This window comes from Lontra canadensis, unplaced genomic scaffold, assembly GCF_010015895.1.
Source record: "Lontra canadensis isolate GAN:19392208 unplaced genomic scaffold, GSC_riverotter_1.0 scaffold106, whole genome shotgun sequence".
NCBI lineage: Eukaryota > Metazoa > Chordata > Mammalia > Carnivora > Mustelidae > Lontra > Lontra canadensis.
The window spans coordinates 6,853,840-6,925,928 of NW_022631100.1; the positions used below are offsets into that span (position 1 = coordinate 6,853,840).

General features: G+C 43.8%; 1 protein-coding gene across 3 annotated transcripts; it reads right to left on the minus strand.

The window, feature by feature from the left end:
• Nucleotides 1-4,158: 4,158 nt before the first annotated feature.
• LOC116855750 (quinone oxidoreductase-like protein 2) lies at nucleotides 4,159-31,964 on the minus strand. Of its 3 annotated transcripts, none has more exons than XM_032838737.1 (10): nucleotides 31,897-31,964; nucleotides 31,711-31,819; nucleotides 29,351-29,447; nucleotides 27,967-28,025; nucleotides 27,360-27,425; nucleotides 26,580-26,689; nucleotides 25,231-25,312; nucleotides 21,407-21,588; nucleotides 18,719-18,947; nucleotides 4,159-4,355 (listed from the first exon to the last, which is right to left on the minus strand). In XM_032838737.1, the coding sequence occupies exons 1-10, from the start codon at nucleotides 31,944-31,946 to the stop codon at nucleotides 4,287-4,289; spliced, it is 1,053 nt and encodes a 350-aa protein (XP_032694628.1). In that variant the 5' UTR covers nucleotides 31,947-31,964; the 3' UTR covers nucleotides 4,159-4,286. The 3 variants fall into 3 exon arrangements, with proteins under 3 accessions (XP_032694628.1, XP_032694627.1, XP_032694629.1); XM_032838736.1 differs by having other exon boundaries at nucleotides 25,225-25,312; XM_032838738.1 differs by lacking the exon at nucleotides 27,360-27,425 and having other exon boundaries at nucleotides 25,225-25,312.
• Between the last annotated feature and the right edge of the window lie 40,125 nt (nucleotides 31,965-72,089).

A 72,089-nucleotide genomic window follows, 5' to 3' on the forward strand; every position in this document is an offset into this window, starting at 1 on the left:
TCCAACTCTTGGTTTCAGCTCAGGTCATGATCTCAGGGTTATGAGATTAAGTCCCATGTCAGGCTCCACACTCAGCATGGAGTCTGCTTCAGATTTCCCTCTCCCTCTCCCTCTGCCCCGCCACACCCTATGTGCTTGCTCTTTCTCTAATAAATAAATAAATCTTAAAACAAACAAAAAAACCCTCTGTGTGCATTTATATGTGTGTATGTGTTTAAAGGGCCTACAACACCAGCAACCAACTGCTTACCCTGGTTTCGCTGGAGAATGGGAGTAAGACAGGTTAGAGAAAAATAGGAGAACAATTTCTACTCATAAATCTCTTGCTGCTTTGACTTTTTTCAACGGCCATGTGGTATTATTGTAATGATTTTAACAATACCATTTTTAAAAATAATGAGGCAATTCCCTGAAGTTTAGGAAATGGTTTCTAAACACAGCAAAAAATAAAAATAATAACAATCACTTTGTACCGGGTTCCTCAACAATAGCACAGTTCCAGAAGCCAGCACACCCGTAGCTTGGAGCTTCTGTCTAGCATAGCCTGTGACAAAGATGCCAAAGGAAGAGAATAATTAGACATGCCAGCATTCGTTTGCTTAATTTGGGTCTTCCCTTCACATGACTTTTATAAACAATAAATATTTTGAAAAATCACTGCTCTTCGATTCACTTAAATGATCTGAGAAAGAAAATAAGTGAAAGAAATTATAGCGTCAATGTTTCTAAGGTTCATTTTTTTTGTTGAATACAAGTGCTTATGCAAAGACACCTTTATTTCTCTTCGCTTGCTGAATAATAGATAAATCTTCCATGGTCTTTACCACAGCGCCAAGAGACAAGCTAGTTTTCTAAAGTCACACAGATTGTGGAAGGAGCAGGGACAGATACACTGGCGATGTGTAGACAAAATGACCCCACAGCTAATAGCACAAAACCTCCCTTGGGTTGCTGGGAGAAGTGTGTGCAGGTGGACAGACGGTTAGTGACAAGGAAGAGGAAGGTGCGTAGGCGTGATTTCTCCAGCAGCCAGCCTGTGAGGAAGAGCTGGGACGGTCTGTGAATGTGGAATAAATGCTGTCTCTTGGAGCCGCACTAATTCTTTTTCCAGACTAATGGCTCAGATGGTGACTAAAATAGGAGTCAAATGCTTTTCAAATCAAATCATTCCAGTGAAGCAGGGACACGGCAAGCAGAGGGCAGGTCATTAGAGGTTCTAACCAATACTTGTTAAATACGAAGAAATTCGCTCTCCTTAATGACCGCCTCTTTCAGTCTAAGTCATTTTGACATTAGTGAGCTGAGGACAATCGATCATTATGGCCAGGGACACCTAGTGATCAGCTCTGAACAGAGGGAAAGGTAGCTCCCAGCTGGGCCTGTGTACCTTTCCCGACCCTGATTCCTCTCTCTTCTCTCCTGGGATCCGTCCAGCTCATCTTCAATTATCCCACAGGGTGTCAGGAAATTTTTAAATTAGACTCAGAGTTGGTGTCTTGATATTTTTGAAAACGAACTTTCATTTAAATATAAAATAGTTCATTTTAAGAAGAAATAAGGTTGGGGGGAAGCAGGTAAGGAGAGGTATACCATTAAATGGAAACTCAGGGCAGGCAGCTCCCAGAAAACACGTAAGAGGTACAACATGGGCTCTGCGCCTCACAGAAGCACGACGTGGGCCCGCAACAGATGCAAGGGTGGTTTCCCCCCCCCCTCCTTCTGCTACTTTCTTGCTTTCAAATCCTTTCCACAAATGATCACTTCCTATTTTACAATTCTGTTTTTTCCCAAAGCTTTTTTGGTGAGGAGATCCTGAGAAGAGAGTTGTTTCTAAACGGCCTGAGGTGCTTATCAGCAAACAAAGCCTCTTCCCACATTCACTGGAAGAAGACCTCATCGAGAATAAAAAAGTACACCCAGCCCTGTGGTGTCCGCTGTCCATTTCCGCACCACCCCACCACTCTCCTTTGAGGGAATTATCATTCATGGAGCAGGAGGAGAGAGAAGAGAGTTTAGCACCGAGAAATGTAGAGGACTTCACCTCACAGACCACAGACTGTGGGCAGAGACTGGAGCTTACTTCAACCTGAGCAGGGCACTCTACTTACACTCTCTGTTCTCTTCTCTGAACGGATTCACTTAGATGTGAGGATAATACGTTGTGTTTTTTAAAACATTTTTTTATTGTGATAAAGTATACGTAACATAGAAAATGACCATTTTAGGACCACCTGGGTGGCTCAGTCAGTTGAGCATCTGCCTCTGGCTCGGGTCATGATCTCAGGGTCCTGGGATCGAGCCCTGCGTTGGGCTCCCTGCTCAGCGGGGGTCCACTTCTCCCTCTTTCTTGCTCCTCTCCCCAGCTTATACTCAAACTCTCAAATAAATAAAATCTTTTTTTAAAAAATGACGATTTGGGGGCGCCTGGGTGGCTCAGTGGGATGAGCTTCTGCCTTCAACTCAAGTCATGATCTCAGGGTCCTGGGATTGAGCCCCGCATCTGGCTCTCTGCTCAGTGGGGAGCCTCCTTCCCCATCTCTCTCTGCCTGCCTCTCTGCCTGTGATCTTTCTCTGTCAAATAAATAAATAAAATATTTTTTTAAAAACAATGATTTTAACCATTTTTAAATGGACAGTTCAGTGACATTAAGCATATCCGTACTCACACAACCATCACCACCATCCATCTCAAAAAATTTTTCATCTTCCCAAACTGAACCTCTGTTCTCACTAAACAATAACTCCCCATTGTGTCCTCCCCTAGTCCCTGGCAACCACCACTCTACTTTCTATCTCTATGAATTGTCTCAGTATCTCCTATGAGTGGAATCATACATCTTTATCCTTTGTGACTGGCTTATGTCACTTAGCATAGTGTCTTCAAGGTTCATCTCTGTTGTAGCGTGTGTCAGAACATCCTTTCTTTTTCAGACCAGATAACAATCTATTGTTTGGGTGTTACCATATTCTGTGTACCCACTTACCTGCTGATGGACATTTGGGTGGTTACCAAGGTGATGTATTCTTACTTACTTATTCCCACAATTTAGACTTGCAGATAATTTAAAATCAATTCCATTTATTGAGTATTTAATAAGGGTCACTCATGGTGCTAGGAATTGTGAGAGTACAAAGGTGATTCAGGCATGGTACCTGCTCTCGAGGAACATTGGGAAAGGACGAAAGAAAGAAGTAAAGGAGATAGCATCCGCTAATAGCCACCATGCACCAGGAACTTTGCCCAATCACTGCACGTATTGCTCACGGCAACATTATGGGGTAGATATTGTTTAACATCTACTTTACAGTGAGAAAAGGAAGTCTTGCGAACCTTCAGTAACCACCTCCGAAGTGGCGAGACTGGGATTCAAACCCACATCTTAGATGCGGAATGCTGTGTTCATTCTACTAGACCAGCTGTTCCCTTGGGTGCAAGGCAGAATGTGACAAATCCTGGGGAAAAGCTACAGGAAGGTGGAAAAGAAGAAATGACCACCCTCCTGAGGTGACAGCCTCGTTCGTGGCAGAGGTCAGTCCTGGAGGTCAGGAGGGCTTATGTTTGACGGAGATAAGGGAGTAGAGGAAACTGTTGCAGCAGAGCAAAGGAGGGTTGGCAGGAAATGTAAGTGCAGACAGAGGGGCCGGAGGGATGTAACATAAAGTAGAGCGGGGCAAAATCAAGGACATTAAAGAATGCTAACTCGAAGAGTCTGAACTCTGCCAGGTAGACAATGGGAAGCCATTGCAGGTTTTGAGTAAAAACAAAGACATAGCTGTACTTTGGAAAGGTCACATGGGAACAGTGTATCACAAGGATGGAGGCGTGGTGGTAGTTTAAAGGTGGGAAAGCCAGTGAGGAAGTTACTGAAATTAGCAGATGAGACATAATTAGGCAGAATGGAAAGAGGATACGGAGGTCAGAGCTATCTTAGAGGTAGGGACAACAGAACCAGGGCACTGATGCTTTCTGAACAGGATGACCAGACATCCCACTTTGCTTGGCACATCTGCCTTCCTGGTTTAACTACTAATCCATCTGCCTTCCTGGTTTAACTACTAATAGCATCCTTTCACTCCCAAAGACATCCAAGTTAGGGCAATAAAGCATATGTCACACTAATTAAGAGGAATAAGAAAACAGAATCAAAGGCAACCCTCAAAGATTTTGAACGCAGATTAATAAGGAAAGTGGTAACACCTTTAGAAGCACAGGAAGGAAATGAGGTTTTTTGGAGAGATGATGAGTTTGGATTTGGACGCTCTGAATTGACTGCTGAGGTGAGGATTTATTTAAGGGAGATAAGCACCTTGCCCGTGGATTTGCGCTGTATCACATGAAGGAAGGCATCATTGACCTAAAAAAATTAAAAAAAAAAAATGTGGTCACACTTGCATATTTCAACAAATAGTGGCTGGTAGTTTGAGTCTTAAAATAGCTCAAATATTAAGACTGTCACCAATGAACTATATATAGCTGACAATGCAATACTAACTAAATAATTAATCACCACAAACTCAAGGGGAAAAAATAATTTTTAAGAATAACCCAACCTTGGGACGCCTGGGTGGCTCAGTTGGTTAAGCAGCTGCCTTCGGCTCAGGTCATGATCCCAGCGTCCTGGGATCGAGTCCCACATCGGGCTCCTTGCTCTGCAGGGAGCCTGCTTCTCCCTCTGCCTCTGCCTGCCATTCTGTCTGCCTGTGCTCGCTCTCTCTCTCTCTCTCTCTCTCTCATAAAAAAAAAAAAATTTTTTAAAAAAAAAAAAAAAAAAAGAATAACCCAACCTTGGAATTTTTCTGTCTCAAGTATGGCTTTCAATGTTGTCAGATAAATGATACCAGGTAAAAAGTCCTCAGGGCTGTCCATACTCTATGGTAATACTTCTGTGTGTTCTAGTTTTTGAAAGAATACAGCCCCTGACAGAAGAATCAATAGTTTAATATTATGCAATTTTTTTAAAAGATTTATTTATTTATTTATTTGACAGAGAGAGATCACAACTAGACAGAGAGGCAGGCAGAGAGAGAGAGAGGGAAGCAGGCTCCCTGCTGAGCAGAGAGCCCGATGCGGGACTCGATCCCAGGAACCTGAGATCATGACCCGAGCCGAACGCAGCGGCTTAACCCACTGAGCCACCCAGGCGCCCCTAATATTATGCAATTTTTATCTTTTTATTAAAATTGTCCTGTTTCCAGTGCAACCAAAATTGCAATCTATCTCAAATCCTATTTTTCTAGAAGTACAAGGTTATAAAAACATAAATAAAGAAGCAGCCACAGTAATCAAGACAGTGTGATACCGGTGAAAGAACAGATAAACAGATCAATAGAACAGATTAGAGCCCAAAAACAGACCCAACCAAATACAGGCAACTGATCCTTAACAAAAGAGCAAAGGGAATTCAATGGAGAAAGGACAGCCTTTTCAAGAAATGGTGCTAGAACTTACTAAACATCCATACGCATAAGAAATCAATCAAGACGCTCTCCCTAAATCTTTCACAAAAATTAACTCAAAATGAATCTTACACCTATATGTAAAAGGCAAAACTATAAAAGTTTCAGAAGAAAACAGGAAAAAAAAATCCACATCACCTTGGATCTGGCAGTGAGAACCAAAGCATGATCCATAAAAGAAAAAAACTGGTAAGTTGAATCATAAAATTATAAACTCTGCTCTGCAAAAAACCCTCAGGAGAATGAGAAGACAAGCCACAGTCTGGGAGAAAAATCTTTGTAAAATGCATGCCTCATAAAGAACTTGTATCTAAAATATACAAAGAAGTCTTAAAACTCAACAATAAGGGACGTCTGGGTGGCTCAGTCAGTTAAGCATCTGCCTTCAGCTCAGGTCATGATCCCAGGGTCCTGGGATTGAGTCCCACATTGGGCTCCCTGATCAGTGGGGAGCCTGCTTCTCTCTCTCTCTCTGTGTCTGTTGCTCTGCCTACTTGTGCTCTCTCTCTGTCAAATAAACAAACAAAATCTTAAAAAAACAAACAAACAAACAAAACTTAACAATAAGATGGGGTGCCTGGCTGACTCAGTCAGTGGAATGTGTAACTCTTGATCTTGGGTTTGTCCTAAGTTCAAGCCCCACCTTGAGTGTGGAGATGACTTAAAAATAAAATCTTGATTTTTGAAAAACTCAATAATAAGAAAACAAACAACTCAATTAAAAAGCAGCAAAAAATCTGAACAGACACCTCATCCATAAAGACAGACAGATGGCCAAAAAGCACATGAAAAGATGTTCAATGTCATCTGTCATTAGAACAATGCACTCAGAAACGAGATACGCCCACACAGAAATGAGATACGCCCCCTGTTTAGCCTATCAGAACAGCTAAAATCCAGAACCCTGACAACAGCAGATGCTGGCAAGGATCTAGAACAACAGGAACTTTTGATTCATTGCTGATGGGAATACAAAATGGTACAACCACTTTGGAGGACAATTTGGTAGTTTCTCACAAGGCTAAACATATTCTTACCATGTGATTCAGCAATCACATTCCTAGGAAATAAACTGAAAACTTAGGTCCACACAAACGTTTATAGCACCTTTATCCACAATGGTCAATGCTCGGAAGCAACCAAGATGTCCTTCAGTACGTGAATGAGTAAACAAACTGTGGTACATCCGAGCAAAGGAATATTATTCTGTGATAAGAAGAAATGAGCGATCAAGCCATGAAAAAACATGGGACAATCTTTTTTTTTTTTTTTAACATGGGACAATCTTAAGTGCAGTGTTAAGTAAAAAAGACAGTCGGAAAAGGATACATACTATATGATTCCAACTATATGACATTCTAGAAAGGCCACAACTCTACAGACAGTAGGAAGATCAGTGGCTGTCAGGGGTTGGGATGAGGAGCAGGGGTGAAGATGTGGAGACCTGGGGATTCTTTAGAGCAGTAAATCTATTCTGTATGATACTGTAATGATGGACACATGGCATTACACATTTGTTTTGGCAAAACCTACGGAACTGTACAGCACAAAGAGTGAGCTCTATGTAAACGGACTTCAGTTAATAATAATGTATAAATATTGGTTTATCAACTGTAGCAAATGTACCACAAATGCAAGATGTCAACACCAGTGGAGGGGCACCTGGGTGGCTCAATTGGTTAAGCATCTGCCTTTGGCTCAGGTCATGATCTCAGGATCCTGGGATGGAGACCCGCATCAGGCTCCCTGCTCAGTGGGGAGCCTCTTCTCCGTCTCCCTCTCCCTCTGAGCTCTCTCTCTGCCTCTCTCTCCCTCTCTCAAATAAATAAATAAATAAAATCTTAAAAAAAAAAAAAAAGATGTTAACTAGGGAAACTGGATGGTGGGAGAAGGAATATATGAGAATGTTCTACATTTTCTGTTGGATTTTTCTATAAACCTAGAAGTTCTGAAAAAGCACAGTCTCTTAATATTTAAAAAATAATAAATGCAAAAAATTAAAATGGAAAAATGCGAAGAATGGAGGAAAATATGTGTCATTATTTACATATAATAATTTACATAGAAAAACCAACCAAAGCAATGGACAAGCAAATAAGAGAGATCAGCAAGATTGTAAGGGACGAGATCAGCTAACAAAAATTACTGACATCTCTCTGTATCAAAATAATCAACTAGGAAATATAACAGAAATAAAATAAAAATAAAAATAAAATTGTCTTCTCAAAGGCAACAGAAACAGTAAAGTACTATAATTAACATAACTAAGAATGATCCACAAGACTTTATGGAGAAAAACTTTAAAATCTACTTAAAAACATGAAGGATCTGAATAAATGGTAATATAACACTGTTTAGGAAATAAGACAACTTAACATTATAAAAATATCAATACCTCCCCAAATTAATCTAAAAAGCCAATGCAGGGGCGCCTGGGTGGCTCAGTGGGTTAAGCGTGTGCCTTTGGCTCAGGTCATGATCCCAGGGTCCTGGGATGGAGCCCCACATTGGGCTCCCTGCTTGGCAGGGTGCCTGCTTCTTCCTCTCCCCTCCCCTTCCCCTGCTTGTGTGCTCTCTCTTTCTCGCTATTTCTCTTTCTCTCAAATAAATAATTTTTTTTAAAAAAAACCTCAAAATTTACCTAAAAGGATAAAGATTCACAAAAAACTAAATCAAATTTTAAAAACTAAGGTGGAAGAGTGACACTTCCAGATATTAAAACATACTTCAAAGCTATAAAGATAAAAAACAGTATGATATTATTATAGGAACAGAAATCTGAACTGAAGAAATAGAAGAGAAAGCAGAGTGTATCTGGGAACTTGAAGGTAGCACCACAAATCAATGGAGAAACAATGAACTATTTGGTCCAGGATAACTAGATCACTACAAGGGGAAAAATAAAACTTGGTTACCTAATTTATATCTAATACAGAGGTAACTTAAGATGGATTAAATCCTTAAGTGTAAAATACAAGTATAATGTTAGTGGAGAGGAGCACCTGGGTGGCTCATTCAGTTAAGCAGCCAACTCTTGATTTCAGCTCAGGTCATAAACAGGGTCCTGGGATCGAGCCCCGCATCAGTGTCCATGCTCAGTTGAGCGTCTGCTTGAGATTTTCTCTCTCCCTCTCCCTCTGCCCCTCCCCCTGCTCATGAGCGCTCTCTCTCTTTCAAATAAATCTTTAAAAATAGAAAAAAAGTTAGTAGAAAAAATTGAGAAGATCACTGTGGCCCAGATATGAAAAAGAACTTTTTAAACATGTCCCAAAGAGCAGTAATCCACAAGGCAAAATATCAATGTGTTTGATTACATTAAATCGAGACACGGGTGATAGAGAAATGACAAATTCGGAAGGACAGACTTTTCCAAAGTCTCAAACTAACGTCCAGAACCTTGCTACTCACAGGGTGGTTCAAGGACCATAGGCTTCTGCACTATCTGGGAGCTTATTAGAAATCCACAATCTGGGGCGCCTAGGTGGCTCAGTGGGTTAAAGCCTCTGTCTTTGGCTCAGGACATGATCCCAGGGTCCTGGGATCAAGCCCCGCATAGGGCTCTCTGCTCAGCAGGGAGCCTGCTTCCTCCTCTCTCTCTGCCTACTTGTGATCTCTGTCTGTCAAATAAATAAAATCTTTAAAAAAAAAAAAAAAGCCTCTGCCTTCAGCTCAGGTCATGATCTAAGGGTCCTGGGATCGAGCCCCGCATTGGGCTCTCTGCTCAGCGGGAAGCCTGCTTCCCTTCCTCTCTCTCTGCCTGCCTCTTCGCCTACTGTGATCTCTGTCTATCAAATAAATAAATAAAATCTTAAAAAAAAAAAAAAGAAAGAAAGAAAGAAAGAAATCCACAATCTTGGGGCACCTGGGTGGCTCAGTGGGTTAAGCCTCTGCCTTCAGCTCAGGTCATGATCTCAGGGCCCTGGAATCGAGCCCCCGCACTGGGCTCTCTGCTTGGCGAGGACCCTGCTTCCCCCTGTCTCTCTTCCTGCCTCTCTGCCTACTTGTGATCTTTCTCTGTCAAATAAATAAATAAAATCTTTAACCAAAAAAAAAAAAAAAAAAAAGGAATGCACAATCCTGAACCCCCTTCCACCTTCAATGAATCATAAGCTGCATCTTAACAAGATCCCCAGGTCTCCATACACACATTAAAATCTGCAAATGACAGATTACACAAGGAACTTTTGCAAATTAGTAAGAAAGAGGCAGGAAGCCCCCCCCCACCCCATAGAAAACTGCATGAAGGCTTTAAATTGCTAAACTTGAATGTTTACCAAATCTATAACGAGATGCTTACATTGATTAGAAATCAGGGAAATGCAAATTAAAATAATAACATGCCACTTAATGCCTATTGGTTTGGCAAAAATCAGAAAGTAGGACAATGCTATGTAGCAACAGGGTGGTGAAAAAAGAATTGGCACATACCCTGGCACTGCTGGCAGGGGGCATAAACTGATCAAGTCATCCTGGAGAGCACTTTGCTGTCAAATTAAGTATGCATACATCCTGTGACCCAACAACCCTACCCCCGGGAAAATACTCCCAAAGCAAATTTGCACAAGTCCCAACTGTGAGACTGCGACGCTAGTGCCGATTACGGTGGTAGGGAATCAGGTCAACCCCAGCGTGCATCACTGGGAAGCAGAGGTGTAAACCACGGCAGGGGCACACCACGGCCCCCCTGGCAGCAGTGGGAAGCAATGAACTGGAAACAGCACCAGCAACAGAGGTGAGTCTCAAAAAGACAGCACTGAGTGAGAAATGAAGAAATAGAATAAGGTCTACAGCACAACCCTCTGCTGTTATTTATTTGTGTAACTTGAAAATAAACGAGCATACAAAAAAATTATATGTTTTACAAGGACATATAAATCCAAGGACATGTACCAACACACTACAGAGAGTGAGTCTGAGGAGAGGAGAAAGAGGGGAGGATGGTAGTGGGCAGCAAGGATAAAGGGAATAAGGAAATACGGACATCCATAAATACACTAACGAAGAAACAAAAGATGGTCCAACAATGCAAATGTGCGCTGAAATAAGAAATATGAATAACCAGCCCTTCCCCCTTGAAATCCTTCCCCCAAAGCATAGAAAAAAGTAATTAAATAAAAATAAGCAGAGAAACCCATCGATCAGTCAAACAAATCAATTCTCTGCAGCACAAAAACATCTGCCTTGCAGGTCTTTGTGCCTTAAGGAGACCTTTCCAGTCCATGCAAATTTAGACCTACTCAAAGGAGGGGGAAGAGGTCTAAGACACGATTTTTGAAATACACATCCCTGCCCTGTCGATCACCATCACTCCCCTCACTCCGAGGCACAGCTCAGGTGACTCACAGCTGCATCTCTTCCTGTCAGTTCAAAGCCCCTTGTTTCCAGAGATCTGTCACAGCCCTACGACAGAAAATACTCGGGAAAGCAATCATGATTCGAGAGAGTGATACTTCTTGTACTTGGCATCCTAGAGAAATGAGGAATCTCCTAATAAGTAAATCTTGACATAAAAAGAAAGTTGTCCCTTTCAATGTTAGAGCTCCTTTTTAATCATTTTGCATATAAATATTTATAAAAATGCAGCACACATTTACCTCACTTCTCTGAAAGATAACATTGGGGGAAAGCCTAAGTTTTTTTTCCTGGGTGGCTCAGTCGGTTAAAGCCTCTGCCTTTGGCTCAAGTCATGATCCCAGGATCCTGGGATTGAGCCCCACATCCCATCGGGCTCTCTGCTCGGCAGGAGGCCTGCTTTTCCCCTCTCTCTCTGCCTGCTGTGGTCTCTGTCAAATGAATGGATGAAATCTTTGGGGGAAAAAAAAAAAAAGAACTGAATGTTTAGTAAGTGTGATAAGGCTCTGAGTGAGAAACTAAGAAGGGAAGTGCAGGGCCTGAGACCAGAGTTTTTGACAGCTAATTCAGATGCCTGGGGACATTTTCCTCCTTCTGCATTCTCCCCCGAGAGGGAGGCTGCTCCATGCCCATCCCCCAGAGAGACCCACAGGCTGTTCCCAGAACCCTCCCCACCGAGGGTGAAGCCATAATTAAATTTGTCTCTGGGGATATGCAACCCGGAATCTGGGGGCAGGGTGAGGATATTGCTTTTGTTTTGGGTTCTGCTGCTGGAATTTTTAATTAGCTTATCAAGCAGGGCTAATCAGAGTAAGCTATAGCTCCCGAAATACATGATGCTGACTCATGGCTCCTTAGAAACCATCCCTTCCCCCCCATCATAACCCTGTCCTGAGAGCTTCCCGACAAAACAAATTCCTTAAGTCTTAGTTTTTATTGACGGGCATACAGAATGTACCCCATGAAAGCTGATGAATAAAATGAACTCGTGAATGAATGAATGAATATACCCGAACTCAGTGGGCTTGTTTTTAAAGGGAAAAATGTTTAGTTAGTGATACACAGTCCCGGTTGAATTATACTTATCATGTCATTGCTCTGATTACAAGTTGATATGAATCTTCTTTGAGAAGTCAGTCAATGCATTTTACCAAAAAAGAGACACAGCTGACAAATAAGCATATGAAAAGATATTCGAGATTATTATTCAAGAGAGAAATGCAAATTAAACCCACAATCTGATACCACCAGATACCTACTGGAAGGGCTAAAATGAAGGAAAACGACCTGACAGTATGAAATTCTGGCCAACAATTCTGTTGGTGGGGATGAAAAATAAAACCACCACCCTGAAACTCACTTGGTAGTTCATTAAACGTTAAATGTAGCAAAACGTTAAATAGTAGCAAATCATTACAAACAAAACCCCCAGCGTACAAAAAGATAATGCATGCTGGAGCACCAGTGTCTCACCCAGAATATGCCAAGAAATAGAAAACCCAGATGCTACATGTGGGCTTTGGTAGGAATGCAGTAACAGTGGCCGTGTCTTCAAAACCTGGGTGGTAGAGACGGCATCGGAAACACTTGTAGCAAGGCAAGAAGAGAGAGCAGCGGACAGAGTCAAGGGTGCCTCTTCCTGAGAAGCATCGATAACTGGCATTTGTATGATTCTGCATAGATCTCCTTTAAACTGACGTTCTTGGGGCGCCTGGGTGGCTCAGTGGTCATGATCTCAGGGTCCTGCATCAGGCTCTCTGCTCAGCAGGGAGCCTGCTAACCCCCCCCCCCCACCGCCTGCCTCTCTGCCTACTTGTGATCTCTGTCTGTCAAATAAATAAAGAAAATCTTTAAAAAAAAATAAAATAAAATAAACTGACGTTCTTATCTAATGATGTTAACTAGGGGCCATTGGAGACTGGGGGGAATAAACCTGCTCTGTAAATAAAGCCAACTATATGTCTATGCAAATTTATTAGAAGTTAAACATATGGTTAGCACATGATGCAGAAATCCCAGTCCTAAAATTAAAAAAAAAAAAAGTCTGTAGAGCACTTGAATGTGAATGTTTATACAAGGTTTGTATGTAATCACCAAAAACTAAAAATAATCAAATTATTAATTGATAAATGAAAAAACAAGTTGTGGAACACCCACACAATGAAACACTCTTCAGCAGTTAAAAAAAAAAAAAAAGAACAAATTACTGACATATGCAAAACCATGGGTGGGGCGCCTGGGTGGCTCAGTCGGTGAGGCGTCTGCCTTCAGCTCAGGTCATGATCCTGGGGTCCTCAGATCGAGCCCCATGTTGGGCTCCCTGCTCAGCAAGTCTGTTTCTCCCTCGCCCTCTCCTCCCCTCATGCTTGCTCTCTTTCTCTCTCTCTAATAAATAAAAATTTTAAGATTTTATTTATTTATTTGACAGAGAAAAACAAGAGAGAGAAGGGAACGAGATAGGGAACAAAAGCAGGAGGAGGAGAGGGAGAAGCAGAATTCCCACCAAGCAGGGAGCCCGATGGGGGCTCAATCCCAGGACCCTGGGATCATGACCTGAGCAGAAGGCAGATGCATAAGACTGAGCTATCCAGGAGCCCCTCTAATAAATAAAATATTGGGGGGAAAAAAAAAACATGGGTAAGCCTCAGAAGAATTACGCAAGGTTTGAAAGAAGCTAGACCGAAAAGACCACCTCGTGTATGAGTCCATTTATATGACAGTCTGGAAAAGGTGAAACTTTGAGGAGAGAAAACAGACCAGTGGTTGCCAGGGGCTGTGGGCTAGGAAACAGGGATTGGTGACAAGGGGCACAAGGGCCCCTTTCAGAGTGATGGAAACGTTCTATATCTTGATTGCAGTGGGGTGGTTACATGACTTTATGTGTCTGTCAAAGCTTGGAGTGAATTTTACTAAATATAGATGACAGCTCAATAAGCCTAACTTTTAAAAAAAAGTCAAGTCACATATTATAAAACCCAAATATAAAGATATCTTCAAAACTAAGTGTCAGCCTGGGTTCCTTAGAAAATAAAGCCTAGTCAAAGTATACACCGTAGAGACACCTGGGTGGCTCAGTATGTTAAGCATTCGACTCTTTTTTTAAAAATTTTTTTTTTTAAAGATTTTTATTTATTGATTTGACAGACAGAGATCACAAGTAGACAGAGAGGCAGGCAGAGAGAGAGAGGGAAGCAGGCTCCCCGCTGAGCAGAGAGCCCGATGCGGGACTCGATCCCAGGACCCTGAGATCATGACCTGAGCCGAAGGCAGCGGCTTAACCCACTGAGCCACCCAGGCGCCCCAAGCATTCGACTCTTAATTCCAGCTCAAGTCATGATGTCAGGGTTGTGGGATCAAGCCTCAGGTCGGGCTCTGTGCTTAGCAGGGACTCTCCTTGGGATTCTCTCTCTCCCTTTCTCTTTCTTTCTCAAACAAATAAATCTTGGTGGTGGGGTGGGGGGGAAGTACGCCTTAAGGCTTCACTGCAATCCGAGGGAGGCAAGGGTGAGGGAAAAGGTGAAGAGAATCAAGGAAGGAGGTGTGTGTTACTGATCCAGAACCAGACACGGTGCCGGGGGACGTGTCCAGAGAGGCCATATAGAGCCCGCTGCGTGTCGACATACTCCATCAGGAGGAGCAAAGACAGCAATTTGTCTTGTCTTTCATTTGTCAAATCCTTCTTCCTTGGGGTAAACTCCCCACCAACTTCCTGGTTGCATTACCCAGACCCCAGCATCCAATTTCTGGGGAAGCCAGCGAGTGCTTTAACAGGTCCTTGGGCTCAGAACTGTTCACCAGGGCCACAGCAGCTCCCACCAGGAAGAGCACAGTGGAGGCCCTACCGAGAATCAGCCGTCCCACCAGGGAGAGCATGAGACCACAAGTATTAGGAGATGGGACCTAGGGACAGGGTCTGACTGTATGATGGCAGGGAGCAGTGGTGTGAGCCATCACTAGAGAAAGCTGACAAGGGGCCAGGGCCTGGGGCGTATGTCACTGGCAGATATGGAGAGCCCCATGAACTCGATCTAGAGGAGTGAACACAAATTAGTACATTCTCTAAACTTAGACAGTAATTTAATTTTTTTAAGATTATTTATTCATTTATTTATTTATTGGACAGAGAGAGATCACAAGTAGGCAGAGCAGCAGGCAGAGAGAAAGGGGGAAGCAGGCTCCCTGCTGAGCAGAGAGCCCCATGCAGGGCTCAATCCCAGGTCCCTGGGATCATGACCTGAGCCGAAGGCAGAGGCTTAACACACTGAGCCACCCAGGTGCCCCAGACAGTAATTTAATTTTTAAGAATATTCCACAGATATACCCAGGAAACTTCAAGTAAACAATTTCTCTCTATCAAATTTATTCATGTGGTGACCTCAACTGACTTTTATATGACAATCAAATTCAGATCTCTGAGGTGTAAGTCCTATGTCTGGATGAGACGTGTGCGAGCATCTCTCTACAGAAAGCAGACTTGGCGCCTCTGCATAAGGCCATACCCTGGACAGATCAGGGGGCTCGTGCATGGCCCGTCCATCAGGGCACAGATACTACACTTCAGCATATAATAAATTCGAATTAAAATTCAAAATCTAAAGACTGTCTCTCTAATCCTGCCCATGAAATGTCCACGCAAATGTGTTATAGTTCACGGGACATGAAAAAGCTCAACTCTATATTTAGAACAGCCCAGTATGTTCCTTTACACCATATAGTAAGTGTCTGCTATGTGCTTTTACATGTGTTATCTTATTTAATCTTCACAACGACCTTAGTAGGCAGAGTACATAACCGCCCCAGCTACAGATGAGAAAACTCAAGCATACAGACGTGAGCAATTTGCCCATAGCCAGGTAAGTGGTAGGGCCAGGATCTGCACGCAGGAGGTCTGAACTGAGAGCCTTCTACTCTCAGTCAGTCATTTGACACACACACGAGTACCTGCCGGGAGCTGGAGACAAGGAGATGCATGGCCCCTGCTCACATGAAGTTTATGGTCTATGGGAATGACAGGCACTGAACTATCACAGGCAGACAAAGAAAACGCACAGAATGCTTCGGGAGCTCATATCTCATGCTATCAGACAGGCTAGGGAACAAAGTATGTAGTCATTAACATCAACTATCAAGGTCAAATCTATAAGCCCATATGTTCAGGAGAAAAGAAAGCTAGGAAGCACTGGTATCCGTGGTTATTGTATGTATAATTTGTGTATATATATGCACAGTCATTTTCAGAGTCCAGGCAGGTTCCGATAAATAATTTTTTCTCATAGTTAACAAATTTACATGAAAAATATTAACCGGGTTGAGTGAAATTAACTATATACATTCACTTAATCATCTTCACTTAAAAAAAAAAATATATATATATATATATATATATATATATATATATATAATCTGTTTGTGCCTGGGAAAGTTCAAGACTCCTGGCAGTTTGAACTGTAAGACAGCTCTTTCATATAGATAATTCTCTGATGGATGGACAAACTTCATACTCGAGAAGGTTTCTAAGAAGCAACTTCCTGGCTTATTTGAGGGGAGAGTCCAACATAGACGTAAGGAGCTCAATTCTGGTGTCAGAACAATCTGGACTGGATTCCAGCTCTGCCACTTACTACATAATACCAGGTAGTCTTGATTTCTTCTTCTGTAAAATGTGATAAAAAACGGTTCAGGGGCACCTGGGTGGCTCAGTGGGTTAAAGCCTCTGCCTTCGGCTCAAGTCATGATCCCAGGGTCCTAGGATCAAGCCCTGCATGGGGCTCTCTGCTCAGCAGGGAGCCTGCTTCCCTTCCTCTCTCTCTGCCTGCCTCTCTGCCTACTTGTGATCTCTGTCAAATAAATAAATAAAAATCTTAAAAAAAAAAAAACAAACGGTTCATAGCTCAAGGGAACATTATGAAGATGAAAAGAGAAAACGCATGTCAAGTGCTTAGCACCATTCTTGACCTACAGCACGCACCTAAGGCATGAGAACTGCCACTTCTATTCCTAGTCCTTCAAATAGCTGACATACGGGAAAAAGAGAGAGAGAGAAGAAATTGTAAATGGAGGGGGTGTGAATGAGATGAAATGGTTAGAGAGAATGGCCCCATCAGAGGGCCCAGGGATAGCAGGAAGGTCAGCAGAATGGGAAGAATCAGATTAACCCCGTCTGCAGAGCCCACATTGGAAAGGAGCAGAACAAATGGAAGCTGACAGGAGGTTAGTAATTAGATAGTTCATTCATGTTTAAGAGAAGAGAGAACTTTAGTGTGAGTGATTAAAGTAATAATTCAGGGATGCCTGGGGGGCTCAGTCAGTTAAGCGTCTGCCTTCAGCTCAGGTCATAATCCCAGAGTCCTGGAATCGAGTCCCGCATCAGGCTCCCTGCTCAGTGGGGAGCCTGCTACTCCCTCTGCTTGTGCTCTCTCTCTCTCTCTGACAAATAAAAAAATAAATTTTTTTAGAAAATAAATAAAAAATTTAAAAATAAACAAAACAATAATCCCAATCTGGCTTTCTCTCCTGTCTGAGCAGCACCTGGGACAGGTCAGTGGGGAGAAGAGGCGGTTCAGACTAGCCAGTGTTGCACGCCTGTCCTAATTGTCCTCATCCTCTATCAACAGGTGTACGTGAGCCGTGGGTAACGCAAATCGCAGCTCGCAAGACACATGATAAAAGCCACAAGACGGAATGGGACTCAGAAATTCTTGAAACTGGTGGTCTTTACGTTTTTAAGCCGCAAAACCTCTTCACAAAAGAAAAAGATGAATGCAAAGGTAATAATGTGCAGCTACTCAGACCCCCGCTGTGGAGGGGGTCCCAGAGCCTAGGCTGCTCAGGTCTCCCCCCACCTGCCCACATCCTGGCTGGGGCCTCCCTGTAGGGAAACATGGAGATGGCAGGTCAGAAAAGACAGGAGACTTTCACCAGGCTGCAACAGGAGAAGGCAGAGCCGGAAGTAGTCGGGAGTATCCGACCAGTTTTCTGAAGGCCAGACAGGTTCTCTTTTTACCACCCGATGCAACCCTCCGGACTGACATATGAAAAAGAAGAGGAAGAAAGTAAACCATGTTTGAGAAGAATATCCCCCATTGTGGGGAAAAACATCAAAATGTAAGGCTGGTGGCAACAAAGTATGGCTTTGACAGGGGCGGGGGGGGGGGGGCAGTAATCTGCAAATGAACAAAATGTCCCCCCATCGATGCTGATGGGAGTCACCAAAACATGTTTTTAAACATTAACACAAATTAAACCAAAAAAAGAAAAAGAAAAGGACTTCACAGTGAATGCCTAACAGATTGACATTTACAACTATATTGCATATGCATGCACACAATTACACTTTGGAGGAAGTTTAAGCCGCATTGATGGGACTGAGGGGGAATGAAAAAAGGGAGAGAATAGCCCACAAAATTAACCACAGTGACTAATGGATGAATTACAGTCCTAGGATGCAAAGCGTAATTTAGTGTTTTGTTCACAGAACTTCAGCTTAGATCATCTGGTTGGACTTGAAAGTGTCTGTTTTCTAAAATCAAAGGTCAAGTTAAATGCTTCCTTCTTAGACTGTGTGTTACAGAGTTCACAGTTCATATAAACGCCAGTAAATGATTTTCTAAAGTACCATCACTTCCCTCTGCTTAAGAATCAAGTGACGCAGGGAGAGCTCCTCCCTGGCCTGGGCAAATTCAGCCTCCCAAGTGGCTCCCTAGGCCTGAGGCGACCCCCATGCGACCCAGAAGACCTGGTGAAATCCCATCCCCTGGCGGCCTGTGAGACCCCATTATTCTGCACTGCCTTTGTACCTTTTCATTCCATAAAAGGAGGATTTATGGAAGCCAGAGAGAAACTATCCAGTCGTTTGACACCGATTATGTCCTGGCGTTTGGCCACATCACCTCCTTCAAGAGTATCTCACCTCCTCCAGCTTAAAAACTGCTCCGATGTGTGGCTGGATGCGCCCTTGCTGGCAATACTGAAGAGCCGAGGACAGGGTTCTGGAGAAGACGGGAAAGCTCTGCTCTTTGTATCGGCCCCAGTACAGCCCCATGGCTGAGATATTCTTTAAGAGCAGAAGGTTGGCTGGCACAGAAGCAATGTTTCCTCCAGCAAAACCCACCACCACGATCCTGCCCTCCCACGCCAGGCTGGGGGAAGAAAGGACAAGGAAAAGAAATTATTAAAAAAAAAAAAAAAAAGTAACACATAAATATTCACACTTGCTGGAATGGCTACTATAAAAAACAACCACCACAATAGAACATAACAAGTGTTAGTGAGGATATGGAGAAACTGGAACCCTCATGTACTCTTCGTGGGGCTGTATAATGGTGCAACTGGAAAACAGTATGGAGGTTTCTTAGAAAATTAAAACTAGAACTACCGTATAATCCGGCAATGCCATTCTGGGTCTATAGCCAAAATCCCTGAAAACAGGGTCTTGGAGAGAGAGCGGCACTCCTGCGTTCACAGAAGCCCTATCTACTGTAGCCAAGAACGAGAAGGAACCCAAATGGCCATCAACCGACAGACGGATAAACAAAACGTGTTCTCTACATACAAAAGAATATTGTTCATTAAACAGGAAGGAAGTGCTGTCACATGCTATGACGTGGATGAACCTTGAGGACATTACGCTAAATGAAATAAGCGAGTCACAAAAGGACAAATACTGTATGATTCTACCTACATGAAATATCTAAAGTAGTCAGATTCATAGAAACAGAAAGTAAAATGGCGCTTACCAGGGGTTGGGTGAAGGGAGAAACAGGAATTGATGTTTAATGGGTTTAATGGGTTTAATTTTAGATTTGCCAGGTGAAAAAGTGATGGACATCTATACCAGAGCAATGTAAATATACTTTACGCTACGGAACTACATACTTAAAGATGGTTAATGTAAAAAGTGGTTAATATTGCAAATTTGACATTATGTATTTTTTCAACCACAATAAAATGTGTAGAATGAGAAAAAGCAACCTACATTAACTCACAGAGATAAAAAGCAGATGTTAGGGGAGGTGGGGGAGGAGAGGGCCAGTTACTATTTAACAGGTAATAGAGTCTTTGCTGGGGATGGGGACACAACATTGTGAGCGTACTTAATGCCCCTGAATTTTATACTTACAAATGTTTAAAATGGTAAGTATTAAGTTACATATATTTTTACCTAACTTTTTTAAATCTTTTTTTTTAAAGATTTCATTTATTTATTTGATAGAGAGATCACAAGTAGGCAGAGAAACGGGAAGAGAGAGAGAGGGAAGCAGGCTCCCTGCCAAGCAGAGAGCCAAATTTTGGGGCTTGATCCCAGGACCCTGAGATCATGACCTGAACTGAAGACAGACGCTTAACCCACTGAGCCACCCAGGCGCCCTTTATCATAACTTAAAAAAAAAAAAAAGCAACATGCATTAAACCCCCAGCTGAGAATTCCTCTTGACCTGACAAACAGGCAGGGGTGAAGCATCCTGTAACACCTCGGATTCTTCCGTAGGAAAACATAAAAACAAGCTATAAGCGGGGCACTGGGGGTGGGGGGGTGGGGGTCAGTAAGTTAAGAATTTGCCTTTGGCTCAGGTCATGATCCCAGGGTCCTAGGATCCAGCCCCGCATCAGGCTCCCTGCTCAGTGGGGAGTCTGCTTCTCCCTCTCCCTCTGCCTGCTGCTCCCCCTGATTGTGCTCTAGCAAATAAATAAATAAATAAAATCTTTTTTAAAAATTTGTAAACATCTTTATATAGAATATGTGTATCTCTGTTTGGCTTTTGCTTTTTGCTTTTCTTCTTTAGAGGGAAATGAGAAGCACTTGTGATAATTGGTTACCCATTACCCAAAAGGCAAGAGGGGCATGAGAGTTAGCAGCTCTCTGTCCTGGCTCTCCATGGAGTCAACATCCTCCTTCCTTGGCTTCCCTGAGCACAGTACCACCCAGCACAGTGCAGGTATGCTCAGGGGCCAAAGAAGCAACTGGGACCCTTGGGTGGGTATGCTGTTCTGTCCGCTTCTGTTTCTTCAGCTCTAAACTGAGATAAACCAAAAAATTGTACTTGCCAGGATGACAGGAGAAATAAAACCAGTATTAATGGAACACTCCAGAGTCCCTGGTTAAAAACAGAGTGAGAACCGGTGTGAATACAACATTCCCACTAAAACTCGCTGGCTGCTTCTGAAACCAGTAAGATCAAAAGAGTCTGTGCTTTGGTGCCTGGTGAACTAGGGACCTGCCACCCCAGGTCATTCTAATATCTGAATGATGATCCAAAGAATTACCCACACTACGTATATAAAGTAATTAATCGGGGCCAGCATAACTGAATTTAACACATGCATAATTTCTAAACCATTCAATATTGCCAACTAAAGAGTCTGCAGTCATTTTCTGGATATTTTCCAGTTGGATATCTTGTTTTTCTATATTTTAGCATTTCCTGATTTTCCCTCTGCTTCTATTCCTTTTCACACTCCCACTCAGCTGTTCTCGTTGATGCCGAAACCTACAGGAAAAGTGAGCAGCAAAAATGTAAGGCCAGAAGGAAGACAGGTCTGGAAAGGTTTCAGCAGATCCCCAGGTCCAGCCCCCTTCTAGAAAGACCACCACACGCACCTGCGGAGAGCCTCCAGGAAGACATCTCCTCCCACAGTGTCGATGGCCACATTCACCCCCGCACTGCCCACCAGCTTCCTCACTGCCTCCTTCAGGCTGCCCTGACTATAGTTCACAGTGGACTGTGCGCCCTTCTGCATTGCCAGCTTGCACTTCTCGTCACTTCCGGTTGCAGCTATCACCTGCACAGAGAACGCAAAGTTTCTGATGATCCAGAATATGTATAAGAGGGGCTCACCCTACCCACCCAGCATCCCATCAAAGGGTACCAACCAAGGAAACCAATGTGACCTTGCCGCCCTCACATCAGCCTCAACCCCACACATCAGGGCCGACACTCAGCACCAGCACACTAACCCCCCACACCGGCCGGCCATGGGATCCACATTTCCAGGAATCCTGAAACCCCAATGAGTCTAGCTAGAAGATGACTCAGGAGACACTCAGAAAGTCTTCTCCAAATAGGGCTGAAACCGTCATTTCCTGAGCACTTACTGTGAGTGAAGTCGTGAAGATACCCAAGCTTTGAGTCAAGATAGCAAAGTACAGCAGTGTGAATGTGGGGGGTATGAGGGTTGCAGAAGTGCAAACGAGAGGTAGCCAGTCTAGATCATGATCTCGAAAAGCTTCTCGGAGGGTAAAACATGACTCAGTAGGAAGATGCTGACGTTGGAAGGACCTGAGTTCAAATCATGACTGCTACTAACGAGCGGTGTTACCTAAGACAAATGACTTAGTAAGAACTAATACTTACATATTACTATGTGCCAGCTTCTCTTCTAAATGCTTTACATATATTCATAACTCACTTAATCCTCCTAATAGCCCAATGATACACACACTGTGAGCATCCCCACTTTAGAGATGAAAAAACTGAAGCAAAAGAAGTTAAGTAACTTGCTCAAGGTCACAAAGCTAATGGGAGGCAGAAGTGGGATCAAGCCCAGGTTGTCCATCTCCAGAGTTCATGCTTTTAACCTCTACGATGCCCACCAGCTTTCCTAAGCTTCAGTTACCTCATCCATAAAAGAAAATTTGTTTTAAAAGTCAAATGGAATACTGTGCATAGGGCCCTTGGAAAACAAAACGTTAGATACATTGAATCGATTGTTACACATACACCATCATTTATTCTATTTAAACCTCATAAGAACATTACAGGGGAAGTATAATGACACCCATTCTATAGATGGAGACACAGACCTAGAGGTTAAGTAATTAACTCAGTCTTAGCATGGTAGCGGATGGTACAACCATTCAAACCCCGGCCTGCTGCTTGACTCCAAAGCCCATGCATTTCCACTCCATCAACCTGGAAGAAAACCACCTTACCACCTGGCAAAGATGGCCATGGGCCATACTGTGAGGAAGTCTGGGGTTTGGGTCTCCAGAAATGCTTCCAACTTGTAAGCACTGCCTACAGGTACCCTACCCCTGGATAGCACACACTAACCAGGGCAGTTTGGCCCCAAGGTGACATTCAGAATTTGCATCCAAACACACAAGATCATCAGTGCCCTTAGAAGACTTCAAACTCACCCATAACTATTTGAACCTGAGAGCTACCCTCAAGTACCTTCACACAGCGCCACAGAGGGGCAGACACCAGCCTAGGGTCAGGGAGTTGACGCCAATCTCTATTCTCACAAGGGTGCCAGAGAGACCAGCCACAAGCCCCTGTCTCCCCTGGTGCCTCACTTTCTTCATCTGTGAAGTAGGGATAATAAACACTTTACCCCCCTCCAGCGGTTTGTTAGCAGCAGGGGTAAGATGATTGGTGTGGAGTCACTTTGAAAGCAATATGAAATGCTGTAAATGGAGGTTGTTCTCAAAATAACCTGTTCCAAGTAGGTGGCATGATGACATTTTAAAGTTGTTTTTATTATTTTGTTGTTATTTGCTTTTGCTGAGAACCATTATGGCTACTGAAGAATATAGAGCTTGAATTAACTTTAGTATCTGAGTTGAAGTGAATTTTTCTCTCTACTTAACCTACTATCACTAATCAAAACAAATAGTGCAATTTTATCTTCCTAGAAATGGTAAACAATCAGTGGTTCTAGACAAGGAGGCTAATTTTGGTCTCCCCACTGAGAGGTGCTAAGAGCCTGACTTTGACATGAAACGTGTTCATATTCCATGGAGAGCCTCCTGGTAGCTAAGACTGCTTTCAGAACTCACATGTCCTTCCCAAAGAGAAGTGATGACAGCAAGGAGAGACGCCACCTGAAGAAATTCCAGAACAATCCAATTATCTCCAAACCTGGGTATCTCAGCGCCTTCTGGATATCCCAACTGCATGCACCCTAGAAACCTCACACTTAATGCTTCCAAAACTGAGCTCACCATTCCCTCCTGTCTTCTCAGCTGCAATAAATGGCAAATCCACAAGTTAACCTAGTTTGCTCCTTCCCACTCAATGTCTAATAATAACAGGTTCCCTTTTTAAGAGATTCTTACCACCATGCCATGCCCTCTAGCAGGCGTACTGCACATGTAATTTCAATATTCCCACAACGACCCCATATGAGGAAAGCTTTATTTTACCCGTGAGGAAACTGAAGCAATTAAGCTGGGGGCAGTGTTGGAATCTGAACCTAGGTCAGAGTCATTTCAAAGTCCTTGTTCCTTCAACTGGATGAGGATCAAACTCTATTTTCTTCTACTCTAGTCTCTCTCGATTCATCATTTCCGGTGCCTTGGTTCAACTATCACCACCGCCGGTTTGGATGGCTCCAAAAGGCTGCTCTACTTCCTCCAGACTGTCCCTGACTTTGCCCCATCCCGCATCCCCACTGCTACCAGAATGAACTTGGCAAAATGTAAATATGATCACGGTTCTTCCCAGTTTAAAGTTCTTAGTGGCTCCTGAGAGCTTCCAACAAGGATTCAAATTCTTCAGTGCCTCATGATCGTGTCTCTGACTACCTCCCTAAAGTTATCTTCCACCATTCCCCCCCACCAAATCCTTTGCTCCACAGATGCTACTTGCCAACTCCCTGAATGCATCCTGGGATGCCCCATGTCTCTATCTTCTGACATGTCCTCCCCGAACTAAAATGGCCTTCACCTCCCTTCTTCCTCTATTCAACTGCGACCAGTCTTTCCGAAGTCACCTTAAATGCCTACGGTCTCCAAGAAACCCTCCTTATCTGACACCCACAGTTTCAGAGTGAGGCCCCTGCAGAGATTTGGGTCTTTCTTTCCTTTATTCTTTCATTTAGGAAATAGTTATTGAGTGCTTACTATGGTCTAGGCACCATGCCAGCTGCTGGGACTACAGTAATGAGCCAAACAGACACTGTCGCGGCCTTCGGGGGATTCCAGTCAAGCATGAGGGAGACAGTAATCCCATCATGACCCAAGGAAAGGATTAGCCACACACTGAGGTGTGTACCAGGAAAGAGAAGTACAGGATGTGAGGACACCGTCTACAAACAGCTGGGGGAGAGGGGTGGGAGGAGAGATTAACATCTCCTGAGGGACAAAGAATACTTCCCTAAAGAAGTGACATCTGTGTTTAGACCTGAAGTGCAGAGGGAGACAGTTCAGAAGAGTGTTACAGGTAGAAGGAACAGAATCTACAGAGGCCAAGAAGCAAGTCAGCTCTTGCCAGGTTCCGGTAACAGGATAGACAAGGGAGCTACTCCTATGTCCCCTTACCAGTCTGCAGGCAAATAGAAGGCCAGACCCTCCTCTGGCTGACTTTATATCCCCAGGGCCTTGCCCATGACATTAATGAGCGAACAAATGAACACATTCTATGTCTGAAAACTGGAGGTATGATTTTTTTTTTTTAAACAGAGACCCCAACATGCAAACACCTGAGCCTGAAGAACATTGGTTGCCACATCTATCACTGCCAGGCCTGTGGCTCCAGCTGCTGCCGTCACTAAAACAGTTTCTCTGCAGAGAAAGATGAACATTACTTCAGAAACCTTCCAAAATCATCCAATCATATGATTTCATGAACATTTAAAAGCAAGAAGAGAGAGGCGCCTGGGTGGCTCTGGGTTAAAGCTTCTGCCTTCAGCTCAGGTCATGATCCCGGGGTCCTGGGATGGAGCCCCACATCGGGCTCTCTGCTCAGCAGGGAGTCTGCTTCCCTTCCTCTCTCTCTGCCTGCCTCTCTGCCTACTGTGATCTCTCTGTGTCAAATAAATAAATAAATAATCTTTAAAAAAAAAGAAAGAAAGAAAAGAAATTCTGTCCTAAGATCACTGTCATACTAAACGCTGCTGAATTTTAGAAGGTGGTGATAGGGAATGGCCCCCGCTCACCTAAAGTCACCTCTCTGGAGCAATTCTGAGTCTCTCTGAAAAGGGCAAGAGGCATATATTTCAGGTAAAGTGGGGAAACTCCTGCATCTTTGAGTTTGAAATATCCCAGTTAGGCACACCCAACCATGCCTCACAGAAACAAATACCATAGGACTACATTAAAACCAGACTGAAACAAGTTTACATAAACCAGCTCTCTAAAGTGTAAGGTTTGGTGCTTCTGGGTGGCTCAGTTGGTTAAGCGTCTGCTTTTGGCTCAGGTCCTGATCCTGGAATCCCAGGATCCAGTCATAGGGCTCTCTGCTCAGCAGGGAGTCAGTTTCTCCCTCTGACCCTCCCTCCTCTCATGCTTTCTCTCTCTCTCACTCTCACTCTCTCTCTCTCTCAAAGGAATAGATAAAATCTTTTTTTAAAAAAAGTGAGGTTTTCAGGGTGCCTCGATGGCTCAGTTGCTTAAGCGTCTGCCTTAAAGTTTCTGGGATTGAGCCCCATGCCGGGCTCCCTGCTCATCGGGGAGCCTGCTTCTCCCTCTCCCTCTGCCTGTCTCTCCCCCTGTTCAGGTTCATTCTTCCTCAGATAAATTAAATAAAGTATTTTTAAAAAAACAACAATAACAAAAAAAGAAAATGTAAGGTTTTCTAGGAGGTGATCTCCAAAGTGGCCCGATTTGAAACAGCTATTTCGCCAAATTCATATTGGCCAAGTTCACAGTCTATCATTCCATCTAAGACACTGGACCCCCATCTCAGGTCACTACCTTCCTTTGGCCTTTCCTCACACCAAATGAACAAGAACCAAAGGTTAGGGAAGGGAGAGGAAGGGGCAAGGTCTTACTGGGCACTTCTGATCTCAGAAAGAGACACTAGCCCTGGGTTGTCTATAGAGCCTCTCACCCTGGTCGAGTGCGTGCCCGATGCTCCAAGGCCAAAACAGCAGTGCCATAAGATACAGGCAGGGCAGCAGCTTCTCGGAGGGGGACCCTTTCTGGAATCTGCCACAGTGTCTGTGAAAAGAGGTTAACAGTCACTTAGGAATTAAGCACATGTACCTGCCCATAAAGGCTGCTCAGTAAACATTATGATTTGGTTGAGTGATTGATCTGTGAAGGAACCAAGCCTGTCAGGAGCTAAAACCCAAGAGAAGTCAAAACCAAGCAAGCTGTGATGGAATTCAAATCGAAGAATTGGATGGTTCTCCTGTCTGTTTTACCTCCATGAAGTTGTGGGGGGGGGGATGTGTACTCTTCACCACTAGGGGCCGCCATTCACGTCCTGTACACGCCTACCTCACCACCCAGGCTGGCCCCGTTCCCAGGACCACCTCTTTCACAAGCTTGATGTCGGGGAGAAACCTATTATAACTAGCTCATTGCCCCGGACCGGTTTTTCTACCAAAACTACCCATAGTCCAATCGGACAACCAGCCAGTTGTTCCAGGGGAAAAAAATGCCCTTCTTCATCTCGGTGTTCACACAAAGCTCTGTGCAAGGGTTGTCACTCAGATACAGAAAAGGGCTTTAGCATTTGAAAGAAAGAAGTACTTGGCTCAGAAACAAATACAAAGAAGGGGGGTAAAGAAGGGTAACAAGGAATGAGAGCTAGGTGGAGGTTAAAGGAAAGAAAAGAGGAAAAAAAGATCTCTAAGCAGACATATTGAGAGCTAGGGGGGGATACCTTTTGGTCAATGACGCATTCTTCAGCCATACCATTAAAGCCACTCACACCAATAACTCGATCTCCCTGAAGAGAAAATACCATTAAGGTCTTGTTCAAATACATCGCCTTGCCATTTACCGCTTTCCAAATTAATCAAAGAGAGAAAGAAAATCGTTCTTTCTGACCCCGTAAGTCGCAGGTTGGCCTTAATTATCTATTCAGAGTTAATGTTTAGTAAATAATTCAACCATCTTCTCAATACCCCCACGAGGGTGCCAAGACAATATGAGCACATTTTGGACAGGACGGATTGAGGAAAAAGTTGAAATAAATTAGAATCCCAGAATTTTTCTCACAAGAGGCTGAAACTTGAGAATGTTCTATCCTCTCGGTAACTAAAGACTGAGGTGTCGTCTTCTTTAGTAATAAAAGGTTTTACGAAGCCAGGAACTTCCACTGGCTTCCTTCCTCCAATTCAGAATTAGTTTCTTCCGCCTTCATCTGGGTTTCCCTCTGGTGTCCGCTGGCAAAGGCCAAGAGAAGCAAGACCCTTTGGCTACAAACAAGGTTAGCACATTTCTCATGGCTACACACACATCAATTCCCTAGATTTTACCTCACTCACCTCTTTCACTGTGCTAACATCGGTGCCTGTCTCCAGTACAGTCCCGGAAAACTCCATTCCTAAAACAAATTGTTTAAACACTAGGTTATCTATAAAGCCCAGCACCACAGAGATGAGAAAAGTCTGACCAACAGGCCATCCTATCCACTTTCTAGAGCTGAGAGGGCCTAAGTGCCCCCCCACCCCTCCACCATACCCCAACCCACCCCTCCCCACTCGGGGAAGAACATTGCACCCAAAGCACAGGAAAGTGAACGTAAGATTTCATGATCAGAACCTGAAAGGCGACAGCAGTCCCATTCTTACCAATTGACAAATGAAAATTTCAAGAATGGGAAAAAACACCGAGCATCACACAGGTACACGAGTACTTCTGATCCTGCTTCACTGGGCCCTTGGGGTCCTTACAGCACTCCAATTACAATGTTCACCATATGCATTGATCTGTTTCTGTGTCTCCTCTTGTGGACTAAGAGGCCCTCAAGGACATGAACTATATTTATTCATACAGTACTTGGCTCAATTTGGATGAACTGATGTTGTCTGTTCTTTCCTCTTCCACCTCCAAAATTTCTGAATTTAATGATCATACATTTGCCACTTGAGCTGCCAGAGGAGTAACTCAATTGATTCTGACATCCCCCGCCCCATCCAGCATGTCAGCAAATAATACAAACAGAGGGAAATGATTCCAAATGCTGAGACACAACCAAACACCCCAAGGCCAAAACAAAGCAACCATTTTGCAATCACTGTATCCTTAATAGTACATGTCTGTATAAAATATACACTCACTATATACACAATAAGCTACACTTCTTTCTCCTTAACTAAATTTCAACAACAAAAAGCAGTCATTTGTCCACATTTTCAGGATCTAAATGTAATCAGATTGGGCATAATTACAATCAGACAGTGACTGCTAGAAATGTATAAACTCTTTTTCTTTTTTCTGATCCTCTGATATTAGGTTTCTTTGGGAATGTGTTTGTGAGAACTGAGAGTTTTAGCTGCAAACAGATGTCTACGCTCCTTCAGTGAAAAATCAATATTGAGGCACTCACAAGGAATAAAGGGGAATGACGAGGGCCAATGAGGACTCCATGATATATAAAAATTCATTTGTTCCTTTATGCATTGTTAATGTCTTTCTTGAGCATCTACTACCAACCAGGTGCAATGTTAAGATGGGGGATAAAACTAGGGGCCACACAGTCAAGGGGCTCCCAATCTTGTGCTTCTCAGCAGGGGTGAGGCTGACTGACATATATGAAGCATCACAGCAGGGAGGCAAGCAGCGCCTAGAGTTACACCTGAGTAGCACACGGTTCTGAAAACTCTGTTGCTTCTTTCCCGAGCAGTCACTTGGCCCCTCCATACTCACCAGGTGTGAAGGGAAGTTGGGGCTTTTCCTGATACTGACCACGGCAGACCAAAATGTCAGCAAAATTAACTCCACAGAAATGGACATCAACTCTGACCTGCAAAGGAAACAGCGGCAGGAGGTGTCTGGGTGGCTCAGTCGGTTAGGCATCTGCCTTCAGCTTAGGTCATCATGGTCCTGGGGTCATTGGATGAAGCCCCGTGTTGGGATCCCTGTTCAGCGGGATCTTTAGGAAAAAAAGGCAGGTGGTGGGGGGGTGGAGGGGATAGCAGCAAAGCAGAATGGTGCATGGCTATGGAGACAAAGTTCATTCAGTTGCATCAAAATATTTCCTGAATGTCTGCTATAAGCCATGTACTGAATTAAGTGCCCGTGTGCAATCATGAGGCAAAATGCACAAAGTTCTTGCCTTTACAGAGCTAAGACTATGGTAGATATCTGATATCTGTCTACAGCCATCCCACCTGAATGTACTCCATCTAGTCTGATCTCAAAAGCTAAGCACAGTTGGGCCTGGTTAGTACTTGGATGGGAGAAGACAGACATCAGCCAAGTAATTGTGATAATTTATGTGTTAAATTACAACTCCTACACAAAATGTTAAAGAGAGAACTATTGTGCTGTGAAAATGCATAATAGGGTGATTTAACCTTTTGTTGAAGTCAGGAAAAACATTTGTGAGAAAGGAACACTTGAACTAAGAACAGCTAACACAACCAAACATGATGGCATGTGCAAAGGCCCTGTGATGGGAACAAAAGAAAAACCAGTGAGTGCAGAGCACAAAGAGGAGAAAGAGATGGGGCTACAGAGCAGGGACCACACTATCCAAGGATGTGTAGTCTTTACTGAGGCTCTGGGTCTTCACAGTAGGAACAGTGGGAAGCCATTAAAGGATTTTAAGCAGAAGGGTAACATGACCAGCTGTTCTGAGGATCAACAATCACCATGGAGGCCAATACTAGATCCCCAGCTTCTATGCTTCATGCCCATGCTAGAGCAGAGGCAGGCCTGCATCAGTGTAACCAGCACTTTTTCACTCCGTAAGCCAGTGGTTCTCAAAATCTGGTTCCCAAACCACCAGCTTCAGTGTCACCTGGGAACTTACTGAAACATTCAAATTCTTGGGCCTCACCCCGACCTAGGGAATCAGACACTCCGGGGACAGAGCCCAGCAATCTGTTTCAGCAAGCCCCAGGTGATGCTGACAGGCTGAGAACAGGACCGAGAAACAGGAGAAAATGAAGGCTGAGAAAATCACTGACATTTCTCATTCAGGACAGAGGAAGCCATGTTGGTGAGAAGACATTTCTAGGGACAAAATGCATCCATTCAACGATGTTTTGAGTGTCTGCCATGTGCCAGGCCCCATTCTAGAGTATGAGGAGTTGATGGCGAATAAACTCACAGAGACCCAACTCCCATGAGCTAATTCCTTAGGAGGCAGAGTCTGGGCGAAGAACAGAACAAAGGAGCCCGCCTTCAGGCTGCACACACCGCGCGCAAGATGCAGCAGTGGCTGACATGTATGGCACACGTAGGGCCTCAAGCCTCTCCACCTTAGATTCAAGGATGATTCAAGAATAAACATCTTTCAGCACATGAATCCCAGGAAGCAGACTGGCTGCCATCACACACTCATTCAAATAATCCACTTCGCAGCGGGGAACCCCCTAGTGAAGTTGACACGTCAGGACTGCAGCCACGAGATTTCTCTCACCAAGGGTCCCCAACGCTGAGGTTCACTGCATGCTTCACCTTGTCAGAGGTTCTCATTCTCCATTCGAGATGACATTGTGTCACCAGGGAGGTCACCAGGCAGGGCCAGAGTGATTTCCACGTTTCACTGGAAATGCCCACAATCCTAAACTAATCTCACCCCAAATCAGGGCACTGCACCAGAGGAGGGCACAAGGCCCGTACTCAGAACTATAGGACAGACGTTACCGGACTGGTCTGGGGGAGGAGGGAGGACAGATCATTAAATGCTGACACTGAAGAGGAAGCCATGGACGGGGTCCATTTCCGTGTATTAAACCAAGAACCCGCAAGGGGTTATGCAAAGTCGTGTGCAAAGCAGAACTGTCGGTTTCTAAGGCAACAGCTCTGGGGCCTTCTGCAAGAGGCCTACATCTGAGTTTGGGGGAGCAATCTTCCCTCAGCTCTGGTGGCCTTTTTGTGAACCCCGAAAGGGCCCTTCCGGCCCCGCAGGGAGTTGCGCTCCAGGCTCCCGGTCGCCCCCTAGCTGAGCACTTGGGAACTCCATGCAGGACCGAAGCCCGCGGCGGGTGTGCAGCGGCCGAGGGGAGAGTGAAAGGGAGCGTGGGGGGTTCCCGGGAATAGGCCCGTCACCACCCTACCTCGTGAGGCCTGACAGGGCGGGAGGCGACCTCCTCGATGGCCAAGGGCTGCTTCAGCTCGGCGCAGAGCGCGGCGCGGTAGTGGCGGCCGCAGCCCGGCCCCGCCCTCCTGTAACAGAGCAAGCGGCGAGTTACGGGGGGACCCCCGGCTACATTTTGGGGCTCAGGGGAGAGTCGGGCCCCCACCTGCAGAGCCACGCCCGAGACAGCCACGGGCCTCGAGCCACAGCCGCCATGGCCGGGAGTAGAGTGGCGCGCGAGTGGTGGCCCGAGGGGGCCGGAAGCGCGGAACGCGGCGCCGGCCCCGCCCCGGCCCCCGGGACCGCGGAAGAGTGTCCGAGGGTGGGGGCGACGCCCGGGGCCGCGACTCGACCCGGGCGGGCGGCGGCCTGGGTCACCCCACTCAGGGCGCCATGCTGCCCTGGGGTCTGAGCCCCTTGGGCCCGGCCTCCGGGTGCTGGAGCTCAATGGAGAGAAAAGAAAACAAAAGGAATAGATTGGCCGAGATTAAACTCCGTTGGTATTTTGCTAGTAAATTTGGGAAACTTAAAAACCACACTTGATGACATGTAAATAGCGGTTCTTGGGTTCTCCGCACTGAGAAATCCTAAATGCACAGGTAAAGGCCTCAATGTCCGCATCAACACCTTGCTGGAGTTCAATTCTTGTTACTAATTTTCTCACATTTGCGGGACTATTTACGCTAAAATTATACAGTTACTAATAATCTACCGTTGAATGATTTTAGTATTCAGATCCAAAGAATACTTTCAGTTAAAGGCAGGCCCAAAGCTGGTGGTTTTTGTATTCTTGATGCCTCTATTATGCCTGGCACATATTAAACACTCAATAATTGACTCAATGACTACTTAATTCCTTGGTGAACAGGTACACTCTGGAAAAGCATAACAATACAATCTGCGAAATATTATAAAACTGGGTAGATTTCTGTTGCATCAGTAACCAAACGTTTCTATATTAGCAAGATAAGAGAAGCAGGTAATCCTGGGAAGAATATTTCATTTGACAGCTGGCTTTTAAACACACCTCAACGTCTTTTTTTTTTTTTTAAGATTTTATCTATTTATTTGACAGAGAGAGAGAGAGAGAGAGAGAGTTCACAAGTAGGCAGAGAGAGAGAGAGGGAAGCAGGCTCTCTGCTGAGCAGAGAGCCTGATGTGGGCCTCGATCCCAGAACCCTAAGATTATGACCTGAGCGGAAAGCAGAGGTTTAACCCACTGAGCCACCCAGGCGCCCTCAATGTCCTTAAAAGACATCTGGTCCAAGAACATAGCCTCTGAAGTTCCAGCTGAGCTCTACCACCTATCTGTGTGGCTTTGGCATTACAACTGAAGGCTGTGGGCCCCAGCTTCCCCCTCTATAAAGTGAAAGCGTCGGACAACACAATTCCCAAATTGCTAAATTCTTTCAATTTTTTGATGGAAAATAGTCCAAGATAGCAAATGACCTGGAAGGAATGATCACGGGTGGAATGAAAGGAAAATAGCAAACATGAAGGAGTGATGAACCTCTGAGATTATAGCCTAGAAGCTTAGGTAAGAGAGGAATCCAAGAACCAGGCCCCCACCACAGTGCTTAGTAGATGTCACGGCTAGAGAATCTGAAAAGTCATTTTAGCCCTTGACCCCCTCAGGAGAGAACTCGGCCATAAGAGTAATATGAACTAGAAAGTGAGAAGACGAAAAAAAGTTTGTTTCCAATGAACTGGTTTGGGAACTCTTAGTGATTAGACACAGAAAATCAAGCCAGGAATCAAAATGAACGTTCTGGTTGCCAATAACAATGAGCAACAAGAAATCTCAAGTTAATGAAGTGTGAAACAAATGAAGTGTGAGGACGAAATGAGTTGTTATGTATGGAAAATGTATTGTAAAATATTAGGTATCTATACAAGATATAAGGCAAGCAATTTTCAATTGAACTCCTTGAGAGTAACAACCATTTCTTAATCTCCTTTATGTTTGAAGTGCTTTGCGCATGCAACACTTTTAGGCATTTAATACATGTTTATCTTACGAATTGTTAAATGAGCACTCAATTATCTAGTATCAAATTTCCAGATAATTGGAAATATCTTTAAGCATCAGGTTTCTATTTTTGATTTAGTATTTTTATGGAAATTTTTTCTATTGTGGTTTTCATAATATCCTTGTCATTCTCAGGGAATAGAAAATCAGTGAGTTTTGGGGAAATCTATCAATGCGGCATTTTCCATGTCTAACGGTATCCAAAGAAAATAGTAAAAGTCCCTTTAAGAAGAATCTTGGAGGGAGATGAAGGTATCTAAACTAAAAGAGGTGATTTTAAGCATTTATATGCAAAATAACTTGCACATTTCCAGAGCTTCAAAGGTAAGTGACAAGGCATTCAATGGTAGTTGCTATAGTAGCAAAAGAAATATTTAGCCTATCCATGGAAGAGCTGCCACCACACCATACTGTCTAGTTTTTGTTATCATTTCTGGTTATTTTGTTTTAATTGAGGGTAAGGGGGAAGAGTGGACAGGAAGAACAAAATTGGAGCCCTGGGGAAGAATGAGACCAAGCAGCCATATCTGAATGGATCAGCCTCTGAGAAGAAAAGGAAAGAATCCAGAACTACTCTGCAGACCAGTTTGAGGGGCTCTCTAGGAAATAAAAGTGTAACAGATGACTCTTCCTCTGGTCCAGCTCCCACGAAGAGATAATACTGAGCATCCAGAAGCTGCTGGAGGGTTAAGAGTGGAAAAACAAGTCAGAGCTGAATATGTAATCAGTTATATTTTCACAGAACCCATGGACAAACAATAAACAAACAATATTAGCACTGTACAGGACTATGCTGAAAAGGTAAAAGTTTCCCCCACAGTTAGAATGCTTTATCCAACACTTTCTCAGCTCCTCGAGAATAGAGACCGTGTCTCAGTGGCCCGAGCTCACCACCATGTCTATGTCAGCCCAGAGCAGGTGCTTGGTACGTTGCCAACGCAGAAAGCAAGGAGCCCTGTGAGCGGAGTGGAGGAGCTCCCACAAATTACTATCCCAAGGCACAAAACCAAAACATTTTAAGAGTCTTGGACTCACTTCCCTGCCTAAATATGCAGCTGCTAGGGATAATCTGACCCTTCATCTGCCTACTTTAGTATTGTCATTATAGATATAAATTATTACTTTCTGCCACAGGGATGTCCTCCAAGATTCCTGAGGTGTTGGTGGAATACTTTGCCTTTTCACTGAATTCCCCCAGTTGGCTCTTTCTGACTGTTGCAGTTTGGGTTAGCTTTTATCAGCCTCAGAGAGGGACTTTGGCCCTTGACACGCATCATACATATGGACCTTCCACTCTATTCCAAGAGCTCTATAAGCTGTGCTATGTCACTTATTTGCTCCAACATTCATGGAATCACAGAATTTCAGAGCAGGATTGATCTTGAAGATAATCTAATCAAACTGCTTCATTTACAAGCCAGAAATCTGAGGCTCTGGGAGGGACTGGCCTGAGGTCACAGTGTGGGGTTAGTGGTAAGAGTAGCATTGGGATCTGGCTCTCCTGGGGTGCCTGAGTGACTCAGCTGGTTAAGCATCTGCCTTCGGCTTAGGTCATGATCTCAGGGTCCTGGAATCAGGCTCCCTGCTCAGCGGGGAATCTGTTTCTCCCTCTCCCTCTGCCCCTCCCCCGGCCCCACTCAAGCGCTCTTTCTCTCTCTCAAATAAATAAATAAAATCTTTTTTTTTTAAGATTTTATTTATTTATTTGACAGAGAGCGATCACAAGTAGACAGAGAAGCAGGCAGAGAGAGGGAGGGAAGCAGGCTCCCTGCTGAGCAGAGCCCGATGCGGGACTCGATCCCAGGACCCAGAGATCATGACCTGAGCCGAAGGCAGCGGCTTAACCCACTGAGCCACCCAGGCACCCAATAAATAAAATCTTTTAAAAAAGAAAAAAAAAATCTGTCTTTCCTGATTTCCTGCTTGCTTCTCTTTCTACCAAGCTCTTTGGCATTCAGTCAATACTAGACACCATCATAATAATATATTGCATTTTCATACCCCTTCATAGATTGTGAATCACTGTCACCCAGATTGGTTCATCCTGCTGTCGGTAAGAGTAATAATTATTATCATTACAGCTAATACTTATTGGTAATGTTACAAACCAATCACTAGGTACTTTTGCATTATTTCATGAGTCCTCACCATCGTCCTGCTATTGATATACTATTACCAATAGTATATCAATATCAATATATCAATAGTATAATGATATACTATTATTGATATGCTATTGATATACTATAATTTCCTAATGGATCAGGAGTGTAGGTTTAAGGAGGTGAAGTAAGTAACTTGCCCAAGGCCACACGTTTAGGAAATGGAGCCATCGAGAAGCCTCCTGAAGCCTGATGCTGGGCAGTGACATCAGTATCCGGGTACCCAGCCACCTTGTGTCTCCCCTCACAGCCCCCTCCAGAGCAGACAAAGAAGCTTTTGTATGATACATTTTAAAACTATGCTTTGCTTGTGGGCTTAAGCTTTATTTTATAGGAATTTTACAGTCATTCTAGCCTAGAAAAGAGAGGAATTCCCTGAAGGAGGGCATACAGAGACAGCAGCCTCCAAGGGATACGAGTAGTTGAGAGTCAGGAGCAGGAGAACATAGAATTAGGAGTTACTACTCTATTCCGTGTAGCCAGAAGCTTGAAAATTTATTGATTTCATTTAAATTTAAAATATTGCATGTGAGATTACACCTGTGATTATGTGAAGTAGTTTTGATACACACACACACACACACACACACACACACACACGATTTTAATGAAACAGTGTGCTGACTGGGTTGCCTGCTTACCATCACTTCAGCAGGTACCGCAGGCATTTGGGCAAAATTCCTGGCGCCCCGACGGGATGATTTGGAACCAGTGGTGGCCTCAACACAGGTGGTTGTCGCCCCCAAAACTTATCACCAGTCTTTGATGCAGGGCTCTATTTTCCACCTTAAATCATAATTATGGAACAAGTTTACAGGTTCCCAAGCATGCTGGCAACTTTTTGAAGCTTTTCCAATCCCTCCTCCCCCAGAGAGAACAAATTCTTCCCTTCCATATGTTTTCCCCAGAGAACTTTGTACAAACCTCTATTCGTTTGCTAATCTCATGGTTCAGGTAGTATTAATCTGTCTTTCTATCCCAGCAGCTGAGCTGTGAGCATCATGGATGGTTCTGAGGCTAGTACAGCAAAGTGAAAAGAATTGGGGCCTTGAAATCTCATGTACCTGTGTATGATGATTCCAGATTTAGCTCCTTACTTACTGGGAGCATGCACTCTCTGGGTTTCTATATCTTCATATGGAAGACAAGCATAGTAATCCCCAGCTCAGGCGGTGGTTGAAAATTGAGCAAGGGAACAGAGTACATGGCAGCACTCTCTAAATGGAAGCCGCCACTACTATGAAGACAGTCCCTGCCCTTGAACCTCTCACCATCTGATGGAGCCAGGCACATTTAATTAGGCATCAAAGATGCCAGTGATATGTCCTGTGACAGAGGGCTGCAAAGGGGACTGGGACAGCACAGGGGGAGGTCAACCTACCCCAGCTGGAGAATGTCATTTCAAGAGAGCCTCCCAGAGGAAAGAGGAGGGAGAATTTGGCAGACAGAAGGCACAGCTAAGTGAGTCCCAGGCAAAGGAGTGCAGGAGAGAGAATGTGGCATGTTCAAGAAATTGTAAGCGGTCAGCTGGAACTAAAAGGATGGTTTTGAGTTGGAGAATGTTGAGAGACGAGACCAGAGAAGCAGGTAGAGGGTAGGAAGGGCATAGGTTTGGGAGTGAGGCAGTCAGGAATTCCAACTTCACTACTTCCCGGCCATATTCCTCACCCAAGGGGCTTCTTTCTGAGTCTCAGTGTCCCCATTTCTAAAGTGATGGTCATTATATGAACTATTATAGGTCAAGGGCCTGGCACAGAATATACATATTTTAAATGGGAGCAAGTGTTACTTATCTGTTTATCTAGGATGGGCTTGGTGGGTTGGCTCACAGGACCTACTCATTTTGACTGAGTCAATGCAAGGATGAGTGAATGGGTGAATTCATTCACTTTACACATACTTATTAGATGCCATCCATGTGCCAGACCTTGTTCTAGTCACTGAGCATACAACAGTGAGCATAACAGACAAAAATCTCTGCCCTAGTAGGACTTGCAGTCCATCAATGAAGAAGGAAAAGGAGGCCCTGGTGTCCTTGAGGGGACTGTCCACTTCAGAGCCCAGATACCCCAGGTGGCTCCACGGTTATCTGATGAAAAGCTGATGGACTGACAAAGCAAGTTTCCAAGAGGTCTGGACGGGAGCCCCACCTCCTAACAATAAGAAGGCTCATGCCCCTCCTTTAATGCTTCTCACTTATCAGCCCCCAGCTTCCTGTTGTGATCCAGGGGAACTGGTGAGCTGTGCTGTTGGCAGGAAGAAATGTCAAGGAGGGCTCCATTCTTTCTTGGGCTCTAGGTCTAAAGTGGTGGCAAGAGGAAAGAGGAAAGCAGCACACACACAAAAAGGCTATAGAGAGGGTGATTGCCCTATCAGAGCCGCCAAGTGATAAGGGAGATAAGGGAGATTCGCCAAACTCAGCAGCCTTGCACGGCTTTGGAGGTTTTATTTCAATAGCAGGATAATCATATTTCACTTGTGTATATCTCTTTACAGAAAGGGTTGGCCTAGCGGGGATCTCATTTAATCCTCAGGACTACAAGGTAGGAATTAACCCTATTTAATCCCATCTCTCGCCTTTAATTTAACTCTTCCCTCTCCACGGCCTCCTGCCCTGGGGTAGAGAACCATACCCAAGTTTCAACTACAGATGAAAACAACCAAGACCTTCCGGCATCCCTTATCCCTCTCCAGCCAACACACTACTCATCCCCAAGCCCGGTAAAGAAGGCAGCTCCCTTGTTCTCCCTTCTGTTCACTCTCCTCTGGGATCTTCCAGTAAGTGCCCTCAAGTTGTTCTTGCCACAGTCACCACCGATGTCCCACAGTCCGATGAAGGCCAATCAGTCTCCATTATCATGAACCCCCAGCAGCATTTGGAGCCAGTCTCTCCCGTTCCCTCCCACTTAACCCACGAATTTCTCAGTCTTGCCGGTGATATGTCCTGGGACAGAGGACTTTCCACCCTTTCTACCAAGGGTTCTTTTTTTTTTTTTTTAAAGATTTATTTATTTATTTATTTGACAGAGATCACAAGTAGGTAGAGAGACAGGCAGAGAGGAGGAAGCAGGCTCCCCGCTGAGCAGAGAGCCCAACATGGGGCTCGATCCCAGGACCCCGGGATCATGACCTGAGCCAAAGGCAGAGGCTTTACCCCACTGAGCCACCCAGGTGCCCCTCTACCAAGGGTTCTATCTACCACCCTTCTCTCTCTCTCTCCATGAACTCTCTTTTCATCTTCAAAATCCTCCTCCAGCTTCGGATCTGGGAGGCCTCCCTCACCACAGCGTCCCACCTCTTACCTTCTTGCTCTCCTCCCCCACCTCTGGAACACAGACGTCCAGTCCCCATCTCTCGCCTTCTTGGCCACCCTTCCGTAGCTTCAGTAAAGCATACATCGCACTGTGTTGGGACTGTTCACGGGTGTGTGTTCCCCTGGGAGCTTACGAACAGGTTCAGGATGGAGTCAGTGACTTCTCCATTTTTGCATTCTCGGTGCCTGGCACAGGGCCTGGCACATGATAGACACTTTGGTTTAGAGGTGTTTTTAAAAATTCTCAAGAGTCAAACAGCTGCGGGGGGCTGCCTGGCTGGTTCACTGGGTAGCACATGCCACTCCTGATCTCAGGCTCATGAGTTCAATCCCCAAGTTGGGCGTGGAGCCTACTTAAAAAAAAAATAAAAGATAATAAAAAATTAAAAAGAGCCAAACAGCGAGTATGGGATGGACCCTTATCTTCTGACTTTAAAGGAGTCAGTCTCTCCACCTCGGCACAGAAAAGAGCCATGTTGCAAGTATTTCGTTGTAAGCGCTTCAACCCCACCAAATTATAGAAATCAACAGAGAAGGTGGCAGGAAGGATTTCCTTTTCCCCACAAACAGTGCCTTGCTACCAGGTGTGGAAGAATTGTTTGGTGTTTGCGGCCTTCCTTTTAAAACTCCAGGATAGGACAAGAAGGAAGGAAAAAAAAACCCACCTCCCATTTCTTCCTCCCAGTGGACAGTCACTGCCCTCGCTTCCTTACAAGCCAGGAGGCAGGACGTCTATCCTTGTCAAGAAATTCCTGATTTGAGAAAGCTAGGGAGGGACCCTGCAGCCAGGCCAGCCCTATTCCAATAAGACCCCCTGAAATAATCCTCCTGAGGAAACCTTCAGCAGGTAGTCACAGACATACCTGGAAGGAAGGAAACTTCCCCCTTTACCAGGAATAAACAAGCTTTCTAGGGAGCGGCTTGGAAATCAGACAATGTGTGCCTCGCCAATTACAAGCTCAAGTTCCACCCAAATACACACAATCAAAGGCTTTACCAAGTCCACATGCAAGAGGCCCTCCTGCTGTCTGGGCAACATTTTAGTGCGGCAGTGAAGCAAGATAAATGGCATCAAAGCAGCAAGGTAAAGACAGACCCATTGCGCGGTGCTTTGTTTTGACCTGATGACTCATTTCGCCTTGTCGTTTCTAACCCTGGGAGGGGGAGAAGGAAATGAGGAGGAAAGAGGGGACTGTGTCGTGCATGTAATTTGTTTCCCCCTTTCAGACCGCTTTTTAATGAGCTTTCTCATTAAGGGCTCTGTGAGCCCCTGCTTAAAAAGTTTTTCAGACAAACAAATGAGCAGGACTGAAATCAGATGGCATCAGGCCAGCCCCTCATGTTTTGTTTTAAAGATATAATAATGGGGGTGGGGGGTGTGAAAGAAAACATTGTTATTTGTGAGAAGAGAGATTTGATAACTTTTGTCCGAGATAATTTGAAAATGAATGGCATGGTTGTACCCAACCCCTCATGAAAAATACTAATGTTTCATCAATTATTAGAATATTAGAGGGGATCTGTGATAGCATTTCTCTGTCAGCTGGTTCCCATGGAGAAACGTAATTGTCATGAGCTATCTGAGCCCTGGGCTCACATTTCCGGTAAGGTACTCATTACACTGCATTAGAGGTCATGTCCCTCTAAGCTCTGAGCCCGGTGGGGTCGGTACTCAGCCTTACCTCCTCTATATTTCTGCAGCCCATCACGGTGCCCAGACACATAGTGGGCACTCAATAAATGCGGCTTTACCATTTAACTGAATTCATTAGGTGCTATTAGTACATGAAAACGCACATAAAATAATTAGACTTGAGTATTAGACTGCAAATCAGAGTAATTTATCACCTTTCAAGGTTCAACAAACATTTTAATGTGCGAACAGCCCCTAATTAAAGCAGCAGCCTTCAACGGGTAAATTATTGAGTGGGAGGAACTACCGATGAGGATTCAGAGATACAATTTTTTTTTTAAATTGTCTACTGGATTTCTGAGCAGGAATTAGCTCTTTTTATGATAGAGGAAAGGATGGGGTGGTTGCTTTATCTTTCCAGCACGTTTGCTTAACAGGACGTAAGTGCAGAACACACAATAGCAAATTCTAGCCGTTGCCTATGCTTGAGCCAGTTGTCGGCAATCCTTCTCTCTGCCTGTATAGCATAAGGGATGCCTCACTTGTGACAATTCCAGGGACTTCCACAGATGATACGTGGGAACAGTCTGACATAGTGTTGGCCGTGGGACGTGTGCTCAATAGAAACCAGGTGCCCATTGCCAGGAAGGACACAAAAAGAGACGAGGGACTTCCCTCCATTCGATGGGAGAATAGACATCAAGACACAGGAAGACGATCCTTTCTAAAACGTTTGCTCAGTGGTCCGGCTAAAAATGCTGCTTCCTGCTCTTGTGTGTCCCAGACTACTTGATACCAGAGACCTAGGCTTCCTCTGTGTCTCCCTTTCTCACTGAGTTCTACACTTGAGCTGTGAGTAAGGAGACTGTGATCCATCCCTACAAGCAGAGTTAGGACATCAGGTATCCTCAGACTACATACTTGGAACCCTTTCTCTGATGGACAGCACCTAGCTGGTATTTCACAGTGCGATCTGAAGACCGTGCATCCAGTCCCTGAAGATGCAGATTGAAAGGACTGGTCTCCCGCCTGGCTTGGCATCCTGGCATCTCTAGTTTTATCAGCTCCCACCATGATTCCCCTTCCTGCTGCAGTTCAAGAGCCTCTGGCCCTGGCTTTCTCACCTAGCGGTGCTTTGGATCACTAGAGGGCACCCTGGAACAACATTTCTCCCAGGCTGTGGGCTCTCTGCTCCTGCCAACCGACCAACCAGGGCTGCACATAGTTCTGGGCTACAATTTCCGAGCCGATCCTGGAAACAGTTTCCTTTACGAAATCCCATCCAGTTGCCACATCACCAAAAACATCAAAGGAACACTTCCCCCGCGGGGCTATAACACATGCAACTTATGAAGAAAAATGAGACTTCGAGTCATCCTATTTACTCATTAAATATTTACAAATCTACCCCAACCTGAGGGATTAAAGAAAGGATTGATAAAAGCAGACATTCTTCCTGCTCTCAAGAAAAATGGGGGAGAGATAAGGCATAAATACAAACTCACTTTAAAATATTTATAATTAATATTAATTTTCCTTTTTTAAAATTTTATTTATTTATTTGACAGAGATCACAAGTAGGCAGAGAGGCAGGCAGAGAGAGGAGGAAACAGGCTCCCCGCTGAGCAGAGATCCCGATGCAGGGCTCGATCCCAGGACCCTGAGATCATGACCTGAGCCGAAGGCAGAGGCTTTAACCCACTGAGCCACCCAGGCGGCCACAATTTTCAAATTAATAAAAAATATAACCAATCACTAACTCTGAGACCGGTACCAGTATAGACACAAACCGGGAGCTCCATTAGGGACCCTAAGCTGGCTGGGATGACTTGGGAAGACCAAGGATCCTTGGGGAGGCATCATGGAGAAGGTGGGATGGGAGAGGGAAGGAAGAGGGTAGGTCAGGGTGGCCCAACAGCAACATGCGCTTCTAATTCGGGGCCCTCCCTTGTGTCTCAGCAGGGATTCAACTCAAATAAACACGGCAAATGCAAACATGGGGAAGGACTGCTGGGCCTTCTGTTGTCAGACGGGCATCACGCCCACATGGGCAACAAATACTCGGGGGCACCACTGCATGCTAGGCGCTGGCCACACACTGGGAAGACAGCGGTGGGCAAGACAGACGCCTCACTGCTGCGCTCGGGTGTTTACAAGCCTTTAGGAGAGACAGACAAACACACACGTAATTACAAAGTAGTGTGTAAGTGATAGGTTAAATAGGAGGTCTGTGCTAAGCCCCTAGAGAAACCTAATCCAGAACTGGTGGGGAGGAGGCATGTGAGGGACGCTCCCCGGGGGTAGAAATATTCGACAGGACAACCTAAGGATGAGTTAGGAGCAGCAAGAAGAGGCGTGTTCGTACATGGGGGAAGAGGAGAAGCAGACCACATTTGAGGAACTGAAAGAAATTCAGTGGAACTGGTGGGGTGCTGGGCAAGGGGGGCCGGGGGCACAGGGCTAGCAGGGGCCAGCTCACGCAGAGTCACCTAAATCCTCTTGGGGACATCCAGGTTCACCCTAAGGGCACTGGGGAGTCATGGAAGGGTTGTGAGCTGGGTTAGTGCTGGGACCAGATCTGCCTTTTAGGGGGCTCTGCCTGTGTGCCAGCGTGGGTCAAGGCTACCTCAGCATAGTAATAAGCCAGCAAAGCCAGAGGCATCCGCCTCTTTCTTTAATTGGCAATTTCTTGTTTCCTTCCGCCATGCTCAATCACCAGCTTCCCAGGAAAACCCTTTAAACACAGAGGTCTCTCTTTTTTTTAATTATTTTTTTATTAAGATTTTATTTATTTATTTGACAGACAGGGAGATCACAAGTAGGCAGAGAGGCAGGCAGAGATAGAGAGGGAAGCAGACTCCCGCTGAGCAGAGAGCCGGCGGTGGGACCCGATCCCACAACCCTGAGATCATGACCTGAGCCGAAGGCGGAGGCTTAACCCACTGAGCCACCCAGGCGCCCCAGAGGTCTCTTTTTAAGGTCAGCCTCCCAGGCCAGATAACAGAGGAGGCAGAAATAGCCCAAGAGATGTGATGGTTACCAACTGTCCTCACAAAAGGCTATCTCTGATGAAGTGGGGGGTGGAGAGCCCTCCCTGGACAGAGAGGAGGAGTGGGCTGAACCCCGATTCCTAGGTGGGACACCCTAAACACCACCACCAAACTGGTTCAAGGCAATCCAGAGGGAAACAACAAATCTGGGAATCGATACACAAAATTGATGGGAACTATATAAAGTGAGGCCTTATCTACCTGGGTCTCTGCTGTTTTATTGCTCTTATTACTAACTTAGTACTTTCACTTGGCCCACACATCAAACCGTAGGCCTCTTAATCAGGCTTCCCTTCCTTATCTACCTGGTAGCCCAGAGACAGGTGAAGGCAGTCATCCTGCAGGGCCACAAGAAGCAGAATCTAATGCAACTGATTAAACTTTCCAATTAAAGTCTAGCTCCACTATTGTTTGCCTAGAGAATCACCAGAGAGGCACTTTTTCCTTTCCTACCAACTCCACCCTCGGGCCGTCCCAGGCATCCTGCGCCCTCTCCTCATTTCCTAAAATGGAGGCCTTGCGGAGAGCAGGCCTTCAAGTAACACAGTTCCTCAATTCCGGCCTCCGTGGAGACAGCAGGCCTCACGCCCAGTTTCCTTTCCTTCAGAGTAAGGAAGGGTCTGTGTTCAGGGCCCAGGGCCTTGGGCACAAAAATAGAATATTTGAGCATTTGGATTTTCCTTTCCTGACGGTGGACTTACTCAGGAAGAAGCACTTCAACAAATTTTTTTTTTCTTCTCTGTGTTTTTCAAACAACACATTCAATGGGGCGGGAAACAAGGTTGTGGAGAAAAGACCTTCAGCCCTATGCTTTTGCTTCCCCTGACAGGTTCAGGTGAAGCGGACCTTCCCCCTTCACTGCCCTCTCTGCAGGCACCTGGCTCCTCTCCCGCCCACAGCTTCTAAACTCACAGCATGGCCCCCCACCAAGTCCCACAAGCACCCCCTCTCTTTAATTGTTGGGCTCATAACTGAGACTTCCCACACAGTGATATGAAGAGACATATGATTCAAGCATCCCCATTCCAGAAATATTATTATAGTCTCAGGAAAAAATAGGGGCCGCTCAATGTCTGTCACCTGAAATAAACTCCCTGTTCCTTCCCTACTGCTCCTGCAGATGCTCAGTTCTAAGGATTATCCCCCTTTATTTTGCCCACCCCTCCCAAGGCTCCTAACCCCAGCCAGTGGCTGAGGGGGAGGGAGGAGGGAAAGGGCCCTCTGAGGCTGGCCACCTCAGGGTGTGGAAGCACACGCTTGTCAGCTTGTCACGTGGAAATAAAATGTGCCACTAACCTCTGCGCCTCCCTAGAGAATCCACAGTTTGTGTCTCTTTGCAGAGCTCAGAACAGCCTGTATGTTCTCCTCTCCCTGTAGTGTGCCTGGCGCTTCCCCAGTGAGATATCTCCTGGAAGAGCTTTTCCGGTGAGGGGTGGGGAGCTTTTGTTCTCTGGGAAACGTGGTGCACTCATTGTCCTGGGATGGGGGAGGTTCTAGAGACCTAGCTCCCACTGAGCGAGTGACGCTGCCTTTGGCTGCTGCTGAGGTGTTCTTGATGTCTCTGCCCCTTGGGGTTAACCGTCTAGGGGGAGCGTGGATTGTGATACAGCTAATAAAATAAGAATAGATATGAGAAGTGAGATCTCACTCTCTTTTTTCTTAACTTTTTCTCCGCAATCACTTGAGCTTCTGTTACCATCATTTCAGAGAAGGACCCTCCAACAGTTTGACTTTTGACCCCTACCCACCTGGTAGGACTTGGAGGTCACAGGACGAATGTCATCTTCTCTTTCACCCCATTTCTCATGTAATAACATGCAGGCCTGAAGCTAAAGTGAAATTTCTAGCAGCTATTTTTTTAAAAAATTGTTTTTAATTGAAGTATAGTTAACTCTAGCAAGTTTTGATTTACCTGTTGGTTGTCAGCATAGTAGTTCAACAACACTGAGTTCCTGATTTGAAAACCAGGAGTAGCATAATTTAAGGTACGGTACCCTGCACTGAAAAGTTCTTCAAATATTGTATAAGCTCTGCTTGTCCCCCACAGTGGCAAATATAATTAGGACCCAACTTTGTTGAGGCAGCACTCTGCAAGGTAGAGCACGTTCCTGGTTTGCTCTCTCAGGATTTGAGAATCTTCATTCGTTAAATGCTACAAATATTTATTAAGCATTTACTATGTGCTAGGTAGTATTCTGAGTGCTTGGGATATATCAGGGAACTAACACAGATTCCTGCCCTTGTGGGGCTTATTTCTATTCTAGCTGGGGGAGATAATAAACAAAATACAATAAATAGACTGTGTAATATATTAAATGGTAATAAGTGCTTTGGGAAAAAAGAAAAAGTAGATCAGAGTAAAGAGCACTTGGGAGAGTGGGGGTGGAGGAAGTGGGGTGTGATGGGATGGTCTAGGTAGTTAGGAGGTGGTCATTGAGAAGGTGACTGTTGGACAACTCAAGGGAGGTGATGGAGTTAGCCATGAGGATGCCTACAGAAGACAGCTTTTCTGGAAGAGAGGAGAGACAGAGCAAAGGACCTGAGGTGAGACCATGCCTAGAGCAGCAAGGAGGTCAAAGTGGCTAAAGTAGGAGAGTATGGGAAGAGAGAGCAGACAGGTGGCAGGTTCTGGGTCTGAAGAGCCCCGAATGCCAAGCTAAGGATTTTGCCTTGAAGTCTGAATGAAAGGAGGAGTGAGCCACAAGAGGTTTTTGAACCAACGAAGACATGATTAGACTTAAATTTTAACAGAATCACCCTGGCTGCTATGTAGAAATAAAAGACTGTATTAGATTATCAGCAAAAGTGATGAACCCTAAATTTATAATTTCTCTCTGGGTATATACATATATTTTAAAATTATTTTTTCTCTGGGTATATATTTTTTAAGATTTTATTTATTTATTTGACAGAGATCACAAGTAGGCAGAGAAGCAGGCACATAGAAAGGAAGAAGCAGGCTCCCTGTTCAGCAGAGCCTGATGTGGGACTCGATCCCAGGACCCTGAGATCATGACCCAAGCCGAAGGCAGAGGCCCAACCCACTGAGCCACCCAGGCGCCCCCAGATCCTCCTTTTAAAGGTATTCAGAATGAACTACATAGAGCTTACAAAACAGTTAAAGCTTAGGCACACAGAAATGATCAATGATATGGGATAAAGCTACAAGGTTCAATTCCAATCTCTCTTGCTAGAAAATTGGTCCTGAGTTTCTGAGGACAGAAAACCTGTCCTGAGTAGGTTCTTTTCATGCTCACCTCGTGGGGGCTATATAAACAGAAAGCCAAGTACCACGCCTCCTGCAGTGATCAGGAGAGAGGAGAGATGGCACGGTAAGCCTTCGGTGTAAAATAAACCCAAAGACAAAAAGATTCTCTCCCGGGCGGTTTAGGGGTGATGAAAAAGGGGCATGTTGATAACTGTCCCCTCAGGCAACTATTTATAAACATTTATGGTAAAGGTTACGGATCCCAGATTCTTGATTTAAAAACTAGAGACTCAGGCAGGCCAAGTTCACATGCTTGCACTCAACTAACAATTCCGTGATAAAACTGGGCCTCAAAGCAACAAATCAAAGGGCAGCTTTGCTGGTTCCCAGGGCTGTCAGCCTTTCCTCGTCATAATCGGTTCCACCGAGACTTGGAATCCCTCAATGGAAGGAAAAGTTGCATAATGAAGCAGCATTCAACAGGGACCTTCTATTCAGCCTGACTCCCAGCCATCCTGGATCATTTTCTCAAACTATTTATTTCTGTGCGGTGGGGGTGGGAACATGGAAGACAAAATGGCACCTACTTACTCAATTTTGCTGCTCCCTGTATGGCTGACTCACACCTGCTGACAGGAATGAGCCTCAGAGTCTTCATTCCCCGCAGAGCTGGAGGTGGATTTTAACTTGCCCTTGCCCTCCCCGCCGTCAGGAAGACTGTCAGCTTAGTTCTGACTGAAAAACAAACAAAAAAAAAAAAAAAAAGGGAAAAAAGAGAGAGAAAAAAAGAAAGAAACAAAAAGACTGCACAAACCTTTATTACCCAGCAGGTCACTAGAGGCGGAGAGAGAGTAGCTCAATTCTTGGTCTCACGTGGAGGGACTAGGGCTGGCAGTTGAAAGGCCACCTTTTGACTTGTAAAACAGCAGCTAAATTGGCCAGAGAGGCGCTTTCTTATGCAACGAAGAATAAGGGGCTCCCCTTTCAGTGTTCAACCTTCACGCTGAAAATATTCTTTTCACTGAGGAGAATGTGCCTTTGATGACATTTATTGTGGGGACATGCCGAGTACTGCTCATCGTCGGCTGACATGGAGCATTCATTTGCCCTGAAAAATAATGCTCACGTCCAATGAGAGTATAAAACAAATGAATGTGATGTGCTGTTCTTGTTGCCAATAGGCTCTGATTGGGAATTGCTACTTTGTTTTCCCATTAATGCCGATAGTCTGGTACTGATGCTTACTTAGCTTGTCTCCTGGCCCCAGACATTCTGGAGGATAGCCATTTGTAAGCGCTGTGCCAATCACTCTTGCAGAGAGCAAAGGTGACTCGTTGTGTGTGGCTTAAACTCCTAACCTTGTTTTCCTTCCTACCTTGCTCTAGGACACGAAGGCCATTTGGCAAAGGGGCACTGCCTGTGGGATCTATTCAGATGTAGCCAATCATTGGAAATAACTTCCTCGGGAGACAGGACTCAAGTAATTTCCCCACTGTGCTGGCATATTTGACCTTTACTTGCACACTCATTAAGTGGCTAGTGATTGTGCTTTTTTGCCTCTCACCTAGAGTTGCTTTGGGATATTGAGAAAGGGGGCACAATTCAAGAGCAATTTGCTCTGATTAATAGTGTATTTATAGTTCAGTCTATCAAGGTCATTTCCCTAGATGCTAGCCTTTCTTTATGAAGAAAGAAATACTGTGTCACTGTCTGTCTATCCCTAGAAGAGGCAGGAGGGCCAATAAGGAAGGCAAGCAGTTATGAGTGGGATGCCTATTTATTTATTTATTTATTTACATATGTACGTATATTTGGCAGCTTGGTGCCCACATATATTTGGTCCAGCTTTTTCTTACTCTGAAACTTCTCTTAGTTCACTTCAGTTCCCCATTAGACTATTTTTCAGGGAAACAAACCCATCCCACTTAACAATTTTATTCTGTTTCTGTCTCACCCCTGACTGAACTAAGCATCTGGTGGCACTACTTTTTAAAAATGGACTTCTAGTGTGTAAACCTGATGATTCACAGACCTGTACCCCTGGGGCTAAAAATACATTATATGTTTATTAAAAATAAATAAATAAATAAATAGATTTTTTAAAATGGACTTCTAGGAGCACCTGGGTGGCTCAGTCAGTTAAGCGGCTGCCTTCCCTTCAGGTCATGATCTCAGGGTCCTGGAATGGAGTCCTGCCTCGGGCTCCCGGCTTAATGGGGAGTTTGCTTCTCCCTCTCCCGCTGCCCTTCCTCCACCGCCCCCTGCTAGTGCTCTCTCTCTCATATAAATAAATAAAATCGTTTAAAAATAAATAAATAAAAGTAAAGGTTGACTTCTAAAGCACACAAGCTTGTGAAGCTTGAGAACTAAAACCTGCTTCTATGACTCAAAGGAAAGGCTCCTGCTGAACACAGCCCTCTTCTTGAGCAGGATGAGGGAGATTACAGGTGTCTGTGACACTGAGAGAACACAGTGCCCAGGAGTCTTAAGTTACCGGAAAACAAGTTAAAACAGTTACCTTCATGTTTCCTTGCTTTTAACAGTCACATTTATGTAAAGAAGACATTACCTCAGAGTCAGTCATGCTGCCTTCAGGAACCTTGAGGTGTCCTGTTCAAGTCCAACATCTCTTCTCAAGGGAGTATAATTCCCTGAGTGCTTGAGTAGAAATAGAATGACCTCATTTCCAAAAAGCTCCAAGAGACCAGCAACCATATTGGTGTAATTTTTATGCATAGTGCTTAATGTATTTAATATTCACTTTTAGGTTAATCTTAAGAATTTTGGTGACAAGTTTAGATACAAATATTTCCTTCATGTAGTCATTTCATACATGTTTAGTATTTCTATAGAGATCAGTGATATAGTACCTGCCTTCAAGAGTAATAACAGCCTCCTTTTTTGAGGGATTACTATGTGCCAGCCACCGTTTGTAATATTTTAGTAGCTTTTCTCATTCAGTCTTTACAACAGTTTGATAAGATAGATACTGTTAAGACCTCCACTTTGCAGATGGCAAAATTGAGGCACAACTTAGCAGTTGTCTTGTTACGAAACCTGGACTGGATCGCCCAACAGAAGAACCAAGCAGCTCGAGATCTTGGAGGATAGGAGGTTTATTTGACACCAGTGGGCTCAGAGAAGAGCAATCTCCAAAGGTCTGAGCCCAGAGCACAAGCAAGGGTGTAATTTATACACTTCTCCTTCTGTATACGTGGCATTTTTGGCATGCACATGGCAAGCGGGGCAGGAAGAACTCGTAAGGGCCCTGACATGGGGACTGGGATTCCCCTGCTGGTTTGCTCAGCCATCTTAGAACACAGATTTTCCTTATCAGTCTAACGTCATAGAACTAGAATGTTGCAGAGTCTAAATTGGTATCCAGGCACTCTTGCTCCAGAGCCTGAATTCTTTTTTTTTTTTTTTTTTAAGATTTTATTTATTTATTTGACGGAGAGAGATTGCAAGTAGGTAGATAGGCAGGCAGAGAGAGAGAGGAGAAAGCAGACTCCCTGCCGAGCAGAGAGCCCGATGCGGGACTCGATCCCAGGACACTGAGATCATGACCTGAGCCGAAGGCAAAGGCTTAACCCACTGAGCCACCCAGGCGCCCGAAATCAGAGTATTTGATCTATTGATCCATGCTACCTAGGACTATGACACACTTTTTTCTTTTTTTTTAAGATTTTATCTATGTATTTGACAGAGAAAGAGATTAGAGAGGGGATATAAGCAGGGGGAGCAGAAGAGGGAGAAGCAGACTCCCCACTGAGCAGGGAGTCCAGTGTGGGGCTCCATCCCAGGACCCTTGGATCACAACCTGAGCTGAAGGCAGACACTCAACAACTGAGTCATCAAGGCACCCCCATGACATACATTTTTAACCAAATTCCCAGCTTTGTAAGAGACTGAAAACCATGCCTGGAAAGTACCTCAACCTACTCCACATTAGCAAAAACATGCAGACATAAATGTTATTGAAGGAGAGATGTCCCAGAGAGGAGTTAGATTGAGACCAAGGACAGAGTTCTAACAGAAGACCCAGTATCAGTTCAGTTCATCAAGGCCAGATACAAGAGTGTGGGAGACAGAGAAGCCAGGAGAGTTGGTGATGGATGGCCAGGTCACAAAAGGCCATGCATGCGATGCCAAGAAGTTAGGGTTTTATCTTGAAGGATTTGCACTTTAGAGAGATCACCCTTGACTGCAGGATGGAGAATAGATTAGAGAAACACAAGATTGGAGGCAGACAGACCTATCAGGAGATGCTTGCATTCATCCTGGTCAGAGGAGGCAGGGGCTTGGAAATGGAAATAAGTGAGTGGATTCCAGAGATATTTAGGTGAAATTGTCAGACTTGATTGGAAATGGGATACAAATAAGGAAGAAGTTGAGAATGACACCCACATTTCTGCCTTAGGCAACTGGTTGAATGGTGAGACCATTTGCTGGCACAAGGAACCCAGCAGGAAAAACAGGTTGGGAGGGAAAAGCAGATGAGTTTGGAGCAGGTGAATTTGAAGAGCATGAAGTGCCCATCGATCATCTCAGTGGAACGATTTGGAAAACAGATTGATATGTATTTAAATATGAAGCTCTGAAGGGAGATCTAGGCCAGAATTATAGACTTCAGAGTCACAGAAAATAGACAATAATTAAAGCCAAGGGAGAGAATGGTGCCACCCAGGGCAAATGTATGGATTGAGAAAGGTAGAGGCTCCAGTACGGAAACCCAAGGAAAGGGGACAGGCAGCGGAAGAGGAGCTTCAAAAGAAGAAAGTACAGCCAGAGAGGTAAAAAGAAAATCCATCTGAGTAAAGAGAACAGCTCAAGAGATAATGAACACTAGTGACAAATACTGAGAGGTAAAGAAATGAATGGAGTGAGCAGTGTCCCTAGGATTTTGCACTTAGGAGGTCATTGGTGTCCTTGGTGTCAGCACTGAAAGAAGTGTTGATGGTATAAACCAAGATGTGGTGGGGTGAAGAATGGGAGGTAACAAAGTCATGACACCCAGTGTAGACAATTCCTTAAGACTGTGGCTGGCAAGGGGGAGAGGAAGAATGGGCAGGGTCCACAGGAGGGTATTTGGGGTTTTTGTTTTTATTCATTAAGCAGAGACTTGAGCATTTCAATACTGATGAATGGATTTAATAGGTGAAGGGAAGGCAGGAAATGAAGAGAGAGAGAGCAATCAATACTGCAAGATTCCTGAGGAAGTGGGAGGATTTGGAATCCAAACCCTGGGTTGTACCCAGAAGGATGCGATATGCCTGGTGGGGGCCCAGGGTTCAGAAATGGTGGTGGGAAGTTGAGTTGGTTGTCATTGGACAGTCTGTACATTCCCCTATCAGCAGATGTTGAGTCATTTGCTGGGAATGAAGGGGAAGTGACTCGTGTGGGTGGGAGGAATGGTGGCAGATTTGCAGAGAGCAGAGGACATGTGAGAGAGCTGCTTTGCAGAAGGGAAGAGAACCTGTTACAGGGGTCCCAACTGGGTCTGGAGTAAATTTGGAGAGCCTCCTCAACTGTGATATACACTTTTAGCCAAATTCCCTCCTTTGAATGAAACCCAGGAGCTTGACTGGGAAGTACCTTATCCTATTCCACAAATAAATTTGAAACATGGGTAGACATGTCAGCTACTTGACTGGACTTGGAACAAATAAATATTTCTTAGAATTAATATTCATTAATGACACATTAATGATTAATTTTAAGTGTTGTGTTTATAGTGGATATGTAGATTCCACAAATCTCAACTTTTCATTAGATTTTAATATCATAACATTAGAATAAATGATACAAAGAAGTGATCTTGCCTGATAGTTAAAAGCACAGACTCGGACGTCAATCAGACTTGGGGTTCAATCCTGATTAGGCTAATTAGGCTATCAGCATGTGCCCTAAAGCAAGACAATCTCTTGTCAGTGAAATGAGGATGATAAGAAAACTTACCTCATAGGGTTGTTAAGGGAGATAATATATTTGATGGGATAATATATTGATATTTATTAACTTTTAAGTTATTAACATTTCCTTCCTGGAACTGTTCCTTGTGATCTATTCCATGAAGTAGAGCTGGGGGCATGAGGGTGAGGAGGACCAGAGAGGAAAAAAGGAGAAAAGTGGTGTTTTCCTAATTTGGAAATCCCTTAACCCATTAATAAGATTAATCTAGGGAATACTTCTGAAGCAAGAGAAAGATTGTCTCTGGGGCAAGTGATTTTTTCTGAGGAGTAGAAAAGATTTCCTCTTTCAGAGACAGAAGGAAAAGGAGCTGAGAAAGAAGGATGTGGGGGAAGGGAGAAGGTTGTCACTGGAGAGAGGTCCAGACTTAATAGAACTGAGTCTACAGGAATGAGGGCTAACTCAGCAAAGAGGACACTCTACTAAAGATCTATGCTCTGTAAAAGTTGCCCCAAAATTCACAGTTGAAGGAAGCAAACAGTTATTTCATAGTTTCTGAGTACCAGGAACCTAGAGTCGCTTAGCTGAGGGATTTTGGCTAAGGTCTCTCATGAGATTGCGCTGAAGCCACTGGCTGGGCTGCCATCATCTGAAGACTTGAACAGAGCAGGAGAATCTACTCCCAAGTTCACTTACTGTTAGCTGTTAGCACAAAGCCTGGTTCTCAGCATGTGCATCTCTCCATGTAGGTACTCAAGACATGGCAGCTGGCTTCCCCCGAGTAAGGAATCTGAAAGAGAGAAGAGGAGAGAAACCAAGACAGAAGTCACAGGATCTTTTATTACTTAATCTTGGATGTGTCATATCATCACTTCTGTCTTATTCTTCTGCTGTATTATGTCCCTGGTGCAATGTGGGAGGGGACTGTACAAGAACATGACTACTAGATGAGGATCATTGGGGGTTATTGTGGAGCCTGGCTATCAGAGACACAGTGAGGGGTTTTCTGGAGCAGCCAGACATGAGTGGGAGCAGACTACCCTGGCTTTCCTGGAGCTTTGTTCTGCATCTATGGCTCTGCCTGTGCAACTTCCCCTTGGCATCATTTGGGGACTTCTCTTTAATAGCAGACTTCCCCTCATCACACATTGCCAGCAGAAGTAATGGCCACGATGCTCTGTGACTTCACTTGCTCCTGCTTACCCTGTGTACATGACCCCCATCTTGCAGTGAGCCACAAGAAGGAAGCCTGGACTTATCCATGGATAAATGGGAGGAAACTCCCTTCCTCTCCGGGATTGTAGTTAAACAAACTCTAACTTGGGGACGCCTGGGTGGTGCAGTTGGTTGAGCAACCAACTCTTGGTTTCGGCTTGGGTTGTGGTCTCAGGGTCGTGGGATTGATCCCCACGTGGGGTTCCATGTTCAGCATGAACTCTGCTTGGGATTCTCCCTCCCTCTCCTTCTGCCCCTCCTGCTCATGCCCTCTCTCTCTCTCTCTCTCTCTCATAAATAAATTAATTTTAAAAAGCCCAGCATACTCTAACTTCATAATAATAGCTAATTTTACCAGGTGTGTATTTTTCTCAGACCCTATGAAGTAGACTTGCCTTTCAGATGAGGGGATTAGCATCCCGAAAAGTTAAGTGAAACCAAGATTTGAAACCTCTCAACCTGGTTCTAAATTCAGGATCTCAGCTTCTACTTTGTATATTCAGCACAGAGCCCAGCGTTAGTAAGTATTCAATAAGTGTTGGTCATTATTATTAATTTCTCAATGGAAGAAAAGATACCGTCTAGATTCAAGAAGCTGAAGGATTGGTGTATTCTACATTGTAAAAGGTAAAGGTTATGTTTTTCTTCTTTTGTTACTTTCTTTTGTTACTCTCATTGACAACCCCACAAAGCTTATAAAAAGTTGTATTTACCAAATAGCCATTTGGATCCATGTCCCCACGGAATTGCTCGGGGGTGGATCTAAACTGGCAGTGATTCCCGTTTGTTTTACCTTCTGTGGCTTTAATAACCCCACGTCACTCTTTCAAGCACTAGCGTCAAGAGCTGGCAATTCTCTTGCCTCGACTGTAACCCATCCTGCTGCCTTCCTTGAGGGGTCTGAATGAGTAGGGAGTTTGCCAGGTTTGAAGTTGGCCTCCCCACCAAATCTGAGCTGTGTGACCTTGGGCAAGGTACTTCGGGTTGCTGAGCCCTGTTTCCTCTTTGGAAAATGGGACTGTTGGGAGAATTCAGTGAGATAAGATATGTAAAACACTTCACACAGTGCTTATCACAGAGGAGACAATCTTAGTTAAATGCCATTCTCTCTTTCTTTCTCCCAGTAGGGTTTAATTGCTCCGGTCATGTGGTCCCAAATCATTTTGATTATGCCAGCTTATGGCATCCAAAATTTATCAGATGATATTTAAAAGGATAACAGTGCCTAGTGATAACACTATTTGTTTTGTATTTTGTTTGTAGTCAAGCCTAATCCCCCCCCCCAATATATTCCCTGAGAGCATAGGCTATTTCTTATTCATATTTATATTTTTGTTCCCTGTAGTGCCGAGCAAAATGACTGGCACATGGTAGTCTTTAATTCATATCTGCTGACCCAAATTGAAATCAGAGGGTTTGGAAGGGATTGGAACTAAAACAAAATAGGAAATGCTTGAAATAAAAGGTGGGTTTTGGAAGAGGGGAAATTTATATTTCCAGGAAACGTTTCATGTGCTCTGTATAGGTTTTCACACTATACATCATGCTGTATCCTCCATGTACACCTTCAAATCAATTAAATAACATTTTAAGTCTTTAAAGGGATAATGGTGACAGAAATAGGCAGAGATTCATCTTTGGAAAATATTTAGTATTTTATTTCACAAGCTGAAATGATATGAACACCTAGTACCGGAGAAATTATACCATTAATCATATTAGTGATTTAACTGGTTTCCCAGAGTAAGTATTTCAGTTCCATTATTGCTTCAAGAGAATTCTTAGAAAAAGAATTTGCCTAGAGGAAGTCAATTTATAGCTTCCATTCAGCTAATATGACACTTGATAATAGATCCCTGATAATACCAATGGGACAAGGAGCCAACCCATTTTGCTTTCTCTTTTCTATTGTCTAGCTACACCTAAATAACAAAATATCACCCCTGGATCAACCCAACCATCTGCTTCTTCTAGGCCCATATCAGTTTCTGGGCAGCCTGGGGTTGCTGCCTCCTGTTTGGGTGTTCAGGGTCATGGTTCTTCTTCTTTCTTTTTTTAAAAGATTTTATTTATTTATTTATTTATTTGAGAGAGAGACAGTGAGAGAGAGCATGAGCGAGGAGAAGGTCAGAGGGAGAAACAGACTCCCCATGGAGCTGGGAGCTGGATGCGGGACTCGATCCCGGGACTCCAGGATCAGGTCATGGTTCTTCTTAACCCCCCTGCTCAATGGTACTACCCTTCATTCAATGACGTATGTCTTGTCCAAGAAATGCCTGAGTAAAATTATTTTGTTTTCCTAGGTATCTCCCATGTATATAGGACATACACATGTTATTAAATTTGTTTGGTTTTCTCCTGTTTAAAAAGGAAAGGAAAGAAAGAAAGGAAGGAAGGAAGGAAGGAAGGAAGAAAGAAAGAAAGAAAGAAAGAAAGAAAGAAAGAAAGAAAGAAAGAAAGAAAGAAATGAAAGAGAAAGAAAGATAGATGCCTGTTCACGGCATAGCTCTTACAACCTCTTGGGAGAAGATTGGGGTGCTCTCTACCATTTTCAGTGCTGTGGAGATGCACTGACTTTTTCCAAAGGGCTGAGTCAGGATGAGTTCACAAAATTATCTTTCTCTTTCTTCAGGTTGTATTACTGAGCTGCGTGCACTGTTCCAGCCTTCTCCCTCCCTCGTGATGATTTTTTTTCCTCTCAAGATTTCCACTGTCCACTTCTGCAGTCTGGCTTCTCCCGTCGGGGGAAGAGATGGAGCTCAGGGAAATGGGGGAGGAGATCAGTCAATGCGCATTACTTGGTAATCATGTTTTCTGAGTGAAAAGTTTACTGGTTTGTTTTTAGGCAGAGTCAAAATGTTCCCATATCAAAACAGCCACTTCAAGGCAGCCACATCAAGATGTTCCTGGCATCAAAATGACTGTGTCAAAGCTGTGTGTCAGCAAATTGACTGTAACAAAACAGCCTGTATCAAAATGGCTGTATCCTACATTGGCACAGGACTCGTCATCAAAGGAATGCTTTCTAGAATGTCAGTGCTGTTTATAGTAAGATAAGATGAAAAATTGTTTCTTTCCATTGATGCTTCCACTTTCAGTTGGGAGCTGGACTTCACCACAAGGGACTGGAAGACAAAGGGGCATCGCTTTTTATTCCTAGTGTTCTAGTGCCTTCTGTGAAAAAGAATTGGGCACAAATGAACAAAGACCATCCCGCTTTTGCCATGGAAATTGTGAAAAAACTCCCATACTAATTTTATAATCACGCCTTTACACTTTGTTCTCATCACAAAAATCTTTTGGAATTATCTCCTAAGAATCAGCCAAAAAATTTGTGCCAACATGAACTGAAGGCAGATTGGAGTCACTTGCTTGCAGCTTACTGCAGCAATCACAGGCTTGAAGACCCATACCACAGGCAAATGCCCTGAGCTCCTGCCCCTTCAGACCCCAGTTAGGTTACAAAACCTTTCCTGGAAGGTTTGTTGTTGTTGTTTTAATATTTTATTTTTTAAGTAATCTCTCTACCCAACATGGGACTTGAACTCACAACCCCAAGATTGATCACATGCTCTATTCAGTGAGCCAGCTAGGCACCCCGTGGAAGGTTTGGTATTAGAAAGCATTCATGGCCTGTCTCTTCAGGCTCAGAAAGCTTATAGATTGGGCAGAATATTGCACTGGGCGGGGGGCACCTGGGTTGGTTAAACGACTGCCTTCAGCTCAGGTCATGATCCTGGAGTCCTGGGATCGAGTCCCACATCGGGCTCCCAGCTCCACAGGGAGTCTGCTTCTCCCTCTGACCTTCTCCTCACTCATGTTCTCTCTCACTGTCTCTCTCTCTCTCAAATAAATAAATAAAAATAAAATATTTAAAAAAAAAAAGAATATTGCACTGGGTTTGTTATATAGAGTAGCATGGCTCTATCCTTAATTATCACACCTCTTCCTTGACTTTTGACATATCATATTCTATTTGGCTTTATCTTGCCTCGCTGGCTGCTCCTTCTCATCATTTTCTGTCTTCCATTTCTCTATCTGACCTCTAAATGCTGGAGTGCCTAAGTGCTCAGTCCTGGGCTCTCTTCTCTAAGAATAACTCTCTCCCTAGGAGAGCATATTCAGTTCTGTGACTTTAAATAGCATCTGTGTGCTGATTGCTCCAAATATATATTTCTAGCCCTAACCTTTCCCAGGATTCCAGATTCATACATCCAATATCCTTATGTGAATGTTTAAGAGGCATCTCAATTTTATAGGTCCAAAATGGAACCTAGGTTTCCCTGCCCAAGTCTGTTCTTCTAGTCTTCTCCATCTTGGTGTCAAATGAACTATGTAGCTGCCCAAACCACAAACACAGAAGTTATCCCTGATTCTCTCTCTCTCTATATATATATATATGTATTTATATATGTATATACATATAATATATAATATCATTTTAAAATATATATAAATATACATAAATACATAAAACCCATCAGCAAATACTACTAAACAGATAGTCCCCAACTTATGATGGTTCAACTCAGGATTTTTCAACTTTACAATGGTGTAACAGTGGCGTGCATTCAGTAGGAACCATACTTTGAATTTTGAGTTTTGATCTTCTCCCAGGCTATTGATATGTGGTACTAAACTCTCATGATACTGGACAGTGGCAGAGAGCGGCAGCTCCCACTCAGCCGCGCGATCATGAGGGTCAACAACCAATACACTTAAAACCATTACAGCCGTGGTGCCTGGGTGGCTCAGTGGGTTAAGCCTCTGCCTTTGGCTCAGGTCATGATCTCAGGGTCCTGAGATCAAGCCCCGCATCCGGCTCTCTGCCCGGTGGGGAGCCTGCTTCCTCCTCTCTCTCTGTCTGCCTCTCTGCCTACTTGTGATCTCTGTCAAATAAATAAATAAAAATCTCTAAAAAAATTTAAAAAATTAAAAAAACAACCATTACAGCCATTCTGTACCCATACATCTATTCTGTTTTCACTTTCAGTACAGTATTCAATAAATGACATAAATAGTCAACACTTTATTATAAGATAGATTTTGTGTTTAGTGATTTGTCCAGCTGTAGGTTAAGGTAGGTGTTTTGAGCACATTTATGATAGGCTAGGCTAAGCTATGATGTTTGGTGGGTTATCCCAATTTCTACTTATGATATTTTCTTATCTTTTTAAAAATTGTATTTATTTATTTATTTTTAAAATATTTTATTTATTTATTTGACAGAGAGAGAGATCACAAGTAGGCAGAGAGGCAGGCAGAGAGAGAGGAGGAAGCAGGCTCCCCGCTGAGCAAGAGTGCCAGATGCGGGGCTCAATCTCAGGACCCTGGAATTATGATCTGAGCTGAAGGCAGAGACTTTAACCCACTGAGCCACCCAGGCGCCCCTCTACTTACGATATATTCAATTTAAAATAGGTTCATGGGGACATAACCCTATTATAAGTTGAGGTAGGTCTGTAGTTCTACCTCCAAAATATATCTGGGCTATTTGCCTTCCTTTCCCTGCACTGCCACGATCCTAATCTAAGCCACCATCATCTCTTACCAGGACTATTGCAATGGCCTCTTAACTATTTTCCTCCTTTCTTTTCTGGCTCGTTCTCCTCACTTAGATCTCAGATAACAGATCAAGGCTTAGAGAGGACTTCCCAAACAACCCTACTGGGAGTACCTTTCTTTCCCCTGTTCTCCATCAACTCACCATGATGCCTTTCTTCACAGAACTTACAACACTGTATAATTATCTATTTCCTTCCTATTGACCATGTCCCCTGCTTGAATATAAGCTCCATGGGAGCAGGAAGTTGAACCCTTTCCTTCTCTACTCAGCTCCCAGGGTTTATCACAGTGCCTGACCCACAGTAGGCTCTTGACAAATATTTGATGGAAAGAATGAATTCAAGTCTTTCTAAAAGAGAGAATTTCATTGGGATTCCAGAAATTTAGGAACCGTCAATATTTGCTGTTGCTCAGAAACACCCCATTCAGATTGGCCATATATACATGTACCAAATATGAAGAGTGTTTATTTAAAGTCATTAAATTAAGACTGTTTTAAGCTCCAGTTACTAAATAATTCTGTAAAGACTACAGCTTAGTTTGTACCAACCTGAACACCAGGATGGTAACTATATGTGCTTATTGGTACCGCATGGTTCAGTCACCAATCATTAGCAATAACTAAAGGAGTTCTTTTACATAGGGTGTGTGTGTGTGTGTGTGTTTTAAGATTTTATTTGTTTATTTGAGAGAGAGGGAGAGAGCAAGAAAGCACAAACAAGGGGAGCTGCAGAGGGAGAGTGGGCTTCCTGACACAGGGCTCAATCCCAGGACCCCAAGATCATGACCTAAGCCCAAGGCAGATACTTAACCAACTGAGCCACCTAGATGCCCCTACATAAGGTTTCATAAAATATTTAGTTGGGAAGAAATAATCACATGGAAGAGAATGAACAATATTGAATTTTTAGTTACCTGACACATAAACACATATTCACTATACATAGAAATGTAGTTGAGGAATGAGAAGATATTTACAAATGGGCACAAGAGTTTTCTTTAGATAAGGAATTGTCTTTGTTTAGAATAACATCTTGAGAGGTTGCTAAGGAGTGAAAGTAGGGGCTCTGTATGGGTTGGAAAGGAACAACAAAAAGATCACAAAATCCTTCCACATAAAAAATTGGGAAATACGGGTGGAGGCAGGCACCTGGGTGGCTCAGTGGGTTAAGCCTCTGCCTTCAGCTCAGGTCATGATCTTGGGGTCCTGGGATCGAGCTCCACGTCAGGTTCTCTGCTCATGGGGAGACTGCCCCTCTCTCTCCTCCCTGCTCAGGCTCTCTCTCCCTCTCCCTCTTTCAAATAAGTAAATAAAATCTTTTAAAAAACTGGAAAATACAGGAAGAAAAGAGAAAAAGTAAGTGAGGAAGAAGCATGGGGAAAGAAGAGTAAGCAAAGTGTCAGGAGGCTTAACTTTGGGTTGGTGGAAATACGGCAAGGAAATCAAGTTTTCAGTTTTAAATTGGCTACTTAGGAGTGTTGCATATTTGCCAAGTAGCACCCCTTTATGGCACACACTATCTTTGAATCTTCAGGAGGAGTCTACTGCACACAGCTGCCTCTCATGAATTTGAGGTAGGAAATTTAGGAAGAGAGGCCACAGCCCACCCTTGGGTCAGAGCCAAATGAACATAAAGGAACAGCTGCAAGATGCCAGAAATCAAACCCGGAGGTTACCAAGAGAACGGAGAGCTCAGAAAAGCTGCAGGGAGTTCGGGGAGAACATTGTTTTTCCCCTAAGACATGGGATGGGGTTTCCAGATAAGTTTATGTAAACCTCAAGGTGATATCATGTAACAAACAATTCAGGAGCCCCTGACTATGTGATTCGGCTCATAAATATTCATCACGCCTTACCACAGTATTAGTGGAAATCCTCATTATGGATGATAGGTATTGTGTGTTCCAATTTGGGGACTCTTCTTTCTTCATCCTATCTTGCTTTGTTTCTATTTTCCCCTATGGTTCCATACTCCAACTTAGACCAATGTTAGCCACACTGATAGGTCACTCTTTTTTTTTTTTTTTTAATTCCTAGAATTGGTTAGCCAGAGCAAAAAAACTAAATTTATGAGCTCTATGTGGTGGGAGAAGTCTGGTGAAAATTGAATTTTAAGCAATAATACATAGAAAGCCAAAAAGTTTCTATAAAGAGCATATTCAATTCAACTACATCATTTATTCATTGAACTCAACAAATATTTATGTGCCATATACTCTACTAGGTTCTTGAACTTTATTTTTTTAAAGATTTTATTTATTTGTTTGCCAGAGATTACAAGTAGGCAGAGAGGCAGGCAGAGAGAGAGGAAGGGAAGCAGACTCCCTGCTGAGCAGAGAGCCAAATGTGGGGCTCGACCCCAGAACCCCGGTATCATGACCTGAACTGAAGGCAGAGGCTTTAACCCACTGAGCCACCCAGGCGCCCCAGTTCTTGAACTTGAAATATGAATAAAACCCAAATACTTCTATTGATGAGTTGACAGTCCAGTGGGGATATATAAACCAATAATTACAATGCAGTACGGTAAGCGCACGGCATAGTAATAATCAGAGCATTTATGAGATCACTGAAGAGAGACACCTAGTGAAGCTTGCCAGAGGGGTCAGGGGTAGGGATGGCATTCTGAATGAGCTGACAACTGAGCTGGATCTCCAAGGATGTGAAGAGTCAGTCAGGTAGAGATAGGGAGGGAAATTAGGTTTGAGGTTGGAGTAGGCGAGGTAAATGGAAGTGGAGATGTATCTTCTAGAAAGGACACCACTGGCAAAGGCATAAAGAAAAAAAAATGCATAGGCTATACAGGAAACTCCAAGCAGTTTTGGGTTGCTGGAGGCAAGAGTAAGTTGGAAATGAAGCTAGAGAAAAAGTTGAGGCCTAGACAATGGTGGGCTCTGAATGCTATGTAAAAAGAGTAGACCAGGGGCGCCTGGGGGGCTCAGTCGATTAAGCGTCTGTCTTCAGCTCAGTCCAGACATCTGGCTCCCTGCTCAGCGGGGAACCTACTTCTCCCTCTGCCCCTTCCCCCGATTTGTGCATGCTCACACGCCCACTCTCTTTCTCTCTCTCTGTGTCAAATGAATAAATAGAATCTCTCTTAAAAAAAAAAAAAAAAAAAAGATGAGGAGAGCCCTATCTGAGGAATGGATAGTGGAGATAGAGAGACAGGAACATACATCAAGCCATGTTTAGGAAGGTAAACAGGAAGGTACACATGGTGAATGACTGGATTTGAGAAATGAAAGAGAGAGAATATCAAAGAATTCCCCCTCAGATGACAAATACGGATAATAAGGTCATGAGCTAAGATGGTGTCTACAGGAGGAGAAACCAGTTTAATGGAGAAGATGAAGAGTTCTCTCACAAATATGCCAAGTCCCAGGTGCCCTGGGGGCAGCCAGAATGAACCAGAATGAGCCAGAATGAGCCAGAATAAATAAGAACTGAGGCGACAGAGCTGAGAGGGAGGCACGGCATGAGAATTCGTCTCTGTATTGGTGAAAGTTGAAACACTGAGGATGCATCTATGGACCACCGTGGAAAAAACGATAACTTTCTTGATGGGTATAGAATAGGAGAGATATACCATGTCCTTGAAGAGAAAATTCAATATCACACAGAGGCAATTCTCTTTAATGCAGGAGAATTTTGTTAAGTTGGCAGTCAGAATACCGACAGGGTACTTTCTGGAATTTGACCAGTTGATTCTAAAATTCACGTGGAATGGGTGCCTGGCTGGCTCCGTCCTGCAGAGCTTGCGACTCTTGACCTTGAGGTTGTAGATTTAAGCTCCACACTGGGTGTAGAGATTACGTAAAAATAAAATCTTTATTTATTTATCTTTTAAGATTTTATTTATTTACTTGAGAAAGGGCGAGAGCGAGAGAGAGCACAGAGGGAAAGGGAGAATCGGATTCCCCACTGAGCCGGGAGCGCCACGTGGGGCTCCACCCCACGACTCATAGATAATGACCTGAGCCAAACTCAAGATGCTTAACCTACTGGGGCAACCAGGCACCCTAAGATCTTTAAAAAAATAAAATGCACGCGGAAGGCTTCATGGTAAGAATAGGCAAGGCAGGGGCGCCTGGGTGGCTCAGTGGATTAAGCGGCTGCATTTGGCTCAGGTCATGATCTCAGTGTCCTGGGATCAAGCCCTGCATCGGCCTCTCTGCTCAGCAGGGAGCCTGCTTACCCTTCTCTCTCTGCTTACTTGTGATCTCTGTCAAATAAATAAATAAAATCTTTAAATGGGAAAAAAAAAAGAATACGCAAGGCAGTCTTGAAAAAGAAGAGGTAGAAATTAACATAGAAATTAATACAATGTGATACTAAAGCATATAGAGACAAATGGACTAATTGGACCAATTAAACAGGAAGGAGAGCAACACATGTGAGAGAACTTGGTATATGACAGAAGTGAAAGTGCAAAGCAAGGGTGACAAGCTGGACTATTCACTAAATGGTCCTGGGTCCACTGGCTATTCATACAAGGAAAAATTAGATCTTTCTCGCTGTACACATAAATAAATATCAAGTGGAATAAAGACTTCAGTGTGAAAGGCAGAATAATAAAGCTTACAGAAAAGAGTAGAGGAAAATATATTCATTACTTCCAAGTAGGAAAGGCTTTCTTTTTTTTTTCTTTTTTCTTTTTTTTTAAGATTTTTATTTATTTGACAGACAGAGATCACAAGTAGGCAGAGAGGCAGGCAGAGAGGAGGAAGCAGGCTCCCCGCTGAGCAGAGAGCCCGATGCGGGGCTTGATCCCAGGACCCTGGGACCATGACCTGAGCCAATGGCAGAGGCTTTAACCCACTGAGCCACCCAGGCGCCCCTAGGGAAGGCTTTCTTAATACCTGAAAACTTATACCATAAACAAAAAAGATGATAAATTAAAATTAAAATTTCTATTTTAGAAAGAATACCATACACAATGTTAAAAGAGAAGGTCAGAAAATATTTGCAATTCAAATAACAGAAAAAAAATTAGGGCACAGCAAATATGGAGAGAGAACTTCAAAAAATAAGTAAGAAACAGGCAAAAATTCAATAGAAAAAAATCATCAAGGAATGTGAATAGGCAATTCATAGACGTGAAACGCAAATTGCCAAGAGCATATGAAAAGATGCCTAACCTCTAGAGGAAAACGCAAAGTGTAAAATTGGATTGCTTTTCATATATATGAGAATGGCTAAATTTAAAAATCTGATAATGCGTAATATTGGTATTACAATACCAATATTGTAATATTGGTAAGGATGTGAAGAAACTCTCATACCCTGCTGATGGGACAGTAGATCGGCACAACAATCATGGAAAGCAATTTGCCAATATTTTGTAGCATGGAATAAATGTGTACCCTACTATATAGTAATTCGATTTCTGGACATATATTTAGAGGATCACTTACACACAGGCACAGGAAAATTGCTTTAGGGATGGTCACTGTTTTATTGCTTGCAATCATAAAATTGGAAATAACCATCCATAGTGGAATGTGGAAATTAGTAGTGGACTATTTATATGATGCAAAACTACACAGCAGTTAAAATGTGTGAACTAGATCTGTGAGCAGTAACAGATAAACCTTAAAAGCACAATACTGAATGCAAAAAGAAATTCCAGGATATATTATGCATAGGACAATTTCATGAAGACAAATCAAACATTAATAGAAAAACTCAGGGCGCCTGGGTGGCTCAGTTGGTTAAGCCACTGCCTTCGGCTCAGGTCATGATCCTGGAGTCCTGGGATCAAGTCCCATATGGAGCTTCCTCTGCTCTGCAGGGAGCCTGTTTCTCCCTTTCCCTCTGCCTCTCCCCCTGCTTGTGCTCTCTCTTTCTCTGTCAAATAAGTAAATAAAATCTTAAAAAAAAAGTAGAAGAACTCATTAAAGGATTTGCCAACACTCACGTGCATGCATGGGAGAGATACATACCAACGTTAGAACAATCGTGACGTATTATTGGTCCCCAGGAAAGAAAGGGATTGGGTGGGGTATAAGGAAGACTTCATTATATTTACAACATTCTATATCCTTTTTAAAGATCTGAATTAAAAACAGGAAGTGGGAGGTGAAGAAGTAGTGGAGACAGTGAGTACAATCTACTTTTTCAAAAAGTTCAGAGGCAAAAAGTAAGAAGATTTGGTGGTGACTTGAGGAGGTTGCTGAGTTGGGAGCATCCCCCCCCAACGTTTTTATTATGACAATATTATGACAAAATTTTTTTAAAGATTTTGTTTATTTATTTGACAGAGAGAGATCACAAGTAGGCAGAGAGGCAGGCAGAGAGGGGGGGCGGGGGGGGGGAAGCAGGCTCCCTGCTGAGCAGAGAGCCCGACTCGACTCGGGGCTCTATCACAGGATGCTGGGATCATGATCTGAGCCGAAGGCAGAGGCTTTAACCCACTGAGCTACCCAGGTGCCCCTATTACGACAAATTTTTAAACATACAGATAAGTTGAAAGAATTGTACAGTGAACATCCATGTATTCACCACCAATGTTCTACAGAGAGGATTTTGCCATATTTGGTTTATCATGGATCTATCCATCTATCCATCCATCAACCCATCTTATTTTTTGGTTACATTTCAAAGAAAGTTGCAGAGTTTGGTGCACTTCATTGGTGGGGAGCTTTTTGATTAGATGGGAGAGGTTAACACGTTAAGTTGAGGAAAGGAGCCAATGTTGAAAAAGTGTGGTTGAAAGACAAAAAAAAAAAAGGGAAATTAATTGCTTCGGCCCTGAAATTGGTGAGAGGGTTTGTCTTTTGAAAAAGATGAGGGACTGCTGATCCTTATAGCTGAAGCAGAAGGTGGAGGGGTGGGGATTTTGAAGGACGTCTTGCTCAGTGGCCTCCATTTTTCTCCTTAAAAGAGGCAGAAGCATTTGTTGGGAATGAGAATTGGGAGTTGACTTCGGTCTGGCGGAGAGGGACAAAGATTACCGGGTGGATTTACTGAACGGAACGGAAGAGGTAACTGACCAAAAACAAGCTAAGGGAATGACGGAGTCTCTGAGGGGCCCCATTGAGCTTGAATCTGTAGCAGCATAAGAGTCTAGAGTAGCGTTTTTCTCAGCTGTTTGAGAAGGAGGAGCAGAAGGCAGATTGTGGGAATGATCCGGAGTTGATGCTGTAGGACTGGATGCAAGAGAATGGAAGAGACTGGTGTGAATATTTCAGATGGGCACCAGCCAGGGCTTGGGACTAAGAGTCAAGGAATAAGACAAGGAGATCGATAGATTTAAATTCTCATGAAGTGGTTTGTTGAGTTGCGAACTTGGAAAGACACTTTGTCCTAACTAGGTTTGTTGCTGCCATTTCGAATGCAGAGACATAGTGCAGAAGACACGGCTAATGAATGAACAGTCTTGTTGCAAGTCCTCTAAAAATCTCTCCTCTAGAATCATTTGGCTTTTTTTTTTTTTCCATCTTTTGAGGACTCTTCAGAACCACAAAGCTAAGGAAGTGATCATTTTCTTTGGCTAGGGTGAAGTAAGTTGGTGTTTCTATAGTTACTAGAAAAACACAGAAATTAATTTGCTAAAGATTATCCCCTTCATAGATTATGTTAGTTAATAGATGGTTGGTACTGTGTATTCCAGACAGAGCTGGATTACTCAAAAGATGTGTTTAGAACACTGGCAGAAGTAGGAGCGCACAGAATTGCATACAACATTTTTAAGAGTTTGATGTTTGCCATTTCTAAAACAAGTTCTATAGTGGTCATCACTGAAAAAAAAATCAGAACTTTGTTGCTCTTTCTGATACGTGGCAAAAAAAAATGTTTTTAATTACATGGAGTGAGGTGGGCACCTTATTATTTTCAGTCTTTAGGACCTCTAAAGGTTTTAATTAGACACTGATGTCAGGCGCCCTTGTGGTTCCATCTGAGCGTTTTTATTCTTTTTGCATTCCTCAAGTTGAATGCTGAGGTGAGGTCATTATTTTGGAGGAGTGTTTGCCAAGAAGAAATGACTGGTGGAGTTCTGTTTGTCTCTGGTCAGTTCTACTGCTTTCCCAAATGATACCATTATTGGTAGGTTCAGATAGAGACCTTCTCTTAGGGGACATGGGTCCAGTACAAAAAAGCACTCACAAAACCCAGGAAGATTCCTAAGCTTTTCTTGTACTGATGAAGACCTACAATCAATGTTTTCTCATTTATACCACTCTCAAATGTTGCTGGAGGAGAGTTGGTGCTCCTTAAGGAGCACTTATGCTCCTTTTTACATCAACCTCAGTTTCCCCATTTAGAATACCCTTTTTCTGCCTGACCTGCTTCCAAATTTGATTCATGCCCTATCTTGGTTTTTTAATCCAACTTCTTTGTACCCGGAATGCAGTGAAATGAATGGCAGCCACCCAACCACTTGAGGCTGGCTGTCCTACGCTCTGGAACAAAGAGACTGAGGAAGTAAAGGAACGGTTCCTTTGACATTCAGACCTCTGCTAGAGAATAGGGAATGTATTCTCCTTTATTGCATTAGATTTTGTTTGAGACTCGGGATGCAGGATGCTCTCTTGATGAGGGACAGACAAGTTGAAAAGGGGAACGTACTGAGGAATGAGGAGCAGCTGAGAGCTACAAAGATAGGCTGTGCTCGTGTATAAATAGAAATGTTGCTGCTACCCTGATGAATCAGACCAGATGTTTCTCTGATGTCTCTGTTTGGTCCTTTGGTTTAAAAAAAAAAAGTATAATTTTGCTAAAATTATATGTGGGGCCAGGAATGTGGCACAAATGCTTTAAGCTTAAGTAATATGTAAAAGAATAAAATTACTTTACTGAAGAAACCTTTATCAACAAGAAAATAATCCATTTAGAGGACAAAAACAAGCAGGAAGCAAGCAATCTGTTGATGGGGTTGATGCATTGGGATTCCCATCCTTCCTCTGTTACTCATTGGGTGACCTTGGGCAAGTCATGTCATTTTCCTGGGTCTAAGTGTGTTTCTCTCTCTCTTTTTTTTAATGGGTGGGGCAGGAGAGAGTGGGGGTTGCATGTCTGGGATCACTGAACTGATTTCTTTCTTTTTTTTTTTTTTTGTAGCCCCAAACATTTATGAACTCAGCCAGGTTTTCTTTTTCAGTTTAATTTCTTGCTTCCTGGCTTCTGGTTTCATTGAGGGGTTGATATGTGAAAGACACCGTGGAGGATGAAAATGAATAATGCAAGCCCTCTGCCCTCTAGATGCTTATGACCTAACAGCAGATATTAGAGTTACACGGAGGACTGTACCATAATATATCCATGAGTGGTTCCAGCAGACAGACAAGAACAAATGCCATGGGAACTCAGAGGGGGCAGAGATCATCACCAGTTTGGAGGATAGGAAATGACTTGCTGGAAGAGGACACTGGCATTAACCTGAGGAGTGGGGGAAGGGGAGCTTGAAGGTTGGCAAGTTTTTAGCAGGCAGAGATGGAGGAAAGGACATTCCTGATATCAGAAACAAGGAGAGGCAAGGACCAAAGAAAGTGCTAGATGTATTTGGGGGCATAGTAGGCCATTGGGGTAACTGGACACAGGCAATGGGGCAGGTAGCAATGGTGGCTCTCGAGAAATGTCTAAATTCTTCCCTTATGAACTGGGCATGGTCAGTGTTGTAGCGTGCAATCGGGAGTGCTGCATCGTCGTGGCCAACGGGAAAGAGAATATTGGAAGGGAGCTGCTGGCTAATCACACTTTATTTTTTTATTTTTATTTTTAAAAAATACTTTATTTATTCATTTGACAGATCACAAGCAGGCAGAGAGGCAGGAAGGGAAGCAGGCTCCCCGCAGAGCAGAGAGTCCAACTCAGGCTCGATCCCAGAACCCTGGGATCATGACCTGAGCCAAAGGCAGAGGCTCTAACCCACTGAGCCACCCAGGTCCCCCTGTACCACGCTTTAAAGGTTGCATTACTGCTTGGGGGATTAGCGGCTTCGGAGTCGTGTCTAGAGAGCCTAAAAGGGACCGGCTATAAGAAAATAGTTAAGAAGATTTGTGATGAGGGAATGGGTGTTTTCTGACAGGTGAAAAGAGGAGAAAACTGGATGCGCACCTGGTCCTCAGTTTGTGAGAGCCAAGGTTCCAAATCTTTGTCTCTCCTTAATACGGGCATCTTTCGAATGTATAGAAAATTCTCATTATGCTATTTTGCTTTTATGAAAGACCTACATTAGTACCTGTTTTCACTGACCTAAGGAAATCTGATAAGGATTTTCACTGTATGAAAAAAGGAGAAAAGCAAAAATAACGTTCAGCATTTGCAGTAAGCCTAGATACAGGCAGTGTGTGCTCTGACCAGAGAGTGGTGCCCCCAAGCTCCTTCCCCTGGAACTACATTCAGCATCTCAGCGTGGAGCCACCATAGCTTTGAACAGTCTGTGAGCTTATCTTGATTTATTTTGTGCATCCTTTAGCAAGATGGGTCCTAAGTATCAGAAAAGCCTGAGAGGTTATTTTTTGGATCTGGGAATGCTCAAAAAATTTTCCATTTAATCACCAGTAAGTGCTTCTTTGCTTTATGTCGTTTCAGTTTATGAAAGCTTTCATAGGTGTACTCTACTTTAGGATAAGAACAGGAAACCTGGATTGGTAATATGTACTCTGAACCCAAGGCCTCTTTCTTTCTTTTGAAAACCTCAACCTTTGTTTATTACTTGGGGGAATTTATTAGTTTTTTTCTCCTCCACAGTTCCCCAATTTTAGTTCCCATTTGTCCTGGGGCTTTGATTTGATTCTTGGAATTGAGTTCCAATGACAATAAATATGGAGATGACCTCTGAGAGCTTAGTGTCTGAAACTCTAGAGGGAGGAAAAGGAGGAGGGGGTAGGGCAGGCTGGGAAATGAGACTTTAGCTCTATTGTAGTTCACACACAAAGGCCTGTTTGCAAACTACAGTGTAAACTAAGACTTTATCAGCCAAGGATTTATGTTCACATTAAGATCTGGGATTACACCAGGGAGATACCACTGGTATAAATCGTAGTAGGAGTAACTGCTTTCCCGCAATGCAGATTGGCTTGTCACTTGTGTTTGTTTTTTCTCCAATATTTTCTTTAAGTGACAATAATTTGTTTTTTAAGATTATTTATTTATTTGAGAGAGAGAGAGAGTGAGAGAGCACAAGCAGGGGTGAGGAGCCCAGGAAGAGGGAGCAGCAGACACCCTGCTGAGCAGGGAACCCAATACAGGGCAGGACCCAGAGATCATGACCTGAGCCGAAGGCAGACACTTAATGGACTGAGCCACCTAGGCATCCCTTAAGTGATAATAATTTGCAAAAGCCATGGAATATTTGCTTTTGGCCCCATTACTTTTAGGACAGCTCTACTCACTCAGGGTGGTGGTGGGGCAGATAAAAACCTTAAGGAATTCAGATCCATAAATGATTTAAAAGTTTCAATCTTTTGAAATGATTAGGGTTTCAATCTGTCTGCTATTTGACTATAGGTAGGTTGCTTGATAGAATTCTATGCTTCAATTTTTTTAATTGGCTCAAAGGTGATTTAAAAAATACTGGTTCTGGGGCACCTGGGTGGGTCAGTGTGTTAAAGCCTCTGCCTTCGGCTCAGGTCATGATCTCAGGGTCCTGGGATCAAGCTCCGCTTTGGTCTCTCTGCTCAGCAGGGAGCCTGCTTCTTCCTCTCTCTGCCTTCCTCTCTGCCTACTTGTGATCTCTGTCAAATAAATAAAAAATAAAATCTTAAAAAAAAAAAAACCTGGTTCTGCTAATCTCAGAGAACTCTTGTTCAGGTTGTGAACTATTTTCTCTTTAAGTTATTTTTTATTATTATTATTTTTTAAGATTTTATTTTTTTATTTGTCAGAGTGAGCACAGGCAGACAGAGTGGCAGGCAGAGGCACATGGAGAAGCAGGCTCCCGCTGAGCAAGGAGCCCGATGTGGGACTTGATCCCAGGATGCTGGGATCATGACCTGAGCCGAAGGCAGCAGCTTAACCAACTGAGCCACCCAGGAGTCCCTTCTCTTTAAGTTATAAACATCAGATAAATTCCAGACATACTATTACTTAAGCAATTAGATAATCACTGCAGCTAGTCTGGGTGCAGGACAGGGAGGTGAAGCAAGGACTGGGGATTTTGAGAGTCTAGATGAAGAAAGTAGGATTATTGAGAGCTTTTTCTTTAGCTCAACAATGGATGATACCACAAGAGAATAAGCTTGAGAAAAAAAAAAAAACCTGTGAATGTTTCATACACCACTCCTAATGCTGCTTTGAGATAATTACTTGGCTAAATAAATTCCTTACATA

Bases quoted from the DNA above. Each gene is read 5' to 3' on its own strand.
- LOC116855750 (XM_032838736.1), bottom strand. From the start codon at position 31,946: ATGGCGGCTGTGGCTCGAGGCCCGTGGCTGTCTCGGGCGTGGCTCTGC. The intron at 31,820-31,896 runs GTGGGGGCCCGA...GCTCTGTTACAG, and splicing joins TCTCGGGCGTGGCTCTGCAG to GAGGGCGGGGCCGGGCTGCG. The intron at 18,948-21,406 runs GTGCGTGTGGTG...TTCTTCCCCCAG, and splicing joins TTCCTGGAGGCTCTCCGCAG to CCTGGCGTGGGAGGGCAGGA.